General features: G+C 39.8%; 8 protein-coding genes and 1 long non-coding RNA gene across 27 annotated transcripts in view; 4 read left to right on the top strand and 5 right to left on the bottom strand.

Annotated features, from left to right (window-relative positions):
• Nucleotides 1-9617, bottom strand: part of LOC6549983 (sodium/potassium/calcium exchanger 4) — a 9892-nt gene extending 275 nt beyond the window's left edge. Inside the window, exons 1-7 of one of the 3 annotated variants that reach the window (XM_015155941.2) lie at nt 9229-9617; nt 3763-3906; nt 2552-2859; nt 2089-2320; nt 1864-2010; nt 1224-1562; nt 1-722 (exon numbers count right to left, since the gene is read on the bottom strand). The exon at nt 1-722 is cut by the window's left edge and continues 275 nt beyond it. In XM_015155941.2, coding sequence (XP_015011427.1) covers nt 403-722; nt 1224-1562; nt 1864-2010; nt 2089-2320; nt 2552-2859; nt 3763-3906; nt 9229-9307 — 1569 coding nt within the window. In that variant the 5' untranslated portion in view covers nt 9308-9617 and the 3' untranslated portion in view covers nt 1-402. Of the gene's footprint in view, nt 723-1223; nt 1563-1863; nt 2011-2088; nt 2321-2551; nt 2860-3762; nt 3907-5784; nt 5941-9228 lie in introns of those variants that run through there. The other 2 variants (XM_026981492.1, XM_026981491.1) reach the window with 2 other exon arrangements.
• Nucleotides 9618-16082: 6465 nt separating this feature from the next.
• LOC26526132 (sodium/potassium/calcium exchanger 4) lies at nt 16083-20447 on the bottom strand. 2 transcript variants are annotated; one of them, XM_015155953.2, is made up of 6 exons: nt 20323-20447; nt 19743-19961; nt 18485-18672; nt 18234-18417; nt 17316-17687; nt 16083-16445 (listed from the first exon to the last, which is right to left on the bottom strand). In XM_015155953.2, the coding sequence occupies exons 1-6, from the start codon at nt 20366-20368 to the stop codon at nt 16123-16125; spliced, it is 1332 nt and encodes a 443-aa protein (XP_015011439.2). In that variant the 5' UTR covers nt 20369-20447; the 3' UTR covers nt 16083-16122. The 2 variants fall into 2 exon arrangements, with proteins under 2 accessions (XP_015011439.2, XP_026837294.1); XM_026981493.1 differs by lacking the exon at nt 19743-19961.
• A 1818-nt stretch (nt 20448-22265) lies between these two features.
• On the bottom strand, nt 22266-38055 carry LOC6549982 (sodium/potassium/calcium exchanger 3). 8 transcript variants are annotated; one of them, XM_026981486.1, is made up of 10 exons: nt 37623-38055; nt 36555-36599; nt 35874-36492; nt 26359-26532; nt 26098-26285; nt 25830-26016; nt 24267-24347; nt 23594-24112; nt 23127-23228; nt 22266-23069 (listed from the first exon to the last, which is right to left on the bottom strand). In XM_026981486.1, the coding sequence occupies exons 3-10, from the start codon at nt 35905-35907 to the stop codon at nt 22732-22734; spliced, it is 1623 nt and encodes a 540-aa protein (XP_026837287.1). In that variant the 5' UTR covers nt 35908-36492; nt 36555-36599; nt 37623-38055; the 3' UTR covers nt 22266-22731. The 8 variants fall into 8 exon arrangements, with proteins under 8 accessions (XP_026837287.1, XP_026837286.1, XP_026837285.1 ...); XM_026981485.1 differs by lacking the exon at nt 36555-36599 and having other exon boundaries at nt 37602-38055; XM_026981484.1 differs by lacking the exon at nt 36555-36599.
• A 3394-nt stretch (nt 38056-41449) lies between these two features.
• On the bottom strand, nt 41450-43208 carry LOC6549981 (cytochrome c oxidase assembly factor 7 homolog). The gene is made up of 3 exons (XM_001978718.3): nt 42993-43208; nt 42578-42867; nt 41450-42204 (listed from the first exon to the last, which is right to left on the bottom strand). Exons 1-3 carry the CDS (start codon nt 43090-43092, stop codon nt 41794-41796), a joined length of 801 nt encoding a protein of 266 aa, XP_001978754.1. The 5' UTR covers nt 43093-43208; the 3' UTR covers nt 41450-41793.
• Nucleotides 43209-43217: 9 nt separating this feature from the next.
• Nucleotides 43218-44581, top strand: LOC6549980 (ras-related protein Rab-21). The gene is made up of 2 exons (XM_001978717.3): nt 43218-43629; nt 43695-44581. Exons 1-2 carry the CDS (start codon nt 43566-43568, stop codon nt 44297-44299), a joined length of 669 nt encoding a protein of 222 aa, XP_001978753.1. The 5' UTR covers nt 43218-43565; the 3' UTR covers nt 44300-44581.
• A 3059-nt stretch (nt 44582-47640) lies between these two features.
• On the top strand, nt 47641-49801 carry LOC6549979 (alpha-(1,3)-fucosyltransferase C). Its single transcript, XM_001978716.3, has 2 exons — nt 47641-48433; nt 49022-49801. Exons 1-2 carry the CDS (start codon nt 47658-47660, stop codon nt 49455-49457), a joined length of 1212 nt encoding a protein of 403 aa, XP_001978752.1. The 5' UTR covers nt 47641-47657; the 3' UTR covers nt 49458-49801.
• Nucleotides 49802-50163: 362 nt separating this feature from the next.
• LOC113564532 lies at nt 50164-51270 on the bottom strand. Of its 2 annotated transcripts, XR_003408076.1 has the most exons (3): nt 51007-51270; nt 50566-50834; nt 50164-50398 (listed from the first exon to the last, which is right to left on the bottom strand). It is a non-coding gene; the product is annotated as an uncharacterized LOC113564532 (long non-coding RNA). The 2 variants fall into 2 exon arrangements; XR_003408075.1 differs by having other exon boundaries at nt 50164-50834; nt 51007-51268.
• Nucleotides 51271-52993: 1723 nt separating this feature from the next.
• LOC6549978 (protein stoned-A) lies at nt 52994-58211 on the top strand. 8 transcript variants are annotated; one of them, XM_026981752.1, is made up of 4 exons: nt 52994-53282; nt 54857-54930; nt 55213-56511; nt 56890-58211. In XM_026981752.1, the coding sequence occupies exons 3-4, from the start codon at nt 55242-55244 to the stop codon at nt 58164-58166; spliced, it is 2547 nt and encodes an 848-aa protein (XP_026837553.1). In that variant the 5' UTR covers nt 52994-53282; nt 54857-54930; nt 55213-55241; the 3' UTR covers nt 58167-58211. The 8 variants fall into 8 exon arrangements, 5 of the variants coding, with proteins under 5 accessions (XP_026837553.1, XP_026837551.1, XP_001978751.1 ...); XM_026981750.1 differs by having other exon boundaries at nt 52994-53424; XM_026981753.1 differs by lacking the exon at nt 52994-53282 and adding an exon at nt 54697-54768.
• Nucleotides 58168-67161, top strand: LOC6549977 (protein stoned-B). Its single transcript, XM_001978714.3, has 7 exons — nt 58168-58328; nt 58915-60591; nt 61079-62342; nt 62479-62730; nt 62790-62971; nt 64760-64970; nt 65235-67161. The coding sequence occupies exons 1-7, from the start codon at nt 58217-58219 to the stop codon at nt 65377-65379; spliced, it is 3843 nt and encodes a 1280-aa protein (XP_001978750.1). The 5' UTR covers nt 58168-58216; the 3' UTR covers nt 65380-67161.
• The last annotated feature ends 702 nt before the right edge of the window (nt 67162-67863 follow it).

Genomic DNA, 67863 nt, shown 5'->3' with positions numbered 1-67863 from the left:
ATGGGATATATTCAAAATCATATATACAATATATACAACAAGAAATAAATAGAAATAGCTAATGGACGCTTCATCGTCTAAACCTAAAGACAGTCTTACGCAATAATTAAATCGTAAAGTAGGGTAAGAAAAACAGGGTGTCTACTGCCTCTGATTTCTGGTTGAGTATTAAAATGATAATTACAAAGTACAGCCAAGTCATAAAATTCTTGTACTTATCATTTAAAATATTCAAACTTCAGATAGTATAGTATTAGCTAAACAATATTACACACAGATTCAGGCCCTGCTAAGAGGTTTTCTTTTTGAAGATGATAAATTCCTGGTGCCAGCACCAAAAGGATTGTGTTAGGGTGATTTTCTCCGCATCTCTGATTTTTCACATCAAATCTTTGTCCATCACTAGCTGCTGCAATCTCTGGGAAAAAAAACATTCATTTCGATGAGGATTTGCAGAACAATAAACACTCCGTAGACCGTGAAGAGGGCTACGCCCACTCGCTTCGTAAGCCGATATCCACTGAAACTGAGGATTATGAACAGCGCCACAGTGGATATGATCAGGATCAGGATGTTATACTCGATGCCCTGGGTGCCAACCTGCTGGGGCTCTCCAGTTCCGTAGTGTATGCAGTTCTTAATGAACCAAGGCACTCCAAGGGACAGCAAGATGGCCAACGAATTGGCGCCCAACGAATTAGAAACTCCAATGCCATTTTCCCCTATAAATTGCAGAACGTAATACAACTAGTTAAAAATCGTTTTAATAGTGCTTTTATGGCTAAAGGAATATCAGGTAGAAGGAATGTTTGGACGTGTCAAAAAACTTATCGCCTTCTCTTTTAAAACATATTTTTATTTTTTCGAAATTATACCTGTATTTCCCTTGTCAATTTGCATCGACTAGCCAAAAACGTTTGAGACATGCCTACGCTCTATATTACAAAACATACATATACTTGTTGCGCTACATATAGTAAAACACCAATAATTGTCAGAATTTACTTCAATTACATTACTTTAGAAATTTTAATAAATTCGTGGCTAATCTTCCCTGCTTCCAAATCTCAATGCTCATTGCACTCCCTTTAACTGATTAACGGATATCTGACAATAGTATATCTTTTATACCCTTTTTGAGGGTACATTGTTTTTAATCGGAAGTTTGCCAACCTGCCTAAAATGTCATTAAGAAGAAGGAAATCAAATGAAACACCACTTACCATTTCTAAGGGAAATAAGACTGGAGACGGCTTCCGGCATAGTAGAGCCAGCAGCCAGGAAGGTCAGACCCATCACAATGGTGGGCACATGGATGGCCACACCAAAGGCAGTCAGCATCCAGACAATTAGGTAGGCGTTTCCGCCAATGCAAAGGATGCACATGATAAAAGATAATGGGTACAGCCGGCGGTACTTCATCGGGTGCGGGATCAGCAGGGATAGCGTGAACTTAATGGGAAAGACGAAGATCCACCAGAATTGCATCCAACCGGAGGCGTCATGTGGGTAAGCGTATATGCTCTCGGGTATACCGTCCGCGTCGTCGTCCTCGTCGTTCACTGGAATCGGTAATTTACTTTAAAGATTGAAAAACAAGAGAGAACGATATAGTCGATCAATCGACTATTTTATATTCATAACCAAGTTAAACAAAGTGCGAGGGCGGATTCACTAGCTACTTATGACTATCCATTTGTGGCATGCCGATGGGAGAATTGCTATTCTCTTGCTCTTATTGTTCCTGCGATAACAACGGCCATACGGACGGACAAAAGGTAAAGTTTATAGGGTCGGAAACGCTTTCTTCATTATGTTACATGATTTCAACTGAACCATTATACGGAAATAAACGCTGCTTACGGTGCTTGGGGTGTGTGAGGTTGGCGGTGGAAGACATTGACGAGGTGTTTTCGGGAAGATTAACCACAAAAAGGCCATCGCCGGACAGAGGGTCCTTTTTGAGCGGCAGCTGCGCCTTGGCGCTGTTCTCTGGGGGCTCTGTTAGATCTAAAATACATGAATAAAATAATTTATTAACAATAGTACTACCAAGAGTAGGCTACAAATATCCCTAGGCCTACATACCATATCGCGTGGAGAAGCAGCAGTTCATTCGATCCTCGATAAACACCCGGATGGCGGGCATGAACTTGTTATTGTTGAACGTGATAAGGTAGTAAAGCACGAGGAATCCGATCATGATGCAGGACTCCGTGAAACTAATGCTTCCGCCCCAGGCTAAGACCAGCAGGATAATCGTGTTGAATATATAAATGAAGCAGTCGCGAGCTATGGGCCACCAGTCCAGTTGCACAGGCTGAAAATTATAAATGAATTATAAAATTTGTCACGTGCGTTTTGGAATTATGAAATCATTATTTTATGTATTCCCTACCAAGAAAGCGCCTTAGGCCACTCAAATCATACAAAAATGCGAGTAAACGTCGCTCACCCCTGAGGACAGGTCCATTCGAACAGTCTGCAGCGCACAGTTTAACCGGGACAACATTACCTTGTTTAGATAGCTTACATTTGTGGTGCCCCTTACCTTATCGATGGCGAGCGCCGCCAAGCCGGCCACTCCCAGCGTGTTGAACATCAACGAGCCGATAATAGTGCCCAGACCCATATCTGACTCCAGAATCAACGTGCTGATCGTGTTCGTGAAGAACTCGGGCATGGAGGTGGCCGTGGCCATGAAAGTGGCCGCTGCCACGTCCTTTGAAAGGTGCAAGTCCTCGCAGATGCACTCCACCGTCGGCAGGAAGTAGTCGTTGCAGATAATGGCCAGCAGGATGAAGAAGTAAACCGCAGCAAAGACGTGCAGCACCACCCATCCTTGGCGGAGTTGATCCACTGAAGATTGAACGAATAATATCAGAGTAATCATGAGTAATCGATCCCGATCCAGGTACCATGCTAATACCATTTTCGTTGGCGAATTCGGAATCTGTGCAGTTCGGCACATTTTGTGTCAATGTGATTCAAATCGTTTAAAATTACGGTCGGGAATAGAACCCTAATGGATTACTGCAAATCTGACGTTTGAAAAAAAAACACTTAAAACAAAATGTAAAAAAATCAAATTGATGCAGAAGAAAAATTTCTAAAGCGAACTTTAGGGGCTTCCCAAAGGCAACGATACAAATGGTTGATAAACCCAAAATATTTGACTTGTGTTCACGCACAAGTGGCATCCGCACACTTCACAGATTTAATCAAATACACCTGGCAACAGGCAGTGGATTAGATACGGATACTCAATCGATCTCCGTCATTTCTTAAATTTAGACTGTTAAACAGCTTTGTGTTCGGCGTGGAACAACGTAAAGCAGCGAAATCTTATCGTGGCTCCCATTAAAATCTAGACTCGTTCGCTGGAGATATCGCCATCCGAATGTAAGTGCTCTAGATTACTATTGCTGACGATAAAAGAGCGTCCCCAAGTGCTGTCCTATGCCCGTTTGTCCCTAACTCCAGTGGGTACTATATATGATGACGCCTCTACAAACAGACTATGCGGAATACCTGATTTATTGGCTATTGAATCGCCCCTTATCGCCGAAGCTGATATCGCTGAAGCAGGAAAGGCATTGAAACCAGATACCGGACAGGGCGGATTGCGGATTGCGGACAACGGACGCCGTCCACGGACAAGTTCAAGTTTAGTCCAAATCTATTTACAACGCACACATTTTTCATGAATTTTGGTTACTATTCGGTTATGGTTATCTATGCGTGAGAGGGAACTAAACTCACCCGTGAACAGGTCGGCGAACTCGTCCATCGGAGATCCTTCATTCTCGCCAGGACACGTGGCGCGCGGCAGGATGTCCAGCAGAAGCTGCTCATCAAAATAGCGCAGCGAGACCTCCAAGAAACTGCTTGCGTTGCCAGTAGTTGCTGGAAAGACAAACCAAAAACCAGGCAATCAAACTAATATTCATCAGGGATTCGACTTGAGATGCATATCTCTGCGGCCTCCCTTTTTCCAGTTTAATTGAAAATTCGTCCCACGATAAGATTACGATGAAATCAATTGCAAGCCGTGTTATTATCACAATCAAAATCGTATGTTGTGATACAATTCTAGAATAAGACCTTTTAAGCGGTTGTTAATTATTGCTCTGTGCTTGCTCTTTTCTCGTTATAGTCGAATATACATTTTTTTTAAGGATTTTTAGGGATTTTTCTTGGACGAGCTTACTTGTTCGTTTCTTTTTCATAGCAACTTACTTGAAAAAAAATTGGCAAAGACAAATTTTTGTAAAAATGCACTTACAGTGTTAATTGACGCCAATATATCGATATCATTTTATGAAATGTGCCAAATCATGTGTACATAAATATCACTTGATAACCCATATTCCATAGAACTACTAGACCATAAAAATCTAAATCATCGAATTCAAAAAACAAGATTTGTAAAACATCTTTTGTTTCAAAAACAGTCCTAACGATATTTATTTCTACCTTGGCTTGTAGCCCTTGAGATTATTTTCAATCAAAAACTCAGTTTTTCTCGCAAATTTAAGGACTGTTTCACGATATGAATGGAAATTTAATATTTCGAGTTAGATATTTTAAATTTTAAAGCAAATTTTAAATCTTACGCTCACTTAAAAAAATGTGTTAAGTCTTAAGCTACAAGACTAGATCTTATGCAGATTAATGCCTAATTCAAAACTAGATACAAATTTGCAATGCATTTTTTTGTAAATATTATAATTAATCGCTGCAATATTTGATGGCAGTTCTCATTCAACTATTTGTATAACTATTACTATAATATTAATATATATTGTAATATATTACTATAAATTTAATATCTATTATTAAACACCAAAGTTTTATCTCAGCTGGTTAAAGGTGTTTTCGATTGTTTAAAAACAGCGCTTACTAAGTTACTAATCTGCTGTGTACAGCCTGGATAGTTTATTGGCTTTAAAATTAGTCATTGCGTTTCCCGACTATTATGATTCCACTATAAAACATGCGGTTCACACGAAACGCCCAAAAACATTCCATTCATATTCGTGGTCGGTCAGATACTCAATTATATAGCCGTGGGGGCAATTAGAGTGGATGCCATTACCAATGCGCCTCATGCTTGATTGGTAACTTTTTACAACATTGTTATTTGTTACTTGGTGTTCGCTATAGGCTTCTTTGGCTTTCAGGAATTGCATTGTGGCCCGAAATAAGTGCGACAGTCATGGGCATTCGCTGATGATTTGTTTATGTTTGTCTGGCTTTGAATGATTGTTTTATGATTCCCGGACGGGGGGTTTCATTATCTTGAGGAAGGGCGAGTTTTCCGTCTGGGTCTTATCAGCTTTACACCCCCCGGCCAGTAAATGCATTACCAATGCCAACCATTATTTTCTGTTTCGTTTTCACTTGGTTTTATATCTATATGCATTTTTATTTTTGAGCCGTTATGTTGACCAAGTCCCAGTCCCAGTCCCATGAACAGTGGGTGCAACAACTTGACCCTATTTTTCAGATGAACTCGATGCTCCAGCCACGCTCTTTGGGTTTTCATGATGGTGATTCCATTGTATTGGTCTTTTCGTTGTGGTTTTGTATATTGCGTGTCAAGAATTGAGGCACCTGCACTCAGTAACATCGACGATTGCACGGCAGCAACATTGCGCGACAAGAGCAATAATTGTTTAATTGCTTTCCACCTGTAGTCTCCAGGTCGAAAATGAAAACGTTGAAGACAATCGCGGCAAGAAAACAAAGCAAAATAACAAAGCAAACATCGGGCGATCTTACATACTCCCTGCATTCAAACCCAATTGGTCAAATTCACATCCACAATCAAGGGCACTCATGTCGCGTCCCGTCGGAAAGAAGAGTCTTGGCCGACTGAAAAGCTGACTTAGCTGGCTTTGCATCTGGAATGCACTAGTCACTAGTCTCTAGTCTCTAGTCTCTAGTCTCTAGCCACTAGCCACTAGCCACTAGCCACTAGCCACAGTCGCAGAACGTGTCTACAGTATCAGGGCCCAAAACCCGAACCCGAAGAAATCCGAACCCAGCAGACAAACAAGTTTATTGAACTTGTTCGCAGGTGCTGTTAGTTTGAAGCGCACTCGGAAAAATTGGGAAAACTACCAGAAGGGCAAAAAGAAAATGGCAGAGAAATGTCTTCAACTTTGTAGGTGCTACTCTCCACAAGCCTATTTCTATTAAATATATACTAATTTTAAATATATACTAATTTTAAATCAAATTAGTGTTTGATAATAAACAATACATTATAATATGTAAGTTATCTATAAAAATCGATTTTTCCCATGCAAAATTTAGACATATTCAAGTTAATTTTTCTTCGCTAGTTATTACTTGGAATGTTCCATTCCACCGGGTAAAACACCTACGTTTTTACGAAAGCATTAAAAATCCCCTTAAGCTCGTAGAAAAAGTTTCTTTAAGTGCTGCGCCAAGCTTATGAGATGTGCAGGAAAACCCAAGCTCGAGTCAAGTCGAAAGCCCAGTCAAAGTCGAGTTTAATTCCTGAGTGTCGGGCCGACTTGCGGAAATCGGGGAAATTTGTGCACTGGAAGCCGAAAACCCTCGTTTAGCGCTAAATCGGCGAGTGTGGAAATCCCCAGAGCTCTAGGCCCGCCCATCAGTTTGCAAGTAGTGAAACACCACACCGCCAAGGCATTCTGCCTGTTTTGTCATCAAAAATCGGCAGTCTTCTCTTTATTTTGAAACACCAGTGCATGCGAATGTAAATGCAATTATTGGAATCAAAGCCAATGCAAATGGAATCAATGCGAAAAGTACTGGCTAATTGTTGGGTAAATACGACTTATTGGTTCGCCTGTTTGGTTTGTCTGTCCGATGGTAATGGCATCGTGATTAAGCGCCATTACTGGCCAACAAAACTGAGTTATGATAGAAGTGTCAAATGATTTTTGAAAACCTTTTAAATTTCTACTTCTACTCCTATTTACTCGAAAAAATCTTCTGCTTTTTGTGGGACACATGAGTAGCAAGCGAATGGCCATGACATTAAAAGGGAATGGTAACAGAACGAATGAATATGAGGGATCATGAAGGAGGCTTCCCAAATTATGTATTTAATAATCATATATTTATAAATTTTATAATTCCCCAAGACAACCGGTCCGCTGGGTTTTTAAGAGAAATTCATTACAATTTACATCCGTGCAATAATCATTAATATATGTACATAGATTTGTAAGGAGGATGAGTCTCGATTCTTGCATATGCGAGTACGTGTCAAAATGAAATTCATATGTGTAAGCACATTTTTGTGCTCCGGGGTCTTAAAAGTGAAAAGGTTAAGGGGCTTTTGAACCATGTTTTATGGTGTTGTATGGTGTTGTATGGTATTGTAAGGTGTTGTCCCGCCTTGACGGACTAGTTGTTCATTTGTTTGCAGCGGCAAAACAATAACGAGCAGCACTACACAAAGAAGTGAATAAAAATAAATTGATAGTAATGCTGAAATGCAAGATCGGCAAACAAGGAAAAGTGCCTGTTGTAAACGACTATAATTGCTGGCCCCGTGCACAAATGTGGCTTGGCCGAAAGTCCCCTGCTGGAATTTCCCAAATTTGATTTGGGTGGTTTTATTGCAACCAACTTTGAACGACACCAGTTCAGAACCACAAATTCCTTCTCATAGTTCCAGCGAAAATCGTTATTTGGAATTACCAAACACCTAGTGAGCATATTAATCGCATCGTACATAACATTCAATGTGGGCAGCTCTGGCCAGTGAGATTTGGGATGCGATTTGTGTTTCCGAGGAATCTGGGAATCTGGGAATCACCTGGACCGGCCCTGCTATCGGTTTCCGATTTGAATCCGCCTCCCTGCACAGATCTTCATTATAGCCGATTACGGCGATGATGGTGCTCACATTAAGATCAAGATCATGAATCGACACATTTGTCAACGTGAAGTTAGTGTTAATGGGTTGAATATGACAAGTTATTCGAATGCTTTTCAGCGGATTGCGTTCAAAAGATCCAAATAGCCACACAATTAAAATGTGGAAGCAAATTAATTCAAGGCGTATTTACTAAAAGAACAGACGAGTATGTGTTTTCCAAATAAATAGCTAATGTTTGAAAAAAAAAAGAATTCATTTAAGCTTAATAATGTTTGTCCCAGCAAACTAATATACAAATTATTTTGAATTGTGTTCATAAATATAGCTAATATTTGTGTGATCAATATAAAGGTACTTGTGGTACAATGTCAATGGGTAATTTTTTGACCTAGCAATCGACCTATCAGTTCCAAACATAGAAGTGATAATGGACTCGATACAATTAAAATAACCAGGCCACGATTTGCTGTTAATAGCATCAGGTCGTATAAGTAGCTATTGCAAGTTGAGCTCATTAAGCTATCAAGTGAATCGCATGTTTGTTCCCGGGCGTAAATCGCAGGTAAAACACATTATGTTATTCCGGATCCTCCGATAAGGGAGGAAGCCCTAGTGCAAACTACCACTCATGGATCATGGATGGGGCATCTTCGAACAAAAAAAAACACGAGCCCACAAATATAAGTGGTTAGGATGGATCCATTTGCGGGCATTGGATAAGTGCTACTTGATTGATCGATCGATCATCGATCCACCTGTCCAACAAATGAGTGCGTACTGAATCGCTTTGGGGCGGCAGGAAGTCTAGATAAGCTAGTGGCTAATGATTAGGCAAAGGTCTAAGCATTTGAACTAGTGGAGAGCTGGATAAGCCGGCAAATATTTGGTAACTATTTCCTTTTTAAAAGTAAACATTTTAAGGGCCATATTTACACAGCGCCCAAGCTACCAAAACAATCGGAATGTTACCGAACACAGGAATGTACCGAATGTTACCATTAAAAATCGTGATTGCTAGAAAGAGGTTACTTTATGGAAATTTAAACGAAATGTTTTTGACCAAATTAATATTTTTAAGATTTTCCATTTTGCCCTTTTTTTCAAATATTGCGAAATAAGGGGAAATGACTGTGTCGGCAAACAAATTTTAAATGGCAATTACCTGTTTGAACCTTTCATTTAAACTAATTTTCATTTACAATAAATCATTGAAATAAGCAAATCCATATGATATATTAGTTAATAGTCAAACGACATGAGGGCCTTGAGTGATTTTGAACTACAAAATGCTTCTATTGAATTATTCACTCTTATTAAGATAATGCCCTCCCTATTTTGTATCTCACCTTTGGCCTGAGTAACCGTCAAAAGGCTTCCACATAATGTAACGAAAAGGCACAGCAATATGACTGCAGTTTTGACCATTTCGGATTATAGTATGTACTTATAAAATAGAAAACAAATGACAGCTGAACGTAAAAAAAAAACAAGAAAATACACGTGTTTGCTGGCACTTAATTCGGCTTTAAAAATCAATTTTACAGCGCTAAATTGGAAAAATGGAGCACACACGGTGTATGCGCAGCGGAGCGCTCGGACTCGACTCTGTGACGGAAACTCGAACTTTCGGCGTGTTTGGATTTCGAATTTTCGGACTTCCGTTCCCGGTTTTTTGTTCGAGTCGCTACTCGCTGGCAAACTCCAGCAAACCGTTTGGCTAGAATAGTATCGCACAACTAATAAAGTGCGGTCCGCTCGCGCCCGTCTTAATAATAAACAGCGACGTCGACGTCAGCGTTGGCAGAGGCAGCAGCGGTAGCGTCGGCAGAGGCAGCAGCGTGCCTTCGAATAGACGGTTTTATAAAGATATCTCTATGGTAGGTCTAGAGTCAACTCAAGTAAATCGGTGCCCGTTGCCTGTTTTATGGCCAGTTTTCATTCCTTCTCCGCTGCGACTCCTCCACATTTAACGCCAATTTCACCATATTTAACCCCCTTTCTTTAGCACGGTTCATATTCGTTATTTATTTGCCTATCAGTCGTAGAAGTAACCTCTGATACGGGAGATCTCGAGTGCAGAGTAAGTGGGTGATCCCCCCGAAGTTTTTTTTTGCTTCGGCATCGGTATGCCCTTTACTCTTACTCCGTATTTGTAATCTATAATCTATCTATTCATTGGCAAGCCTATTTATTAGGTGGTAGTATTTAAATATGTGTGTTTGTAAATTTGTATTTGAAAACATAGAAAACAATCAGATTAATATAATAGAAAACAATCAGATTTTCTTAACTAAGGAAAGAGGCTTGCATACGGGCGCCACCTGGCGATTGATACATGTACTCTCTTAGGGTATACGCCTAATATTCATACGGATAGGCAGATGGACGACAGATATAATAGATACGGATAGACAGAATATACTTTACAGGAAGGAAACGGTTCCTTTTACCTCGTACTTGCTTTCCAACGAATCTAGTATACCCTTTCACTCGTCTAGTAGCACGTTGAGCTCAAATTGGCATTTGCCTTTAACATCAAATAAGAATGAAAATGACAATAAAAAATAAAATATAGTCTAAATATTAAAGATGTGTTCCAAAATCGAAGTTTGAATTTTGGAAACACTCCTAAGCCCAAAATATGTTTTACAGTGTTATGTAAAGTAAATGCCAATACAGTTAGTTCTAAGTGTAGGGAGGCCCCCAAAATCTATGTGGGTATATAGCCGTTGATATACCAGTACAGTTCAGATAAGACGGCAAAACAACAATTGGTTTGACATTTTATCAGTCGATTGCCAGTAGTCACTTACCGATCACATATACATGTGCACGATCCTCTGTTGGTGTACAAAAACTGATTGAATATCAGTCTCATGTTTCAAATCTTTTAATAAGGGAATAACAATCTTTGAAAAGCTTAACATAAAAGCTCTAAAAGTTGACATTTTTAGTTGACAGTCAAAAATTTAAAATATTGTTTGTGATTAATAAAAATATAAATAAATTCTATAAACACTTTAACAAAAAGTGTGAACCAATTAATTATTTCAAAGCTATTAAGTTTGACATATAAATCAAACTGAACCATTTATAAATTACCCAACTACAACTGTTGTGCAATTAAAAAAACCGCAACTTGTAATTTGCTTATTTTACAAATCGCATAGACTCTTTGTTTCCATGTAAAGCTAATTGTCTCAATTGTCTCCCCATTTGTTTGACACCTAATATACTTTCGAGTATTAAAATAAAATCTTTTCCTCGCTTCTTTAATTTTAATTATTGTAAAATTAGCTAAATATAAATTTGGATTTTAACAATAGATCTAATTCCCGTTCCTCAGCTAACAACAACAATTTTTGGGCTTGTAAGCTTTACAATGGACTTTGCTATAATGTAAACATGTAATTAAAGTGATTAAGATGTGACAATCAGCTTCTCTTCCACTGAAATATATCAATGTTTTGATGACCACCACCGATTCTTCTCGAATCTTATTACTCAAAAACAAAACCAAAGATTGAAGTCCGATTTCCGACTATCACATACCAACTACTATCACATATCAACTATTGCTTGCATGGGAAATTGTGATATGTTTTCGAGAAACCTTTTTTTGTGATATATTCAATGGAATTTAAAATTATATAGGTGGTTATTGGAATGCTGAACTAATGCCAGTTACTCATTTTCGACTACTTTAAGCATTTGAGCCTTATGGGTGCCTTTAACTTTTGGTGGGCATGGCAATACTTTTTAGCTTTTTTAGATAGACGTTTGACTAGAATGACTGTAAAATACTTTTGCTCTACAAGTAACGGGTAAACAAGAAGTTACACACTTTATAGGTCCGGAAACGGTTCCACATGCCTCTAACACTATTTTCAACAGTTTTCCCTATATTTAACGAGTAACGAATATACCATTTACTCTGCAGGAGTCTGCAGGGTATTATTATGTTAGTCAACAGATTGCAACGCAGTAAAGAAAACAATTGCTATTAGGTAAAAAATAGTTTTGAGCAGGTCAGCACCTATACAAATAATTGGAAAAAATAATATAACTTTATGATCAAAGGCACCGAAGGTAAATGTTGTTTTAATTTTTTCCCGATTATGGTCTGACCCGTATACATCCTGATCTGATCCTTATACATAAGTCTACTACCTTTAATAAAAAGAAGACTTTTGGGAAAGTTTAATGCAGACAACTTCAAAACTGAGGTATATTTTGCGATGACACAGACAGGCGGGCATGATCAATAAAATATAAACTTCATATGGTCGCAAGTGACTCCTTTACTGCGTTGCAATCTTCGGACCAAAATCAATATACCGTCCGGAGGGGTAACAAAAATGGCAGCTTTATGGGATTTAATACATTTTAATTTATTCGCTAGGTGGCGCTTGTGTACTTTGCGTATATATTTTATTAACTCCACCTGGAAAAAACATTTCCTTCTTAAATTGCACATCATTGTCAATCGATATGTATTTTGAAATGACATCATTCCGAAATGACCAGTGTTATGACGTTGTTTCTTTTATTTATTTCCTCCCCTCGTTTTCATAGATTATTTCATCCGAATAGATTGTAAATATAAAATTAATAAGTAATATTTATAGACATTCTTCAGCAAGAAGAGGTTTTTCTTTATCATCGACGATAACCAGCACATTAAATCAATATGCTTTTGAAATTGATTTCGGTTCAGATTTTAGCTCTCTTTCCGGGAATATTTATTTCGGGGGATTTCGTTGGTGTTCATGACGTTCAAAATATATTTCAACGTCATGGATCTCATCGAAACAATGGCGTAAAAACTGACAGAGGCTCTAAGAATATATTGGCGTTGTTGTTTATCAGTACATTGATATATCAATCAAATGCCGATAAAACGTCTCGGGGAGCTGCTCGACTCCAAAGAACCTGCAGTACTCGAATATTTTGGACAATTTAATGCTAACGTTTTGACTATTTGATTTGATAAGATTTGTTTATACAAAATATCTGTTTATACTAGTCACATTGGAATAAATTGCCATTTTTGGAACACCGTAAACAATTGTAAGATATTTTTAATATTAAACATTGTGTTCTTGTTTATAATGGCTCCTTCTCAACAAATATATTTAATTTACATTTTATTATCCCACCCTCATTTCAAAGTCGGATGTTTTTGCAACATGCTTATTGCACTATGTCTTATTAAGTTGACCCTTATAAATACCTTAATATGGTAAATACATAAATAAACAAGTATCTTTTTCAGAAAAAGCTTTGGTGGGCATTGAAATTCAATACAAAATTTGTTTGTTCAGGTCAATATTCTGTTGAATAAAGCTTAAAGAAATATACAACAGTTTAAGACAAAAGCTTTAAGTTGCATTTGGAGTACACCAGTGGTTTTTATACATACCTATATATATTGTTCCTAATCCAAATGTCCTACATCAAATTTGGCAGCAGGATCGGATACTCCACCTTCCTATTATCAACCTGTAATATAAATACAAAATGTATTGGGTAAGTTTATTTATCTCAATATTTTAAGCCACAGTAAACTGCTCTCTTTATCCCATTGATTAATATAAATGTTTATTGGAGGTGACACAATATTCAAGTCGAATTCGGATAGAGCTTATATTTTTCAATTGCAAGGGATTCCCATATGCGAAAAGGGAGGCGACGAAGAGCTGTTCTATGCGCTATTATCTTTAGAACAAATAGCTTTTCAAGCAGTCTCAAGTGGGCAAAGAAATTAAAAAACCTTTATCAATAATACAAATTATACTACACCAAACACAGAAATAAATTACCACTGAGAACGTGAAATTGAAGTATCTATATACGTTTGATGTCATAACATGGCTAATTGACGTCACCATGTGCAGATTTACCAGCGATCGCCGGAAACAGATTTGACACCTGTCCTCGGATCAATTAGCTCAAGGCAATATTGTATATGCAGGTCTATGTAGCAAAGGACAATTAAGAACTAGGAGCTGCTCATAGGTAAAGGCTAAAATACTGGTTGAAATGTTTGTAACGGGCAGACGCGTTTCCGACCCTATAAAGTGTATACGAGTATATATGCGATCAGGATTACTAGCCGAGGCGGTCTGTGCGGTGCCCGCCGAGATCTGGGAAACTATTAAAGCTAGAAAGCTGAGAAAGTTAGGCCTCAACATTGTCCTTGACCCACGTGATCACTGGATACTTACAATCTCCAAACTTTACTAGATCACTTAGGCACACTTTTTGGGAGGATCGTTTTGGGACCACTCAAAAGATCCACGAATTCCTACAACTTTGTTCTGTGTAATCTGATGAATGTCACAATGCAAGGATCAGCGCCAAAGAAATACCTCTCAGTCTCAGCCCGCAGAGTGCCGCACCATACAGTAGCCGAATATTTCTATATTTTGTCCAATTTTATTGCAGCTTCAGGGATGGAGGTCAGAATATAGGAATCCAATCATCCAGATTTTCAAGTTAATATTCCTGCTATTGATCTTTCCAACAACAAGGGGCACCAGCTATCTTTCCTTTATCCATCGAGACTGTTATTGTAGGGACTTTCTTACTTTTGAAACTGATCTGCAAATTAATTTTCTGGAAAAGAGAATAATGCGGATGGGGAAGCGATTGAAGCCACAAATCGTTGAATGCCATTGGATGCCATTGCTCATGTCATCTTCAGTCTATCGCCGGCATATTTTATCAAAGGTAGCTATCTGTTTGGTCGCGAACGAACAATCAGCTTTTATTGTTGTTGATCTGTCCAAATTCGAATAGACTGCGATGGCCCAGTCGTCTGGGAAACCCGTGAGGTGGCAACCGTCTGTTACAGGAACAGTCGGTAAATAACATAGCTAGTCATTAATTAAAATAAAACCGAGCTTTGTTGTTATCGATCATAATTTATAATTCTGTTTACACCAGTTTTTTTTAAAAATCGGAACAATATATCATACATACATGTATAGCTGCCATAGGAGCTATGTATATTTTATTACTGCAAGGGTTTAAATTACAATTGTAAAACCCCTAGAAACTTTTGATATATGATAAATTTCTGCACAAATTAGTTATTAGCAACAAAAACAGTCACCTTTACCAATTCAGCAATGCATTTTTTTGTCAAACGAACCATTTGAATGTTTATATAAAACATCTTTATATAAAACTTTAGTTGTACAACTTCAAAAAACGATTTTTTTGCCGAAGAGCTACATATTTCTGAAGGTAAGGGCTTGAGTTTTATGTTGTTGAAAAGATATTAAGAGAGTAATTATTTACTTTTTTCCCTTTGCTTAAATTTGCACTGCATAGCTCTTTAGATTTCCCAATTGTAGATAATAACAAGTTGTTTTTGAAAGTCACATTGCGCAATATATATTTATCAATATATAAATGCTCATACTAAATTGATGCGAAGTATTCTGGTCGAAGTATTGCGGTATACGTAAACTAACAGTGGGAAAGTAAATGTCCTTAAAAAACGTTCAATATCAAATAGAATTTGTAACGACAAATGATTTTACATATAAATAACTAAATGCGCGGTCTAATTTTTACTCTGATTAGTCTGATTCGTCTGGTCGTCCAAATCTATCAGAAAATAATGCTACAGTCGAGTTCCCCGACTATCAGATACCCGTTACTCAGCTAGTGGAAGTACGAACGAGAAATTTCATAATTTTCTGAAATGTCGGTAAAATTTTCGAATAAAATTAAAGATTGAAAAAAAAGGGTGGGCGTGGCAATTTTGGGCGGTATGTGGGCAGTAAAGTGGGCGTGGCAAAAAGGTTTTCGGCAAATCGATAAAAATTTACAATACTAATAAAAAAGTATTACAATAATAATAAAAAACATTTTTCAAAAGTGTGGCCGTGGCTGTTTTATGCGGTTTGTGGGCGTTAGAGTGGACGTGGCAACAATTGGAAATAAACTTGCGCGGCGTCTAAGTCTCTGGAAGCTGCATGCTTAATCTCAACATAGCTGCATGCTTAAAATCATTAATAGATTTTGTAGTCCCTGAGATCGAGGCGTTCATACGGACAGACGGACAAACGGACGTTACTCCACGAGTAACGAGTATAAATATCGCATAAAATATCTGCATAATAGCGGGATGTCAGAAAAGATGGAGTGATGAGAGACACCTCACCAGTTTTGTGCCAAGCCGTCTTTCTCCCGTTTTGATAACCTTCGCATTTCAGATATTTATTTAATCAATTAGGATCCTCAATGTCGCACTTGTTTTCTCTGCTCAATAGTATCTCTAGTGTACAAGCGATAATCAGAAAAAGCACATAGGAGATTACGCAAATCCAACCGACGATCTTGCCCATCACAAACCTGGTCGCCAGAAGACCAAAATAAAGGATGACGGCAGTTGTCACTAGCATGGCCGTGGTAAATGTAAGGGCCGTGGAGTCGATCAAGATCTTGTGCTGGTCAATAATGATATTTAGCAGCCAGGGTAGACCGAGGCATACGAAAATGTCGAATGTGTTCGAGCCAATGGCATTGCAGATTGCCATTGACCCATATCCTGAAAAAAAAGTAGTTAATGAAAAATTTTACTCGAAATAAGCTGTAGGTAGTAATACTTTTGCTAGTTAAAATGAAGATATTTATCAAAGCAAACACACTGTAAAATATTTCTTTACAAGCGGACAAATAAAACAGTAAATAAACACGTGAGAACGCTATAGTCGAATTTCCCGACTTTACTCAGAAAGAATTTAGTAAGTCTTTTCAAGTATAGAATGAATTTATACTTGCGGCGGTAACATTATTTTCTCCTTTCTACCTACCTCTTAAAAGTTACAATTGCACCTTGAGCTCCAAAACTTTCTGATTTATAGTCGATTTAAAGTAATATTTACCAAATAGTTTTAAAATGCATTTAAGTTCTAGTTCTGCACGCTTATTTCAAAGTCTTTAGTTACAAGTTGGTTGCAGCTTAGTGCCGAAATCGAAACTGGGTAAATTTGTATACCTTTGCAAACGGTAAAAGAGACATATGTGACTATATGATCAGTATCAAGGGACCAGTCAATTTAGTAGGTAGCATATAAGTTGGAACGGGGCGGACACTAATATCACATAGCGCTCCAAAATACTCTTCGATCAGGACAGACTTTTTCAATTTTACGGTAACTACACAGTATTTTTTGTACTATCACAGTCTTCCTATAAAAAGAAAAGTAAGGAGTTGGGATTAACATATATAACCTAGTAACGCACACGGATTGCACGTGTTTTTGTTTTAAAAGGTATGTCATTTTATTTAAAAAATGTTTGTAAATTGCCTTGTTAACAAGTTTTTATTTACTAGAAGTACAGCGTTCTCTCTTCCCTTAATAAACTTAAGGAAACGTATATGGCAGGATTTTACGAATGTTATTACCAGACTTACCCTTTTTTGACACAATATAAGAGGACGCTACTTCTGGAACACTAGTACCGGCGGCCAGTACAGTAAGCCCCATGATCGCATCCGGAATGTTGAGGTTGTGTCCCAAAATTGTGAGGAACCAAGCAAGGAGATAAGATATTAAGCTAATCCAAAGGACGGCAAAACACATGGACAGGAAGAAGATGGATCTAGCACTGGGAACAGTGCATGCAAGGATCAATTCTGCCGGATATTTGATGACCCACCAGGTCCACTGACAGAAATGGGATTCCGGCTGCGGTTTCGCCCAGACGTGGTCACGAAATTTCTTCAGTGGCTCTTCTTCGCGGGTCATCGGATCTTCGTCCAACAGCTCCGACTCAGCGTGTTCATCTAAGGAAAATTAAGCTTATTAGTTCTGGGATTTAAAATTCTTACACTCAATTTGCTTTAAGTTGTGCATGACCAATAAGTTCAACAAAACTACGCATTCATGTGGTCGTTGCGAGTGCTTAATTTTAAAATGGATGCTAGTCTTATAATCATAATAACACTGTGTTTCAAAAAATATACCTCAATGAATTTACATTGAGAGGAGTCACAAAATTTGGTTGATTACGATGCATAAGCTTCTGGTCACATAGAAATAACATGAAGCAAGGACTTAGGAAAATATGACCTCAGAGTTGGAGTGGACTACTTTCGCCTATACATTTGAGAGCTTAAAAGTAACACAAATATTTTTTTATAAATTACCGACAAAAAATCCGTTTGCTGTTATTGGTGTTTATGAATGGGAATTATTCGTAATCAACCAAATTCGTCCTATGAATGCAAAACCTTGGGAGCTTCCGCCAAATCTTAAGTCAACCATATGGTGTTATTACAAAATAAAGTGTTAAATAAAATAAAGTGACGTCGAAAAAACCCTCTTCTTACGGCGAACCAAATTTTGGATCCTACGGTCAAAGAACAATTGAAGGACATAAGCAAAGTATAGTAGTAAAAGGACAAAAGCCTCATACCACATAACCATCGAATCCCACAAGACATATGTGAGCGACAAGATGGCTACGAGGTACCAGACTGTGTCTCTGGTCACCGGCCACCAATCCAGTTTGGCCTGCAAAATATGCGAAACAAAAAAATTTGTGAGTCAGAATCCAGCTAAATTTGTGGATAGTACGCACCGGTTGAGTGAAGATACCGCAAACGCCTGAAATTACCAGGATATTGAATACGGAAGATCCCACGATTGTGCCCAGTCCGATGTCGCCATTAGTGACGAAGGTTCCTACAAAATTTACAAACAGTTCCGGTGCCGAGGTGGAGGCCGCTAGAAAAGTGGCGCCCGCTACATCGTAGGTCATTCGCAGGGCTATTTAAAACGGATATAACAAAATTAAACGAGTGCAACACAAAGGAAACTTAAAATTGTAATATACACGATATCGCATCAAATCGAAAGTTGTTTTTTTTTAATGACAAATTTAATCATTAGTGATCGAATCCACGTTTACCTGAGAAATAGACAATTAGTTCACAGCTTGTAGTATTCAGGTAAAACCGAAATTTGAGTCTATAAAAATATTAATGGGTCATAGTCATACATCTCAGTGCATCGATAACCATTACAAGAATATATTAAAATATTCTTTGGACGCTAGCTTTGGCATGCCGAAAGTAATATACCCTTGCAGTGATTACATACATACATATGTATATAGAAAAACTGCTATATACCGAATTTGAACGCTTTATGAATGAAAACAACGAAGCGAGGATTCCTTTTCCATTAATAAGCAATAAGTTACTAACTGACGATGGTTCCAAAATTATATATGTATTTCCGAATGTGTACTGAATTTAACAACCGTAAAAACGGATAATTATAATATATATGGATATGGTCACAGATGTCTCCTTAACTGCGTCGCAAGCTTCTGTTTGAAATCAATATACTCTCAGCAGGGATATAATAATGAGTAGCTAATGCTTTTATGTAATAGCTTCAACATGCTAGTAGATATTGCACGTTAAGCGTGTTTATAACTAATATTCAATTTTAAATATCTTACGTTTCGTTAGTATATTGCTTATAGAAGGCAATTGGCTTGAAGCTTGAACGCAGCACTGGCTGTGTTGAATTTAGCGTTTTTTAAGTCGAGTCAAATGCTTACTTTTAGTAGAGAAAATCAAGAACTCAGATTTTCAACAGTTCGGCAAAAAACATCAACAGCATCGGTTATTTTCGGAGCAGTTCATAGGTTCTTTATTATTAGAACAAAGATATGATTGTTCTTAGCAATGTAAAATTACTATTGAAATACTTTAAGATTAACGTATTTCTTTCTAGTTGAAAGTCTGTGCTACTTTAGTTATAGATTTTAACTGTGTATCTGAAATTGTGTATCTTACTGTTCTGTATCTTACTGTACTGTATCTTACTGTAGCAAAGGCGCTCCATGGCTGGCACAAGGTAATCGTCACAGACAAGCGCCAGGATGACAAAAAGGTACATGCTGACTAAAGAGGACACTACGATTGCTATCCAACTTTTTTGTCGCATAAGGTTTGGGAACTCCATGATGGTCGGCAGACTGCAATTAAGGTCATCGATATCATTGCGCAGATCTTGTCTATATGAAAACGTGTAATGCAGCCATTCTAAAACGACAAAATAGATATTATTCATTACCAGCCCAGGCATGAAGCTGAGACAGTACACCATTTGCACAAGAAATGTTCTCGTTTGTTTTTTAATATAACGGGGGTAAATAGAACGTTTCACAGATAAAAAAAACTGTTCAGATAATGTTTATAAATAATAAGAAAGGAAGCTATGTAGTTTTAGCTCCTCCTTCTAAGGCATTTTCAATAAACATAAATTCGAGTGACTATAGATATCGCACGCGAGCGCCCCTAGCGTGAAGGTTTAGTGGCTCATAGGGTTATAGCTCACTAATTTTTAGCATCATGGACTATGATACGCCTTTAAATTTGTATTTTAAAGTAATGGCGTGCTTACCATTACCGCTGTGTTTTAAGTCAGTTAAGCTCCAGTCGAAGAACATTATCCTTTAGCGCTTTATTCAGCTCTAATATAACTATTTTACAATTTAACATTTAAATTATCCAGAAATATGATTTGTAGATGGCAATTCAAACAAGTAAGATCATATATGTTGATTAAATAATCAAGGCTACGCTTCGATTGCTCCCTTTCGATTGTTCCCATCATAGATCATAGAAAAACTTTATTTCTTTACCGGTTTAATCTCAACAAATAAGGTAGCATCCAATAGTTTGAAACTTATTTTTCAAAATTCTTCTTTACAAATTATTCTTGTAACTATGGCTTTTAACGGTGTCAGCTACGCGAGCAGTGAAAGTGGACTTGGATCACAAGATTTGGATTGCTCAAAACTGTGGCCTGATGAATAGGATTCCAGAATACATTTTTGTTTAATTAATTTGGAAAGCTTTAATGCTGACGAAAGGGTTCACAGGCTGGCGACGGTAAAGGCGTGTGAAATGTTTGCAAAAAGGGTTAATTCGATCGAACGCGTGGGAAGGATTTATGTCGTCTAAAGAGCTTACACGTTTATGTCGTATTGATTTAAATAACTACAATAAACAATAATAAGTCTTGGACTTATGTTATTGAAAAAGAAGCACTCTAAAACAATTATATTTTGAAATCTGCTTAAACTACCGACTCTGAATATACCGGTATCTGAATCTGTGTATGTAGCTGCTTAGATAGGTATAGATTTTAAGATAGAGATCTTAACCTCCATACATTTTGAAAAATCTTCGGCTTCTATAGGTATTTTAGTTCTTTGAAGTTGTTGTTATAGGTATTGAAGCTGTTTGAAAACAAAGCACGCTTTTTAGTTTTTGGCCCATGAATAAAAACATATGTAGAGTGGGAGTCATTTACATTTACATACATTGTACTACATTTTGCGCTGCAATTGCTTAAAATGGATTATGTTAATTTCTCACAGAAGCTAATTTGGCAATGAACTCTCGGTTGTTTGTACTTAGGCCAAACTTTTATTCTATACAAGTTAAATAATATTAAAATGTATTTCAGTTTACTGGATATCAACCCACACTTTTGAAAAATACTTCGATTTTTTTTTCGTTTTATTTGTCTTGCGCTTAATGAGCTCTTTACTTTTATTTTGGTGCTAGGGAATGCTAAACAGATTTCTTGTAGTCGAATAAAAGAAGGCAGGTGGGAACTAAAAAGCCGATAGTCTTTCCAGAGTGCATTATATATATGTATGTATATATTATATGAACAGCAGCAAGGCTTGCACCTGGAAAGGAGCAATAATATTTTACTCTTCCTTATATGTATGTTTTACAAATTCGTGACCGTAAATTCTCGAAAACTACAATTTACATATATGTACATAACGTAGCTAATAAAAACGTATCCACCTGGTCTTGTATTTAGATAAAATACGTTTAGAAAGCAGTAAACACATACGGAATTCCTTTACAAGAACATATAGAACAGGTGTCTCGCCCCAGGTGTTCTAAAGTAATGAGCGTTTGGAATTTAGCTATTTAAAGCTGTGCTAGTGGATTTTTTCAAAACTGGTAGGACTAAAGTTTCTCATACCGAGCTGTTTAGCCGAAAAAAATATTTTGGAATTTCAAAACAGCATTTTGTTGTAGTCAGACGAACCTATACAAATTTGTATTTTGAACATGTCCTTAATATAATTTTTAACAGTTCAGTTTCACCGCCCGAACCATATATTTATTCAAAAGTCTTTAATATATTGATATATATTTAATATATTGATGTCTTGATGTGTGTATCACTCGTAGATCGGACAACTACAGCGCCTTCGCCATATTTCCTGGTGCGCTTCGTCACTAGGTGGACTGCCGTCCACAGGGACACTGTAAGCCAAGGCAATCCATATAATAATATCCATTATTACTAAAGACTTTGTTAAATCTCATATATATTAATCATATAAATACATTGTTTATTTTTTTGATTGGTTTTAGTTTTCATTTCTCCCTTTGCTCCGCTCCGTAAATCATTTAATTTCTTCTCATCCATTTGAATTTATCTTTTGGACTTCAACCGAAGGTTGTGAAAGAGTCTACTTTAATAATAATAATAATAAAAAAAAAATATTACAATAACAGCATAACGTATAACGTAACTCAACTATCAAGGTAGATAGAATAGAACAGAAAATACATATTAATTAATTAAACGACTGCACTTAGGGTTGTTCCAGCCAGCTGCCGAAAACTGAATCGGAAATCTGAATCGGAGCCAGCGCCAGAAGACTGTCATCTCTTCACTCCATCTATTCATCCGAAATGGTACATCGCTTGTCCAAACTTCACACTTTGCAGGTCGTCCTTCGTATATCCCACAACTTTTGGATGCAGACCCATTTCATGACCGACCGCAGGTGGGCAGGTTGACGCGGAAGAACACATTAAGTTCGATGAGGGAGGCGAAAACCATGAAGACCAGATACATCACCAGGCAGGCTGTGCCCACCTTCTTGTCCAGCTTAAACTTGTTCGTGGAGAAGGTAAGGTAAAGCAGGAACAGTGTCGACAGCAAAGTGATCGCCGAGTACTCCAATCCGGCGGAGTTTATGGCCACGTAGTTTTGGCCCGGTTGGATTGGGAAAAATACTGCCTTGATTAACCAGGGAACCCCCAGGCACAACAGGATGTCGAAGGTGTTTGACCCAATAGAGTTGCAGATCCCCATCGATCCGTGACCTTTAACAGAAAATTGAATAAACACACGTTCCCAGATATCGCTGGTCCACCACTTACCGCGCTTCGCCACAATAACACTCGACACCGCTTCAGGAACACTGGTACCAGCTGCCAGGAACGTAATCCCCATCACCGAGTCAGGAATCTTAAGTGTGTCTCCTGTGGAGAAATAGAGATTCAGCAAGAGATGCGCTCAGTTCGTGAAATAGCCTTTTAAATTATATATTATCTTATACCATATATAATATTATATAGTACTATACCTACATATAATATAATGCCTTACTAAGCAAAACTTCTGATTTAAATTACTAACGCTTTTGACTAATTAAAAAACTGTATTTCATTTTGTGGCGAAAAAAAAAATTTCCTAAAATGATTTAATTCGGACCGCCTCATCGACGTATTTCAGTTTCTTGTCTAAACAGGCAATATCTGTTTGGCTCACCGATTGCGAATAATTTTCAAAATGTATTTATCAGGACGAAGGCTTGAACGACCTTGAATTGTTCAGCGTTTCTTACCAATTATGGTTATCATCCACGCAACTACATAGGAAAGCGATCCGATCCAAACTATGCACATGATGAAGGTCAGTGGAAAGATCTTGTTGTTTTTGGCCTTCTTGCAGTCAGGAATGGCGATGCGAAATAGCAGATGGATTGGCCAAATGATGAGCCAGGTAAATTGGGAGAAGCAGCTCTTATCCTTCGGGTAGGTGAGCAGCGAGTATCCCTCCTCCTCACGGTCCTCGTCAGCGGCTGCCGCGGCCACCTGAGATTCCGCCTCGGCCCCGTCTATTGGTGCCATCTGGGCAATGCCACCTGGTCCTGAGGAAACACCAACTGCTCCACCTCCTCCACCACCACCTCCTGCTCCGGCACTGTGTGTGGTGCTCAATGTGGTGGTCATGGTCGAGGTGGTGATCGAAATGGTGGTGGTACTGGCTCCGGCTGTGCTTGTGGCCTTGGCCTGGTCATTGCTAAGTCCTCCGTTTAGCTGTATGTTCGCCATGTTCTGGCAAATCCGGTTTTCCACGAGCTCTGCGGTAGTGGGTTTTGGAAAACATTAATATCAGCCAGCTATAAGTTTGGCTCTGAAAGCGAGCATGGGTCAGAGGTTAGGGGTCAGACATTAGCAATAAGAGGTGGGCGGTATTGGGTAGTGTGAAGTTGGAAATGGGGCTCTCGTGTGTACCTGGTTCCTTCTCATTGCTGTTCTTTGTATGTATGCTGCAGTTGGAGGACCGGCTGCGAGAACGCGCCTGCTTAACGCCACCTGTGTGGTATTGTGAGAGTAAGGTATTGCGTATATGTATGTACTATATGTATGTGTATATAATGTGTGTCTGGTAAGAAATCTAGGAAATAAGCCTTCAAATGTAATTCATAAAACAAGTTTGAAGCCATGCACATGGACATACGGAAGTGTCTAGATCGACACTGAATTCAGGGGTCAGAAACGCTCGATAAAAATATGTTAAATAATGTAACATACTTTCAAAGCAATAGTATACCAGGGGCATACTTCTAGAAGCACTAGCTAGATACAGAATGATTTGTATGCTAAATATTACCGGACGCCATCTATATGTGGATAAGTATTTACTTTTAAGTTGATAAGCTGTGTAACGGGTATCTAATAGTGATAGTATTCGATTGTAGCTTTCTTTCCTGATTTTAATCAATACATATAAATCGAGTCCATGGGCGTTTCCATGTGTCCGTCTGTCTGTCCGTATAAAATCTGAGATCTCGGGTACTAAAAAAACTTAAAAATTTTAGATTAGGCATGACTAGTTCGTCTTGGCTAGTGATCCTAGTCAACAAATATATAAAAATATAATTTATTGGGTCGCATTTTCCTTCTATCTATTACATCTATATTTTCAACGAAATTTATCATACCACTATATTTTTTGAGTATCTATAGTTTGTAGGGTAAAAAGTTTGTGAATACATTACAAGGTGCGTTCCAAAGTAAACAGGACTTTACAAAAAAATACAGAGCATATGTTTTTATCGGCAAAATCAAATAATTTTATTCAAAATAGTCTCCTTCTGCTTTAATACAGCATTTTGCACGCTTCAAACGCTTCAAAACTTCAAGGTAGAATACCGCGTTTTGGCCGGGTGGGACAAATTCTTTGTGGACAATATAAAAATCACAATATAAAAATCATCATAAAAACATTGTCTTCAGCATTGTCTTCACTTTTGACTTCTCCAGGCGCGATTTTTTGGGTTTCGGCTCGTCCGGCGCCTTCCACTCAGCACTCTGGCGTTTCGTTTCGGGATCATATTACCATAAATACCACGTTTCGTCACTTGTCACAATCTTGTAAACGAAGTTCGGGTCTATTTTTGCATCTTTAATGATGTTGAATTCGGAGCAACGTTTCGGTAAAAGTTTTACCAATGTTAAAACAAAATTTAATGTTGGCTCTTTGTTCGAAGCTCATTTTCGCACCGATGACAAAAACATACTAACACTTACATAAAACGCAATATCTTCAGTTCCGTTGTCATGAAATTTTTAATGGAAGTCGATAAAGATGGCAGACTTTAACGTACTAATCGACATATAGATAGCGCCACTAGAGAGCCCTAGATTCTTGAAGTCCCGTTTACTTTGGAACGCAGCTTGTATGTTAAAATGATTGAAAAGTCGTTGTACATTGTCTTAAGAATATTTCTTCTTTATTAGCCTATTACTGTTTCTGTCGTAACAGGTTATCCCCAAAGTTAGGGTATCACTCACCTTTGGCGCACTTTTGGAACGTTTTGTCGAAATACATGACCGCCAGATACACGGCATACAGGGAGACCAGGATGAGGGCCTCATACCACTCGACACGCTCGTCGTGCATCACACAAATGAGAATGGCCACTGTGACTCCATATGCGATGCTGTCCCGCGTCAGTGGCCACCAGTCCAGGGGTATTGTCTGTATTTTGCATTTCAGAAGGGTTAGGATTAGAAAATAGCTAATAATGCGTCTTGAGCAATCACAGCGAAGTAAACTTGCCATGCCAGCTCCGATTCCGCAGCACGCGGCCACTGCCAGGATGTTAAATACCGCCGATCCGACAATCGTGCCCACTCCGATGTCGCCTTCCGTGATAAAGGTTCCTATCACGTTGACAAATAGCTCTGGGGCGGAGGTGGCCGCGGCCATGAATGTGGCACCCGCCACATCATTGGACATGTTGAGTGCTAGTTTAGTTGCAAGTGATGGTACGCATGCATTAATTATTGAAAGTCGATTCGAAGTTCACAGCACACCTACCTGCACATATTTTCTCAACTGCTGGCACAAAGTACTCATCACACACTACGGCTAAGGCTACAAATAAATATAAACTGGCTATAACATGAAGTACAACAGCACCGGACTGTCTTTGCGCCTCCGAGAACAGGTCTCTGGGGAAGTCATCGATGGCGGGCTGAGTGCAATTTATGTCTGCAAGATATGCGAAATTGAAAAATTACTTTTGGTGGTAAGCTTCAACACTTTAGCAAACATTAATTTATATTAACTATTTTTAAACTAAAGAAACTTAAAACTATATAACCCAAACCATCTAAGCCTTAATTTTGGTAACCTACTGTTGGTTGCGACTACTATCACTGCGGGCGGCACCTGGTCTAGGTAGTGACGAAGCGCACCCGGAGAAGATGTGAAATCAATAGTAGTCGCATATAAAAATGTGAAAAAGTAAATGTTACAAAATTTGAGATATTGGGCCCGTAGTCAATTTCCTATTTTTTTGCAATAGTTGTATTCTAGTTGAAAATTCGCTTCGAATGAGTCCTCGTTTTGGATAAAAAATTTTTGAGTACGTTTACAACAACGTACCTGTTACTCGTAGAGTAATAGGGTATACTAGATTCGTTAAAAAGTATGTAACAGTCAGAAGGAAATGTTTTTGACCATATAAAGTATATATATTATTGATCAGTAGCCGAGTCGATTTTGCCATGTACGTCTGTCTTTCGGTCTGTCGGTCTGTCCGTCTGTCCGTATGAACGCCTCGATCTCAGGAACTACAAAAGCTGGAATGTTGAGATTAAGTACGCAGCTTCCAGAGACATAGACGCAGCGCAAGTTGTTGCCACGCCCTCTCTACGCCCACAAACCGCCCAAAACTGTCACGCCCACAATTTTGAAAAATGTGATATTTTTGTTATTTATCTTGTAAGTTTCTATAGATGTGCAAAAAAACTTTTTGCCACGCCCACTCCACCGCCCACAAACCGCCCAAAACTGCACGCCCACGCTTTTGAAAAATGTTGTAATTTTTCACTTTTTTATATATCTTGTATGTTTCTATAGATTTGCCAAAAAACTAAATTAAAAGTAACGCCCACAAACCGCACAAAACTCTCACGCCCACACTTTTAAAAAATTTGTCAGGTATTTCTTCATTTTATTATTATTATTCTTTCTCCAACTTCAACCGATATTCCCAAAAATTTTGAAATTTCTCAATTGCACTTCCAGTAGCTGAGTAACGGGTATCTGATAGTCGGGGAACTCGACTATAACATTCTATCTTGTTTATGTCCTTTAATCATTATACTCGTTACTCGTAGAGTAAAACGGTACACTAGATTCGTTGAAAACTATGCAACAGGCAGAAGGAAACGTTCTCGACCATATAAGGTATATATATTCTTGATCAGGATCAATAGCCGAGTCGATTTGGCCATGGCCGTCTGTCCGTCTGCCGTATGAACGCCTCTATCTCAGGAACTACAAAAGCTAGAATGTTGAGATTAAGCATGCAGCTTGCATGCATGAAACAGAGACGCAGCGCAAGTTTGTTTCCAAATGTTGCCACTCCCACTCTAACACTCACAAACTGAACAAAGCTGTCACGGACACATATTTGAAAAATGTGATTATTATTATTTTTCGCCACTTTTTACCGATATTTCAGAAAATTTTGAAATTTCTCGTTTACCCCGGGTATTTCTCGTATAGCCGGGTATCTGATAGTCGGGGCACTCGACTATAACATTCTATCTATACATTATTCTATACCACACCTTCACCGCTCTTTTGCCTGAAACATTCAATTGTTTCAGGGTATGCAATACCTTTAATTGCAATTGATTTTACATTTGAATTAATTAAAGCACTGTCAACAATTTTACTTATTCGGAAATAAAAATTGCTCTGACGGCCAGGTAATTTAATTATTATTTATGTCATAAAACTTATTTATGTTTAAGATGTCAAATATTGCAAATAATAAACGAAGCCTTAAGGTAAGACAAATGAAATGAAAGCAGAGAATATAAAATCTTAATATGATAAAAAAAGAAACTCCTTTCTTAAAATCCTGTGTCGTTTTGTCGCTGAGAAATTAAATTTAGAGCTAACAATGTTTGTAAGCTGCTACACAACTAGATTCATTCTTATAATGAATAAGTGGTTTAGCATTAAACGGAATTTTTAATAAATAAAATCCAGCTTAGCGTCATTTACTTTCTCAACTTTGAAAAAGAATACAAATCACTTGGTTTGCGCACATTTCATGCTGCAACTGCAACAAAGTTTCACCCAACAAAAAGATGCGTTTCAATCGATCGGGGAACTAGGGTTTCCGAATTGCCGAATTTTTTCGACTGCCTCGTCTTTCTATTTTTGTGTATCACAAGTCGGAGTCTCAAGCGTCGATAATGAACTAAACCAGCAGAGCTGCAAGAAAGACCATAAGACTGGCGATCAGAATCCAGAACGTGGCAACCAGTACCTCACACCCCAGGAAACGAAACTCAAAACAGAAGCCGAAATGGAAACTGCACGAGATACAGGCACAATTACACTAGATACTCATACAGACGCAACGCGAGCAGTAAGCTACAGATACAAATACATCTGCTGGTGCCGGAACATAAGGCGAATTGGAACCGAAACAAAAATAGAAGCCGAAGCTTTTGATCATCGATCAAAAATGCGACGGACCTCCGATCCACTAACGATCGGCAGCGGAAGCGATAAATTCGCCTTTGATGTCATCAAATTGGATTGTAAAGCAAAAAAAACCGAAGCAGCACGATAAAACTTCATCCGAAGCTTTAAATTGAAACCGAAAACTATGCCCCAGCTAAAAAAACTGAAAACATATCAACACGTCGAAAAATCGTACTTCAAATTCCTATTTGCATACATCACGTGCTAATTTGTATTACTCTGGATATAGTTGGATGTCCAGGTGCAACATTTCTGACCGTAAAAGCATGTTCATTACTACTTCTCCGTAGATATAATTCGCGCAAACCAAATTCAAATTACTAATTCAATTTTATATTATATTTCCTATTAATTTCTTTGTATCTATAGTAACTTGTTACTCAATGAATAACGAAATTTTTAAATCATGTTTGTCGTATCTTCTAGAATATTTAATTCAATATTTCATAAAAAGGAATTCCTATTCAAACAAAATCTTGTTTTTTTTTTTAAGATTGATGTCTGGGAAATATTTTGCACAGAAAAGTGGAGAATACTTTACATACTCTTCGATACTTTACAATTTTGTAAATGTAATATTAAGCTACCAGTTTCAATCCTAACATTTTTTACTCGAAAACTTCTGTCTGCAATTGATATAAAAATCGGGTGTCTAAATACTAATTCCATATAGGTCGCCTTTTGGTAATTCATAACTTTGCTGTATTTTTTATCCATGTACGAGAGTACCGGAATCGGCACCCAGTGCCGAGAACAAGGAGCAATATACAGACTTCAATCCGCAAATTAAAACAATAAATGACGACTAGACCCAACGCCTAAACTGACTTGCCACTCATAATGGCAATAGATTGAGCGGCATAAGTTGATAGAGACATATAGAAGATACTGACATAGTTATTGCTGTGACCGTAGGTCGAAATACAAATACACATAGGTACAATAGCACTCTGCAACATGGTAAATGTGGACTTGGGCAAATAAGCTTCAGCTGTCGCCACTGTCGTCTATATCATATAACCAATGAAAATGAGTTCTCATACCTTTTCTTTTCCTAAAATCTTAAACAGTAGGATATTGTTAATCAATAAGATATTACAATTCCACAAATGGAGCTTAGCTAGCATCAATGAGTACTACCAAAACACACATACACTTCACCCCAGAACAAAAGAAATGTAGCATAGTGTAATTAAATACCCAGAGCCAGTAATCAGCCAAGTATATGAAAGGCTATTGTACATCTGAACCAATCAAACAAAATTAGCTTTGTTTCGTTCGGTGGAAATCAACAGATTGTGAGCGTTTGATCTGACGATTAACACAGGGGTTAGTGATTGGTATTAGTTTTGCAGCATTAATGCAAACAATGATCACAATATCTGAATTCCAGTATATTTACAAAGTTTTAATAATTCGTTTGAAATATATGTTTGGATATCAACAATGAACGAATTGTACTGCTATTATGTACAACAAATAACTCAAAGGATCTTAGTTTCTTCGCAATATTCCTCTGCCTAATTTTGAATCTGTTTATACACGATGGACCCCAGTCCGAGGTAGGATCACAAACATAACTTTATACATATATATATATATAAATTTAAATTTTATATATAAATTTATACATATGTACAGAGTAAAGACTCATATGCAGACGAAGATTGAGGGACACAGAAAGTCGGAGCCCGGGGTCAATTGAGACAAACGCATTTTGTAACCGCCAACCCGCATAATGCAATGATGCTTAATAAACGTTTACAGAGTTCCCTAGCTATAGCGAATGACCAATGACCAATGATCAGGAGGGAAGAGGAGTGTTAATGATAATCAATTTAGTGTGGATAACAATCAAACTTTAATTGAAACTTTAATTGAATGAGCGAAGCACAAAAAGTGAAAGCGTATAGAATTCCTGTAATTTTGCGCCAGTGAACCTCAGGATTTATTACAATATGTGAATCTTAGAAATATGTAAACTGGAAGCAATATTGGCAGTAACAAGTTTGTAATTAATCATTATGGCTAAAAAATTGTATATTGCTGATTTTTTAATTGTGCAATCTGATTTTATTCGTCGATGGACTACGATCCTTCCCCACGCATAACCATCTCTTCGACTCTCAATCTGGAAAATCAATATTTGTATTTATTTTTCGCTGCAATCGAGCGTTATTTTGGTATATGTGACTAAAGTTTGCAGAAAGTCAATCTGGATTGATCTCTGTGTAAAAGCGTCCTATGAAGGACCAAATGCGAATATGCAAACATGAACCAGATTTTGTCAATTTCCAATCGCCCAAAGTACGATGTCCTAGTAATACCAGTCATTTCGGAAACGAAGATTTTATGAGGAGATCTGCAGGAGAATACTTGGAAGGTAGAAAAATTATGAAAGATATTGTAAAGCTATTTTTAATTAGTATTACTAGACGAGTCAATCTCGCCACCAGTCTAAATAAACGAAAGGTCTCAGATAGAGCGCGGCGCGAGTTTCAAGCTAATGTCATGGTCGCATTTTTAACATACTAATATTTATACTCAACATTTATAAATTTCTATTCATTTATCTTTTCAACAGCTATCGAAACACTTTTTGATTTTGAAGGTAGAATTCAGGGCCCAAACTTTTGAACTTTAGTAATTTAAAATTTTAAATGTGCCCAGCTCGTTAGTTTACTAATACAAATAATTAACCAGACTAATAATATATAATTTTTCTAGCTTTCTCTGAGCATGATTTTTCCGCAATTTTGGTTTCCATCATTCGATAAAAGCACTCAAACTAACAGCAGAATAATAGTAAATGTTAAACAAATGTCAGTGTGGCTGGAAGACTGCATATTACGTATCCGCATCATTGTCACAATTGTTTTATAGAAAGACTTGAAGCACATCGCCTCTCATCCCACACAAAAAGCTCTCCACCATCCATGTGTGTACCCATATGTAAGTTTTTATCTGACCATAAGTAAGGAAAATCAGTGTGACAATGCGTTTTAATATGACTTTTGTGTTTCGTTTAAAGAAACATTTTGTGAACGATCCATGCTTTGTGGCTTTTGTCTGTGCATATTTTTTCCCATTTTTAGTTAGTTAGTCTTACTTGGTGCTGTCTCCGTATCTTCTGGAAGTGAGTCTACCTGCACCTAAGCCAATAATTCTGGCAGAAATGGGAATTAGGTTGGATCCGACGCTGTTGGGCTACAAATAGTTCATTTATATATTGATTTCTGTCAGAAGTATGCAATCATTTATACATGTAAAAATTGATCAGTACCAACAGTCAAGTAGATATGTCCATGTCCGTTTGTCCGTCGTTTCTATGTAAACTAGTATTTTATGGCTGTCTGAGTACATTGTTTCCAGAAGTGTTTTTCCTATTGACGGTAGTATATAAGTTACTAAAGCTTCCAAAGAAATAATCGAAAAACGTACCTTTGGTTTATTTGATCATGAAATGTTATCATTCGGTATACATGAAAATTTAGACAACACATAATTTCGTTTTTAATTTAATCGAAATCGGATGACTACAGTATATAGCTAGCATTGGAATAGTGAGAAAATAAATTGAAAATAAGAGACAAAAAGTATTATTAGCTCTTATTGTTTTTCATCATCAAATATTTTCTATTTTATCAAACATTCGTTTCTTAAAGATTCATTTTCGGGTTTAATCCGATAAAAATCGAAGTACTATATCATATAGCTGTCAAAGCAGCATTCAGAAATACAGTTTATAGTGTTGGAAACTTGTAATATACTTCTCAGCTTGTAATATAACCTTCTGCTTTACGAGTGACGAGTATAAGACATCATAGTATTGTCGTTTTTGATAATAAAGTTTTATTTTTGGTATACATCAGTTATATTTTATAAATTTATAATTCGCCTTGCCGCAGCTAGCTTCCTTTCTTGTTTTATTTTCATTTTCATGATTACACTTTCTTACATGAAAAAATGAAATACAAGTTTGCTTGATTCCGATGATCCCGAATCCGGTGACGAAAATGGCCCTGAAGCACAGGACTCTGAGAAACCGGACTTCATAGTTGGAAAAATTTGGTTTTTATAATTAAAAAAAAGGGATTTGGTAACATTTAAATTAATTTTTTTAATGGGTATTAGAAAGAGATAGATAACTCACGGATATATAAATGCACACAAATGGAGTAAATGTACGAAAAGTCGCCTTAAACTTTTGTACATTCTGTTTAATATCACAAATAAGTTGAAAATATCCAAGTTCAAAATAGTTATACAACTAAGTTTTTTATATTTGTATTTACCTAAAACAGGTAAATGTATTAATTGTTTTACCTTTAACTGACTTTGAGTAGTAAAATTTTATTCAAAGATATTTCATTTATCCAACTAACACTAACGCCGTTGATCATGTATTTTTAAACATGTTATACACGTTACTCGTGTAGTAAAAGGGTATACTAGATTCGTTGAAAAGTCTGTAACAGTCAGAAGGAAACGTTTCCGACCATATATTCTTGATCAGGATCAATAGCCGAGTCGATTTGGCCATGTCCGTCTGTCAGTCTGTCCGTCTGCCGTATGAACGCCTCGATCTCAGGAACTACAAATGCTAGAATGTTGAGATTAGGCATGCAGCTTGCAGAAACAGAGACGCAGCGCAAGATTCTTTCCAAATGTGGCTACGCCCACTCTACGCCCACAAACCGCCCAAAACTGTCACGCCCACAATTTGGAAAAATGTGATATTTTTTCATTTTTTAATATATCTTGTAAATTTCTATAGATTTGCCAAACAACTTTTGCCACGCCCACTCCAACGACCACAAGCTGCCCAAAACTGTTACACCCACACTTTTAAAAAATTTTTTATTTTATTTTTCATTTTATTATTTTTTCATCACTTTTAACGGATATTTCAGAAAATTTAGAAATTTCTCGTTTGCACTTCCACTAGCTGAGTAACGGGTATCTGATAGTCGGGGAACCCGACTATAGCACTCTATCTTGTTTTAATTATGACTTCAAAAGAAACATTCGATTCAAAAAATATTAAGTAGAAGAGAAAACGATCATAATATTCAATCATATACCCGTTACTCAGATTGTGGCAGTGCCAGGGAGAAATTTTGAAATTATTTTGTTCAATTGATAGAAATTAAAAAGAAAAAACATTTTCTAAAAGTGTGGGCGTGTCCGTGTTGGTTTTTGGGCGTTCGTGTGGTGAGTTATACATAATCACCATGCTATCAGATACTCGTTACTCAGGCAGTAAGAGTGCGAACGAAAATGTACATTTTTTTTTGCATATCCATAGAAAATGGCAAGAAAATAAAATTAAAATAAAATCAAAACATTTTTTTTAGGTGTTGGCGTGTCAGGTTTGGGCGGATTGTGTTAATTAGAAGGAGCATGACCAAAAAGTTTGTAGTATACCGATAAAAATTGGCAAGACAAGTAAAATAACAAAAAAATCTTCTTCATTGCGTAAAATACGTATGACTAAAATCAATATACCCTCTTTCACTTCTTTTTCTCGGTAAGTAGACTATACAAAACTCAAGATATCACGTCTACTGCAAGGGCCCAAAAAAAGCGTTCGTGAATTTGGTCCCAATAAATATATATTAAGGGTATACTAGATTCGATCTAACGTATGTATAAGCAAGGATAAGATCTTAAAAGCTAACAGCAAGGAAACTCACAAAAGTTTCGGTAACAACACTTTCCCGGGCTGAATTTCTATTATCTAATTTGACTGTTTTTCAGAAAGGGCTTTTCATTTGGATTTCCTTGCAATATGCTTAGAACTTTTTTAATCTTATTATTTTACCAAGCGTTACGACTTGATAGGCATATCTTGATCAATGATGATATTGAGCGTTGATAAATAAGCACGTACTTTATGTAAAATACCCCTATATTCGTTGGTGTACAAACAAAAAAAAGGAAAAAGTGAATAGTATAAATTTTTTGTGCGTTATACTTGTGAAAATACCTTAATGAGGAATATTGCTCATACGCCATGTAGCCAACGATTTGTTGTTCACATTAACGATGCGCCAATAAAACATAGACATGAAATATATATGCGAGCTTAAACTAACTTAGGAATAACTCTAAATGAAAATATTAATAAAAACGAAAGGAAAAAAGTGAAAAACAAGCAAGCAAGACACAGTTTTGGTTGTCACTGTGCATAGTAAATGTCATTAAGGTTCACTTAATGAGCCAATTTAGACAATTGCTCCATATGCCTTAGTTTACGCGCACAGACACACAGACGCACACATATGCACTCGCGGGGCATAAAGAGATCCGCGCACATATACACCCACACCCGGAATTTTTAGGCGTACATAGATACATATGTACATACATATGGGCATGCACTTGTGTATGCGTGCCATCGTGCAGAAAAAACGTTTTCATCGGTCCAGCCCCGTGTATGCATACATATAGGAACATACATGTGTAGAGGCCTATGACGTCAGTGCACGCACAAGCACACTTAATTGCATTGCATTAAAGTTATTTGATGTTTAATTGATTTATTAAATTTGTTTCTCTCTTTTTTGTCGCCGCCACCGCCGCCGTCGCACAATGCATTGAAAGCAACGGAAAATAATTTTAATCTAGTTAAAAGGGACACTTTTGTAGTAAATTAAAACTTATCTGCAGCTTTCGATCTCACTGTTTTCGCCTGGTTTCGATTCGTAAATAAATTGGTTATTGGGGTACTGTGTCGGGCGGAAATAGTGGCGCTAGCTTAACTTGATTTGGCTTAGTTTTGGCTTAGTCACTAGTTAGTTTTGTTAGTGGTTATGTACCCGTAGTGCTGCTAAGACCCCAATAGTCTTCCATTGCTGCACGGTGTTGTAGTGGTGATGGACACTCGTAAACTGCGATGCGCCGTTGTATGAAGCCGAAGCCCAATCTGAATCTTAATCTCAATCCGCACTTCAATGGTGTTGATTTTCTCTTTTCTTTTCTTTTCTTTTCTTTTCTTTTCTTTTCTTTCCTTTCCTCTCCTTCCTTTCCTTTCCTTTCCTTTCCTTTCCTTTGCCTTTTCCTTTCGCGCTTCTTACGGCTCCCGCACCTTTCTCTTCTGTTCGTCGCTATTCGCTTATTTTCCGTTTCCCCTTCTTTCTATCTCCGTCCTCTCCTCTTTCCCTACGGCCTGGGTTCTCTTTTCAGATCGGCTCGGCTTAAGTGAGGCGGTGAGAGAAATCTCAATTTGCGCTAAAGATCCAGATGATCCACAATGGCACGTAGAATCCGCGGCTGGATGGAATTGTGGGTGGTGGATGGCGGAGCAGAGGCAATTGGGGCACTCACAAACACGCTAAGACTCTGCCACGAACCGACGAACACTTCCTCACTCACACGCACACGATTTCACCTCGGCAAGACGGTCCTGCATCTCATTTCTTTCTAAAATTAGGCAACCTGTGGACATATGGGCATATCTTCTTCAAAAAAAATGTGAGAACCAGAAACCCTATACATACATTCGTTTCCTTTGATTTTTCCTGAACTGTGATTTTATTCTGAGCCTGAATCAAGGGAATAAAACAAGTAATGTGACACGAGCTTGAGTTAAGCAATTATTTTTCTTTTTATTTTTCATTCTCCTACTATTTTTATCATTCTAATTGATTAGGTGTATATTATTTAAGATGCATATTTGTTGCAACCAGTTTGTCTCAAAAGGACCATTATCATGAAAAGGTTTGGCTTAAACCTTTTATTCCAGTATAGTAATTCGTACACTTTAAAAGGCGTAAAGTTATTACGCATACTTGTTAATTCATAAATAATGGTTGGTTAAATTAAATTTAATTATAATAATTTCTTTAATTTAAAATTGAAGATACCTTCAAAGATTTCAATATAACCGATATTTTATTCATTTTGTACAGGGCTAAAAAGAATGGAGTGTTTTTATCAAATATATAGATAACGAAATGGATACTTTTTTAAGAGAATACAATTTATAATTTATGCTATTTTTATTTTTTCAACTTAAGCCTTTTACCTAACAAGTAAATATGACTAGCAAGTCATAACAAATATGTCTTTACACCTCTTATGTTCAAACTTTTAAGGTAGTGTCATATAATATATCCGACAATTAACACACGACTTAAAATAAAATTGAGCACAGTAACTTAAGCTCGTATGATAATTTCCGCTTGATTCAAAATGTTTCATTCCCTTGCTGGATATCAGCGATGATTCCGAAACGAAATTTACAATAAAGGAAAGAAGAAGAAATGGGTGGAATGAAATGGAAAAGGAAACAATCGACCTTCTTAGAACCCGAACTAGTGTTGGATAGACAATAGATATCCGACCAGTATGCTAGTATTTTAATTTTTGTGGTGTAGCAGAAATCTCTATGTTCGAATTGTTATGTTCGTCAATAAGAACGGCAAAGTTGTTGATCACAGATCAGAATAGACTTATTTCTGTGACACCCTGGCTAAAGATTCGTGAATTCAATTGGGTCTTGTATTTGGGGTTCCGAGTGACATAGGTTCGATTGAAGTATCTACATGTATCTGTTGTTTCTGGACCTTGCTCTTCTTGACACTCTCACACAAAGGTTATGGCACAAAAACAAAAACACTAAGTCTGATCCCGTTACGCAGCGCTTTCCGCTTTTTTCCGCGGTGTTACGCTTTGCTTCGCTTCGTTCCGCGTTCACTCGCGTCTTTGCACTCGCTGACACTAATCTCGATATTTCGCTATCGTTTCCGTTCTCGTTCCTTGAACGCTGCCAAAAATGTTGCGGTTAGTTTTCGCTTTCAGGTTCTCCGCCTCTGTTTGTTGTACTTGTGTTTGTTGTATTTTTTCAAATTTTTTGATATGATGCGGCTGGTGTTGTTGTGTGTACATATATTGTCTTGATGCCACCGACGTTGACGTTAAACTGATTCTGAATCGGTGCTTGAAGCGCTTTAGTCCAAACCGAGCTCACTATTCTTTTTTTATGTTTTTCGCCGAGCTTGATTTGGCTCTGGATCCGAGTGTGTGTGTGTGCCTATATACGTACGTACTATGTGTGCCACTATAGTACAGTTTAACTGACTATAGACTAATACCAGCAATTATTCAAAAGCGGATTGCTGGCTGGTGTGCGTGCCTGTATTTTATTTTTCGAGATCGTATTTGCTAGTTGTGAGGTAGTGGGTGCATTGTTCGGCAGTGTTTCAGTTATTCAGTTTTCCATTCTGTTTATTTGCATTTGGTCAATTTTATTTCGGGGCAGGGTGGGCATTGGCAATCGTCAAAGGTCAAGTCATGGTAGAGCGGTCAACTAATTAGAGTTAAGCGCAGACTCGTGCCATCGCTTTGGGGCTTGGCACCTAACCCACACATTCCCCATCCGGATTACCCTGGTCCTACACCTCAAAAAAGGCGTGGCAGAAGATAAGGTTTATTCTCAAAAAGATCCAAACGCACCAGGTTTTGAAAGGCTCCAATGCCTTCCCTATATCACAAATTACCTTGCAGTACCTGCGGAACTGCTTGATCGCCACCCTGTTCACAAATCATAAAAAACGCAGCAACTATTTTCATCATATAATCGCTACACTTCTTTAATAATCAATTTATTCTTTAAGATTTACGGAAAGAGAGGGTCTCTGCCGGCGTAACAGCCGACAGCGTGACGATTTTGATTAGTGGTGATTTAAAGAACAGCAAGTTAGTAAATTAGTCGCGCACATTTTTTAACAAAAAATATTAAGATAAATTTCATATTCAAGGAGGACAAGGGATATAGGTATGTACATATATGCAAACTCATAGAACAAATTGTCCGCATTTTAGAAAATTCTCGTCCTAGAAAAAAAGAAGCCCTACAACTAAGGACGATTTCAATTTAGGACAACGCACCCTAAAAACAAGGCTACGGAACATAAATGCACGCCAACGCGCCATGAACATTTCGTTCCCAATTTAAGTTCGATTTTCTAAAAAAACACCCAAATATAAAGCCTAAGTTCTATTTTTAAGTAAACATTATAATTAAATAATTTTAAGTATTATATATATATTTATAAAATAAAACCTAACAAAAATATAAAAACAACAAATACAACTAATAAAAATATAAAAAAATACATCGTTTTTTTTTTTGGGAATATTTAAGAAAATATTTTCAAGTATTCAAAGCATTATAATTAAAAATGTAGCAAAAAAATTGTCTTTGAAAGTGCAACTTTACCTTTAAATGCAAGACCATTTTCCTTACATTTCAGAAAATTGTGTCCTAGTTCAAAGTCGATCTACCCTAAAACAAAGAAAACAGTCGCTAGAATTCAGAGAAACTCGCGCTATATTTAGGAAAAATCACAATAGAAGTACGAACTTCTTAACTCAAGAGAATTCACCATAAAAGTAAGCAATAATATGTTCATTTTTTGGGATTAATTTGTCTAAAATTGAATTCAATTTGGTAAGGCTCCCTTTTTAGGTAAGCGTTAAGGGTAAGCATTCTTATAAGTGTGTTTTAAAAAAGTTACGTTTTGTGTTTGTTGTTTATTTTATGTACTTGTTATTGGAATTTGGTGATAATCTTATATATGTAAGTTCAAGTTCATATAATAAACCTACTGCTTAAACTATAATCATAGCTTGATTGGCTCTCTACACTAAGCATGGACAAATCAAAATGGTTTTTGGTTCAAAATGGTTCAAAAAGTTTAATATTTCAAAACGCCTTTAGCAAACTAAACAGAACTTCCTCCTTAGCTTATCCAGCTAATCCAAACTTGTCGGATACTTCCGTCTCGAAGTCTATGAGAAGGGTTCAACAAACAATTTATTACTTTCTATTGTCTTAAAGCATATTTCCGACTTATGTACGTGACATGTGGGCGACTGGTTTTCTTCGCCGTCGCGGCGAAATTCTCCAGAGATATGTGAATGCAAGTATGTATGTAAATATGTACATACAGATGGAAAAATGAGATATAAGATAAAATAATGTGGGAAGGAGCTTTCATCATCTAACTAAACAGCCACTAATTGGACAAGAGAGTTTTTAATAAAGAGGCTATCTCTTAAAATGTCAGGCTGTTTCCGTAGAAACGGCGTAGTGACGATGAACACCGAGAGAGTAGTGCACAAACAGACTGCTATATAGAGCCGTGTTTCCATTTCTAGGCATACTTACTTACATTCCTTACAAGATTACAAAATTATCGTTTTTAATTTAATTTTCAAAAAAAAAAAGTTTAGTAATGGTTTAAGTTAAATTATTTTTAATGGTACTATCTTTATTTTTGAAAAGTGTGGCAATAAGTTGTTTGGCAAATCAATGGAAATTTAAAAGACTAATAATAAAATGAAATAATATCAAATTTGTGGTCGTTATAGTTACTGAGATATCGACGTTCATACGGACGGACAGACAGTCGGACGGACAGACGGATATCGGCTATTGATCCTGATCAAGAATATATATAATTCATATGGTCGGAAACGCTTCTTTCTATCTGTTACATACTTCTCATCAAATCTAGTATACCCTTTTACTCTACGAGTAAAGGGTATAAAAATGTATGGATACGTTTTATATCCGTCACTCGTAGAATAAAGAATTTTGTTGGACTCGTTGAATGTAAAAGGTAGAGGAAAGCTTTTCCTTTTTAGTGTATGTACTCGACTCTTGAAGAGTCTTGCCAATATGTATCTTGCCAATCCAATTAAACGATAATTGGGTAACGTTTATTGCTCTGCTCACTGCTGTAAAAGTCTTTGGCTACAAGGAGAAAAGTGCGGTTTATCTCATCTTGCTAGAAGCTGTTTTTGTTTAAAATTAAAAGTAAAAAAAAAAACATTTTTAGTGTTCAATTGCTGGTATTAATACTAATATACCTCAATACCATGAGTAGAAAAATGATATTAAAATGGTCAAATAGTTTATGACCCCTGACATAAATACAATTTTTTTTAAAAGAAAATTTGTTTTAAATTATAAGAGTTTTACCAAACATCCATAATTTTTTTTTTAATAAATTGAAACATACCTACATTTACAAAATGTTACCTAAATATTTGAGTCAAGTTTAAGCAAGCTAAAGCGTATATACAAAATTACAACTTTATGATCAAATACAACGAAGGTACATTATTCCTGGCAGCTATATGATTCCGTTCCCACTTATAATCTACTTGCAAAAGGGAAAGTTTCATACATTCGATCGTTAATGGGTATTAAAAGTACGAGCACATATTACAAGACGCTTAATTAAGTTCTAAGAAAATTAGGAATAGATGGAGAGGGCAAGGTCGGATAGCTAGTGATTCTTATAAGAAAACTGCACTGATTCTGAGATGCTCTTATTTCTACATCCGAATGTATACGAACAACCTTAATTAAAACACTTGTAACTTTAGTTGTTTCGTCTCCTTTTTGGTTAGACTGGTTTGTATTTTTATATAAGGTATCAACAGAATTTTTAATGGTTTTTCATTTGTTACTTGAAAACTTTAACAATTATAACTAGGAATTTCTATTGTTACTTATTTTCTTTCTCTCGCTCCTTCGCATGCAACTGCCAGCTATGTACACAGAAATCACACAAAATACTTAGTTTAACGACCAAAGTTAGACTGACTGAAAGGGTAAAAAGGTGAAGAGAAACCAGACAGACACACGTGAAGAAATATAATGAACTAAGCAAGGACCAAAGAACAGCAGCAGTAGATAATATCAGGAATCAAACTGAAGCTGAATCAATTAGGCATGCCCACGCCCTGCTGGAACCCTAACGTCTCCTGCTGCTTCTTCACCTCGTCCTGCATTTCCAGGGCCAGCTTCTTGTACTTCTCCGCTTCCTTTTCGTTCTTCTCTATCCCATCGCCCCGGGCGTACATCTGGCTGAGATTGGCGCACGCATACATGTTGCGAAGCTCGCAAGCCTTGTGGGCAAACTGGAAAGCCTTCTTCATGTCCTTTAGTACAATATAGTCGGAGTCTTTCAATGGCGTTTTTCCGGCGGGCTGCGATGATGTACCACTTCCGGCGGATGCATTGACAGCACTCTGCTCCGGCTTTTTTTGAACGCCCGAGATGTGCATGCCGGAGAGATAAAAGCAGGCAGTCGCATTGTTCATGTCGCAGCTCTTGGTCAGGAACTTCAGGCCCTGCGGGATTTGTAAAATATTAATGTAATTTGCTATATATTCAGTCATTCGACATAATGTCGCAAAATAAAATAAATTTAAGCACATTCCTGCTGCGATCATTTTGAACAGTTTTTAATTGGGTCAAACTATTATTGGACCGAATTTGCCTACGGAAATATGTTCATAGGCTTCCATTGGAACAGAATCGGAAAATTACAATTGCTCATTTGTCTGGACAGTTGCTATTCTATTCTTCTATTTCTGTTCTAGTTTTGCATGAGAAACGGGTAGAAAATGAGAGCAGGTGCTGTAGCATGTAGTTGCAATTTAAGGGAACTCGTCTGTTCCAAATGGAATTACTGCATGCTAGCTTTTTTAAGTGCATCTTTACCTTGGGTACATTCCTGTCGATCTCCTTAGGCATGGACCTTGATACGAGCAGCAGGCCAGAGTGCAGACATGCGTCCGAGTCGTTTAAGTTGCAGCCCTTCTCGTAGTACTCATAGGCCACTCGTGGATCTCCTTTGCTGCCGCTCCTGCCTTTTCCTAGGAAACTGTAGTTGCCGAATTTGTAGCAGGACTTTGCGTAACCATAGTCGTCGCAAGTCGACTTGTACACCTTGGAGGCCTTCTCAAAGTCCTTCTTGATACCCTCCAAGAAGTCGCCCAGCAGGTGACACGCTGCAATGCAAGAGGGCAGTAAGTTATCTCATAAATATAATGTAATAAATGTCTTGCAGTCGGAGGTTATAGACCGCAGCTGTTTTTGCCGCCGTTGCCATCGCCATCGTCGCCGCGGCACACACCTTCCGGCTTTTTCTCGGAGTAGCACCCGAATCGATACTCCACGCCCAGCTTGTCCACGTACTCCTTTACGTCCGACTCCTTCTTCAGGTCGTAGGCCATGGTCAACGATTTTTAATAGATAACAAGCAAAAAAATTATGTTACGCTTCGTCCGAACCCCTCCGTGCTCCAGTGTTGGTAATGTGGGAAACATCGATTAATCGAACATACATTCGATGGTAATATCGATGTTAAGCCATGCATCGATGTTTTGCTCATAATTCAAATGCTTTTCAACTTATAATATTCCTCTAATATTTATACATAGTATTTGCTGTCATATCCGACTTCGACTACATTGACTACTAGGCCTTGCTTCAGACCGCAATATGCCCAGATCTGTAGCTGCTGAAAGCAACGCTTCTCTCAACGCAAATCCGAGTGCCCTACCAATAGTGCTGGACGACAGCCACACTGGCGGACGAGTAAAAATCCAATCTTTTCATTTACCTCTTGTTTTTTTTTTTGTTTTTCCGTGTCCCCTCTGAAAACTGATGTGCACCAGGCAGGACACCTAGCTATCGGGAAACCACAATGAGCTCGAGCAGAACGAGGAGCGGCCCCACGCTAAATTTCAAGGCGGTGCTGCTGGGCGAAGGTACGTTTTGCAGCCAGGCAAACCCAAGCCTTTAGGCCATGAAGGATCACAGCCCTTTATTGCAGGTTGTGTGGGCAAGACCTCGCTGGTGCTGCGCTATATGGAGGACCGGTTCAATGCCCAGCACCTGACCACCCTGCAGGCGTCCTTTGTGACCCGCAAGGTGTCCCTGGAGGACGGGAGGAGGGCCCAGCTGAATATTTGGGACACGGCTGGTCAGGAGCGGTTTCACGCCCTAGGACCCATCTATTACCGAGGCTCCGATGGCGCCCTGCTCGTCTATGACATAACGGACCGAGACTCGTTCCAGAAGGTGAAATCCTGGGTTCGGGAGCTCCGCCAAATGCGCGGCACGGAGATTGCCCTGATAATCGTCGGGAACAAGACTGATTTGGAGGAACAGCGAGCAGTGACGCACGATGAGGCCCTGCAATATGCGCGCACGGTTGGCGCTCAATATGTAGAAACCTCGGCCAAGGAGAACGAGGGCGTGGCCGAGCTCTTCGAGCTTCTGACCCATCTGATGCTGGAGCAGTTGAGCCAGCGGCAACCTGATGCGAGTCCGCTACGTCTCCAGAATCCGGACACGGATACCCTTAACAACTCCGAGGACTCGGGGGCCCCGGATCCTGGAGATCTTGCGGGCCAGCGATCCTGCTGCGGCATTTAGCCGTCCTCATTGTGATAGTAATCATAACTATAAACTAGTAGACCTGTAGCCGATGTTGATCTTGTGTATATATTACAAATTTACTTTTAGCGCGTGTGTTCTGTTATTAAATAATCTTAGTACCAAATTAACCCCACGTATTTTTGTTGGTCCCTATTACTGATCTCAAAATTCCTCAGACATTTTCGTTCAGCGCTCGCGGCACCTAGCTTATATATACATATATCATTCGATTTTCTTGCCCTTTCTGTGCGCCCAGCAATAAATTATCTTGTACTTGCACCTATCTTGTTAATGGGGCTATCGGGGGGCGTGCTGAATCATCCTTCTCAAAGCGGTAGGTGAGTCATTTTAAGCCGCACTAAGAATTCAATTTTACGACACATTAAATATATGGTTTAAAAGAAGCAAATATATGTAATTACACCCGTTACTCGTAGAGTAAAAGAGATCAAGCATGCAGCTTCCACAGACATAGACGCAGCGCAAGTTTATTTCCAATTGTTGCCGCGCCCACAAACCGCCCAGATCTATGTAAAGGGTATCTGATAGTCGGGGAACTCGACTATAGCATTTTATCTTTTTTTTTTTAAGGTGAGATAGTATAGCAGGGAAATATGATTACCGTATTGCTACTTATGTGACAGTCTTCTTTTCTTGTATATGTACATAACACGAGAACCTTATGCATATGAGTCGGTTGAATTAAAAGAAAATACAAGATAGAATGCTATAGTCGAGTTCCTCGACTATCAGATACCCGTTACTCAGCTAGTGGAAGAGCTAACGAGAAATTTGAAAATTTTCTGAAATATCGCAAAGAATTGGGAAAAAAGTAATAAAATTAAAAAAACTTAAAAATTTTTTAAAAGTGTGTGCGTGAGGGTTTTGTGCGATTTGTGGGCGTTACAGTGATAAATCTATAGCAAATCTATAGAAATTTACAAGGTATATAAAAAAGTGAAAAAATAGCAAAGCATTTTTCAAAATTGTGGGCGTGACCGTTTGTGGGCGTAGAAGTGGGATTAGCAAAAAGTTTTTTGGCAAATCTGTTGAAATGTACAAAGTATATGAAAAAATATCACATTTTTCAAAAGTGTGGCCGTGGTGACAGTTTTGTGCGGCTTGTGGGCGGTAGAGCATGCTTAATCTCAACGTTCTAGCTTTTGTAGTTCCCGAGATCGAGGCGTTCATACGGATAGACGAACATCATCAAGAATATACAGTAGAATTCGGCTATAACGACTCCGCTTATAATGCCAGTCCGGTTATTGCAACGGAAACTCGATGGCTTGGTTGGTCCTCATACAATGTTATATGAAAGGACCCCCGGTTAGTACGTCTCCGCTTTTAGTGACAAACCGCTTATACCGATGAGATTTTTCATAATTCAACCAGATATTGCGACGTGCCAAAAAAATACAGAAAAATATTTACAATAATTTACAGTAATTATTTAAAATAATTACAAAAAAAAAGAGATACAAAATATCACAAAAATGTTTACAGCGTGCGTGTGCAGACCTCATGCCTATATTCCATATTATTATATTACATTATATTTCTAGTTTTTTTCTGTTCTTTTCCAATAAAACTTAATGCGTAAATTCGCCAAATGTGAGTTAATGCACTAAATGCACATGTTAAGCTCATTCAGATTAAGCTCGACACTTGTGCATTACGCCTACAAAATGTCTTTAAAACGAAAGTGCTTCTCCGTCGAAGAAATAATGCAAATTATTATTCTTTGTTTGATTAAGAAATTCATTTGTTTTATGTTAAAACATATTACGAACATGGCAACCATAAAATAAACAAAAAAAAACTGTTTCCTCTTTCTGTTAGTGCGTCTTCCGGGTATAACGACGTAAAATCGTCCCGTTATAACCGGATTCTACTGTATATACTTTATATGGTCGGAAACGTTCCCTTCTGCCTGTTACATACTTTTCAACGAATCTAGTATACCCTTTTATTCAACGAGTAACGGGTATAATTAATATTCATAATTATATTTTTCAGTGTTCTGTTCTGAAAACAATAGAAAAATATTAAGAAAAAAACAAAGGCAACGCACATCATTGGAAAGAAAATTTCGCTAAGACTGAGATGTCATATACGGATTGTTATCCGTAGATCTTTACCACCTGCAAAAGAACATGACTTTGGAATGTTTTATTTACGTTCATACGGACGGACATACGGACAAAATATATTTACGTACAGGGTCGGATAGCTCGATCTACCTGTTTCATACTTTTTGCGGGGCGGTGTTTTGGGGCGGCTACTTAGATTAAGTTTAAGTAAGCTGGTAACAGAGCATATTGAGAACAGGCGTACTTTTGTGCTTCCACTTCATGTATATTAAGACCTAGGGGACTTAACAATGTGTCGACAGCCCATTCGACGCCTAATGGCTATTGGACTTGGTCTGTAAGTGTGCCAGCATATATGTACATGTGCATGCACTAATCGTGATGCCAATGTAATTTGTGTTCATGAGAATCAGTCATTAGATTCGATTCCGCGATATCAGCGTCAAACACAACGACCAGTGCAGTAGGATAATAGGCAGGGATTACTCTGCTCCACTGCAATTAGCTGGCGAACTTCGAGGCTAGGGAACAGCTGAAACGTTTCCACAGGCGAGTCCACCAGTGTCGAGTGTCCAGCAGATTTCGCATTTGCCACCCTCCGATTCAGAGCTCTGTTTGGCTCTCAGTTGCCGCCGGAGAATGAAGCTCCTGGTGGATCTCCTCAGGTGCTGCTTAGTCCACGGATTCGTGGTAATCTTCTGCCTGGTAACTCGGTTCCTGAAGCGCTGCCTGGACCTAAGTCACTCGCTGGCCATGTAAGGAGTGCGAGTGCCAGAAGTTTGAGTTCGAGGAGGTCGGGCTACAGGGCCCGATATCTCTAATCTAGCCCAATGTTTATACAGCCAGGTAGGAAGGAGTGGGAACCATGTGTGTTTGGTAGTTGAGTTTTCGGAACATATCGGACCGGCAATCAATAATGGACTGTCTTATCGGGCTCGCACCTTCAGCCAGCCAACTACGGCTAGTGCTACAGTGAAACCGTCCAACAAGTTCCTGAGTTACTTATTTATATAAGGTTATTTATTTAGGGTACTTAAGCTGCAAGGAATGTTAATTTGTTCATTTTGAGTGTCTCTAAGCATTGATATAAACTCGTAATTTGGTTTCAAAAGTACATATGTACTAAATGTCGTATCTTTCACTTTCACATATCTCATCCACTTCAAATGAGGTCCTGGGTTGAGATTCAATAAAAAAGTCATAGGGAGGATTCACTGTAGCTGCGAAAAACCTGGCGGTTGTTATCTGGCCGAGTTGGGTAAATGTCGATGGCTGTTCGATCGGCACGGTTGGCCTGTGGGCCGCGCGGTGCCCTCCTGCTGCTCCTCGTAATCTTGCTCAGCGCCTTGGTGGTTCTTCACAAGGTCATCCAGTCACCGCTCCTGAATCAAAACAAAATCCTCCAGGATCACTTAAGGGGCCAGCACGAGCGGCATATCCGTTCCACACGTACCATTCTCCTCTGGACCGATTTTTTTGGTGATCCGCGATGGAAGCTTTCCTGGGACACTTTGGGACCGCAGGAGCTGCGGGATGAACTCCACTGCCCGGTCTATCAGTGCGAGATCAGCAACCAGCACGCATTCCTGCCCGCAGTGGAACTCTATGACGCCATTGTCTTCCATGCGGCGGAGATGTTCCCGCTCCTGCGACCAGTGCCCTCGCATAGAAGCCCCCACCAGGCCTACGTATTCGCGCTGATGGAACCTCCCGGGGAGACTAAGCATCGACTGGACGATGAACAGGGGTTCTATAACCTCACCATGACTTATCGTCTTGACTCGGATGTGATTTGGCCCTACGGGCAGCTGCTGGACATTGCAACGGACGCTGTGGTGGCGCCCAGTGTGAAACCGCCTTGGAGGAAACCTCCTGCGACTTTCAACGACACTCTGGTGTGGAACCTCTGGTCGGGAAAGACGAAAACTGCCGCCTGGTTCGTCTCTCATTGCGCAACGTTGTCGAAAAGAGAGGTCCTGGCTAATAGGCTTCAGGAATTTTTTAACGTCGACATTTACGGAAAATGCGGAACACTCAGGTGAGCTTCTTTCAGGTGAACAAAATTATAAAGCAAAACGCATGCAGCTTCCTTGACTGAAATTCCTCTAAAAACATAGGTAGAGCAGAAGTTGCTTGTACAGTCAAGGCTTTCGAAAAATAAATATACTGACATTCGATGGAAAGGTGGACGATTTTGTGGTGATTGGCCATTATATATTTTGAATCCTTGTTTGTCTTCCCGCATGATCGATGTTCAAGAAAATCTCAAGAAAAATGCTGGTGAAAATCAGGCCAAGCTGCTTTTAGAAGTTAACAAAACTGATGGAATGATTACCTGTGGATTTATGTATGCTTAAGAATGTCTACGAAATTTCAGATGAATCGGTTTGGTAGTCTTGTCGCTTCGATGGAAAGCAGTCTGTTTTCACAAATTCTTCACTAAATGCGTAATTCAATGTAGCCCATTTTTACCCCATTGGCTTGGAAGTCTAAGAACGCAAGCTCAATGAAATGCCTTAAGTTGGTAACAACCGACAGGCATGCGAATTTCATATGTTTTGAATGCAGAATTCGTAACGACACCGATACAACTGATACTACTTACTAACTATTGATCCAATTTCAGATGCACCCGGGGGGATCCGCGCTGCGACGAGATGTTGGACACGGACTACTTTTTCTACCTGGCATTCGAGAACTCGCTGTGCGATGACTATGTGACGGAGAAGCTTTTCGACGCCCTGCAACGGACCGTAGTACCAGTGGTTTTCGGCGGAGCGGACTACTCGCGCATCCTGCCCCCGCACTCGTATGTCGATGCTAATCGCTTTGAAACCGTGGAGGAGCTGGCCAGGTACCTGAACTTCGTGGCTGGGGATCCGGATATGTATGTAAGCTACTTCTGGTGGCGCAGCCACTACCGCTTGGTCCCCAGCTCCCCGTTTTGCGACCTCTGCGCCCGGCTCCATGCTCCCGCATTTGGCCACAAAACGCAGTTCTACCACAACATCCAATCCTGGTGGTTCAACAGTTGCCGCTTGGAAAGCCGAATTCGATTGTAAGCTGTGCACGACTTAGAACAAGATAGTTGCAACCAGCAGCGCAGTGAAATCCAGAAAAGAGCGAGACGAACTGTGGATTTCTCGCCCGCCATCTATTTAGGTTCACTCCTGTGAAAAAGGAAATACAGGATACATGACTCAGGACTTAAATTCATGCCGGATTTGTCTAAAATGGGAGAGGTTTTCAGCATGGGCAAATAGGTAAATGGTAAATAGGTATTTTGTTGGGAACTATTTTAAAAAAACCGACTTTGATTGTTTGTATTTGAATAAGGAGTATAAATAATTCCTATTAACAAATAAAGTCGAAATACCTCTTTCATTAATGTGAAATTCGAAAGGTACGTTGGACAAAGCCATTATTTTTCCCCCTTGTCAACTTTTAGGCTCATGCATTTCGCACCAAAATACTTATCAAGACAAAATTTTCCATACGTTTATGGGAAAACTTGGAGATAAATTCAAAATATTCCACTAAAGTCGTTTTTGGGCCACACGTTTTTTTATTGCATGTGGTTTTTCGCGACGAATTTCAATGCATGTCCTATTAAGAAACCACAAATACTTGTTTATAACAGCCTTTGCACAGTGCTACTAAGTTACCGACGGAATACAGCTAAACCAGACTCGCCTGATATCCTTCAAAACATTGAGCATATATATACATATATATGCTTCATTCCATATCATAATAAGATCCCTTTTGTTGCTTTGCCAATCGAATGTGTATTTAAATAAATAAGTTCTACGCAGTCTCGTTAAGTATACGATTGGCCGATCTACAACCTTTTGCTAAACATATGTAACCCAAAAATTGGTTTGGATCAGATCGCAACTACCAAGTGGACATCCGATCCGAAGAGTTCATCTCGGATCACTGTGGGTTACAGCCAGACAAATCTGGGGTCAATTGCGGAACTAGGCAGTTGAAGCACCGGGAACTGCAAGTGGGATATTTGGTTTGTTACTATAATTATTATAAATACAGTGTTTTATTTATTATTCGTTATCCGTGGAGAATAAAAATCCCCAGAAATTACATTTCGAGTGGACAGAAATGCCTCTTGGGGGAAACCACAAACACACCATCGGATCCGGACATACATACCTGCCAGTAGTAGGGAAGCAGAAAACATTTTAAGGAAAGGCATGGCACATCTATCTAGGATCATTCAGCACATCTATAATCTTTGCGCTATCCATCTAGTGTATCCACCTTGTGCGTGTGATTAGCTGCAACAAGGCCTGTGTCCAAGATCGTTATAGATTACATCTTGGGGATCCTCCGAGGGTATCCTTCAGATGGGCATCCTAGGGCATCCCGAGAGCGTTTATTGTCAGGGTGCCGCGTCCTTGATAAAAGTCGCGGCTAATTCTCTAGAAAATATTTAATAATAATGGGTCTATTTCGCTTTTGGTAATATGTAAATTATTTAAATGCTGCCAGCGATTATTGCAAGTTGTCGTACAGATACGTACGCACTGCCAGTATTAGTATTGACTAGCAAATTTAAGTAAACAAGATGTTCAAAATTAGTTTTATAATTACCAATAATAAAAGGCAGAAGAATGTCTGGCATGCGTGTTTAAATGTTCACAGGTAGGGCGGCTGAAGTTGCTGTCTTACCCATGAGAATGGGTAATATAATGTTGCGCATTGCCATTACATCTAAAACGTTACATTTCCGAGTCATTGTTTTTGTTTACGGGTTTGTTTAACTTTTATGTGTTAGAGACTGCAGGTGATTTAGTGTGCCAAGGAAAAATATCGATGAATATTCGTCAGCCCTAGCTATCGCAAAATTGTCACATAACAGTGTGGCCATTTTAAGTCTATCGTTACGTGTATCGGAAGAGCTGAAAAGTCATCGATGCTTACGTACATGTTTGTTTCGGTTCTTTTTAAAGAAAACATCAATAATCGATATATGAAAGTGGAAATTTTAAAATATTTTGTTGTACTACATTCCGTTTTAGCAGAAAATAAGGCTTGTTCGAGATCCACATTTTTCACTCTTCACTTACAAGAAATTAGGCTTCAAAATACTATTTCACTCAGATTCAAAATTTAACTTAAACTTCTGCTTCTTTTGGTCAACACAGATATTGATTTGAAATCACAAATAATTAAATTCAAAAGTGACGGCTTATGCTGACAAGAAGTCCTTCCTACATCCAAAGAGAATACTTTCAAGTAATACACAAATTAGAAAAAATTACAAATTGAAAAAGCCTTCGCGGATTAGCAGGGAAAATCGTTTACCTGTTAGACGCAGTATGATTTCTTAGTATTCCCGTTATGCTCTTTATGATCACCGCAACCACCAACCAATTTTTTAAGAAGACTCAACCTTAACGTTCTAACTTTAATAGGTATTTCAGCTTTCAAACGGACGGACAGACAGAAGGACAAGTCCGTATTGACTCGGCTAGTAATCCTGATCTAGATCATATGTATGTATATGTATGTATGTAGTAGTAAATACTTTTCTTTTACTTCTTACTTACTTTTCTACGAATCATTATAGGTTGTAAGTTTATAGCATAAAAAAGTCTTATGATGCAAGGAATGGCAAAATTATGACGCTTCGGATTAACAGTGCTTCAATTCCATGCTCGGATCAAAAAATATTTTGTCCACATGAACTCATTGTTTTATTTTCAGACTTACCATTTATACAACCTTAAAAAATTGTCAATCACATTAAAATAAAAAATGTGTAATCAATCAATATTATACAAAATATCATTCAATAAGGAAAATAAATTAAACAAAATATAGTTAAGTAAATACATTTAAATAATAAATATCGGAGAGCTTTAGCTAATGCATGACCACTTTTCATATTTGGCTTTTGGGCAATGCTCGATTAGCATTAGAAATATATAAATATATATATATATATGTATGTATATATGTATATGTATATAAAAATATATATATATATATTGGGTCGGAAACATTTTCTTTTAGCTGTTACATATTTTATATTGTAGATAGTGTACCCCTTTACTTAATGGGAAACTTTTTAATTCTTTAAATAAAGAATAAGAAAAGATTTTGTGGAGGGTACAAAATGGGATAAGAAGATAATAAACAAAAGCAATTGTACTTAAAGCTTTCGCGGAATCGGTTCCACCCCCTTTCCCAGTAAACACGATTCCAAGATAAATATATTTAATGTTTAAAAATTCGAACTTTGCTCAACGAAATATAGCTCGAATTAAAATGTGGACAATAATGCCTGGGGGCTTTGTCGCAGAATTATGAGCTCAGATCCATTGACGCACTCAACTTATTTGAGAACTAGCCCCTGTTATATTCAATTTTCAGATAAATCGGTTATGACAAAGCGTTAGCTTTGTCATTACAAAGTTGGTACCGAAAAGATGGTACCGAAAGGGCTAGCTTTATTTTAACAGTATTTGATTACATATGAAAAAAATGACTATCTCATGTAGTCTACAATATTTTCAGGGCTGAAACATGTTTAGAATACGCATGCGCCCAAATCAAGACTAGATAAAATGTCAAGTGTCATATGGAAGTGACGTAGATGACAGCGCTCCTCTTTTCAGTCTCTCTTTTGCAGAGGCTCGAAGCTTTCGGAGCAGTAAATAGCGTAACAAAAGGCCAATGTCAGCTGTAGAAGAAAACTTCCTTGAGTACAGTGCTTTTCAAAGCTTTTTGTAGCTTTGGCAGGATATACCGTCGTAACGCTGCTTATCCTCTGCTGACGGCGCTGCTGACGAAAAGCACTTCCTACGGAATTTCACGACATTTAATTCATTCTGTGCTAGATTTCCCGATAGTTCAAATCAGAGGTAAAGCCCCCGAAGCGAATCGAAACTAAAGTATTTTAAAGTATATGGTAAAATTGTATCTCTAAAAACAAGAGGGAGAAATGTGTGTTTTTTTTTCGTACAAATGAAGTTCTTTCGATAATTGTGTGCACAAGTGTGAGACGTAAGTTGCATAATTTCATGAAAGAAAACTCCGGAAAATTCACTGCATAAAATTTGTTCAAAGTGGGAATAGGCATACGAAAAGTTATAGTTTTTTGGGCCCCCATACCCATACATACATATGTATATAATTCTAGAGTTCAACTTTTCTATGTGACGCGTGTGTGTGTGCAAAAATGTGTGTGTGACTTGTGTGTGACGCTGTCTCTTTTGCACGAATACGTCGACTCGCTCGCACTTCTCAGAAAGTCAGTCTCTAAAGCATCGATTTTTCCCAACAACTCACATTGGAAAGGAGAAGAAATTGAAAGGAAAACGAAGAAGGAATTGAGAAAATAAAAGATGGAAAGAAACTAAGAAAAATGGTACTACTGCCCTTTTTTTCGGATAGAGAGTGAGAAAAGCGGCATTCGACGCTTACTTTTACTCGCATTTTTTTAACAAAACGTATTGCAAAACGTACTTTGCCGTTTTAACTTTGATTCAATATCAAGATCAACTAATACTCGAGGGATGTGACAAGTGACATGTGTGAGCAAATTAAAGCTATTTAAGCTTTTGAAAAGGAAGTACGTCAACAAAAGATATTTGAATATTGACGTTTGGGCCAGTTAACAATAAACAAAGGAAACCAATATTTCTTAGTTTTTGCAGCAAGATTTTCTCTACAAAAATTCCTATAACTCTTCATGGATTTAAATTTGATTTATATTTATTACCACTATTATATGAAATTGATTTTTCTCATAAGAGAAAGTCACAGTTTTTTACGAGTTTCTAAAATCTTCGTGTCCACTGAGATTTTGGTGCCTACAGTCATTGTTTTAAAAGTCGCAGAACTTTTTAAAGTTTTATTTTGTCTGTAAGACCTATTCAAATGTCTTTACAATCTTTACAATTAACTGCATTAAAACCTTTTATGAAGTCATGGTTTTGCATTAATTTGCTGAAAACATAATGATGTAACCTAAAAAGCATGAAAATATTTAGTATTGATGTAGAAACTGGTAGGAAAACAAAGATTCAAAACTCAAGTTCTTAAACAAGATAAACAAAACAAAAAGAAACAGCTACAATTATAAATTTGTTGCTTAAAGAATAGTAAATCCACACTGTCCCAAGTGCACATAGTTGGTATAAACAATGGGTCTGAATAAATGTTGCCTATTTTTATGGGTAGCAAAATATTTCTCTCTGGCAGCTAGCGTGAGTTTCTGTGTGTGTGTGTGTGTGTGTGTGTGTGCGTGTGCGTAGGGCTTTGAGCTTTGACTGACTCAACTACTGCCGTTGCTTCTCTCTTTTGGTGGTGAGGTGGGAAAGCTCTGACAACTCGGCAAGTTCACGTGTAGGTACACAATCGAGCACTTTATATACATATACGTGTACGTACATAAGTATGTATTAAATTTTCCGCAAACGATTTTTGTTCTTAGATATTCTTTAGGTTTTTCTATGGGCTTAAGCGATAACGGCTGGAACATCCGAAAAAACAACCGATAAGGCGGCGGTGAGTGGGCGGGCAAATTGTTGCATTGCTTAAGAACCCAAAACCGCAAAACCATCAAATTATAGACACCCTAGTTTCGATACCGGTTCGATTTCGAGAGACGTGCATATCTTACATAATCCCTCCTCTGCTCCTTCCACCCGCAGTTCCAAGACCAACCAGTTCCCATCCAATTAGAACTAAACTGAATTCTGCGTAGTCGCTGTAACCACACCGCCACCTTCATCTCCAGCACGATTTCGTATTCGACCGGAGTCAGTAAGTTTTACGACCTATTTGCAGACCGATCTCGATGTCTCCGCAATTAGATAATGCTTAAGCTACCAAAGGGCCTAAAAAAGAAAAAAAAGAAGTCGAAAAAGGATCAGGAGCTCTTCACCGAGGAGGAGCTCGAGCAGTACAAGCGCGACCTAAAGGCCAAACAGGAGGCGGCGGCCACAAAATCGGACGCCGGCGAATCCGACGGAGCGGCATCAGACGTTGAGGCCCACCACGAGTCAGTAGCCTCTAGCTCAGGATTAGGATCGGGACCATCCTCTAGCAACGCCCACCAACAGTCATCGGATCAAAATCAGGGAGCTGCCGGCGGCGACGAGGAGTGGGCCAAATTTAAGGCACTAACCTCTGGCGTCGATAGCATTCTACATAAGACCCAGGACGAGCTAGATCGAATCAAGAAGGAGTCCTTTTACCAGCGCCTGCCCTCTGCTGCCGAGAAAAAGAAACAGGAAGAGGAGGAGGCCGCTCGCCTTGAAGCCGAGCAGCAGGAGCGGGAAAGGCAGCGCCTGGGGCAGATCGAGGCCCAGCGTGACAAGTTAGCGGAGGCGGTTGTTCAGCTCTCTGAATCAGAGGAGGAGGCAGGCGACTACGAGGCCGATGACATCTTTGCCACCGACTACATTGAGGCTATCACTAGCGGCGAGCTCCAACTAGCCGTTGTACCGGATTCCCCCGTCCTTGCCGACGACGGTCCCGATCCCTTTGACACCGCATACGCGGAGAAGGTTATTGTTGGTGCCGATCGCGCAAAGGGCAACAAGAAGCTAGTGAGTCTCGGTGCAGCCGTTGAGGTTTTATCCGGTCGCGTAGACCGGGAGCACGCCGTCGCCTTAGCGAATCCCAAGCGGAAGTTAAGGAAGGGTATCCAGAATCTCCTTCTCAGCGAGAGCGTGGAGCTAGCTGATTCGGAAGCGGACCTTCTAGCTGCCACTTCGAACGCCGAGCCGCAGCATAATCTGCTCGACGATCTCGACGAGGAACTGCCCGAGTCCTCGGTCCCCATTGATCTTAGTGTCTCGTTGCATTTGCACTTGATTAAGCACAAGCAGCCCGTCGAGGAGGAGGACGAGCTTGAGCAGCAGGATCAGGAAAGTCAGCTGCTTAACCCGGATCTATCTGAGTTCGATGCACTCAAAGACGAGGAGGACGACGAGTTCGCCGAACTAGCCGCGGAATCGCTGACTAAAAAGGAAGAGGTTACTATCGTTAGCCAGGTGGTTTTGCCTGTCTCGCAGCTGCCCACTGAAGCCTTTGGAGAGGGCAGTTGGGCCGAATTCGAACAGCAATCGGACCAAGAATCAGGTAAGAATACTTCCTGCTCTTCTGCTTCTTCCATAAGGGAGTTTTTCAATAAGCACAACAATGATTTGCAGATTTATCTTTTGCTATCACTATCTCAGCCGCTCGCTGTCTTGCTCTAAAGTTCCACAGCACATTCATATTTAACTACCCAGGAAAATATATTTTTGTTTGGATTCATGTATATGTATATTAATGCAAAATTCAGTTGACATTAAAATGGAGCACATGGAGCTTTGCACCGTTCATATGGCTTTTAAAAGCAAACTAAGCTCCGAATGGAGAAGCAAATAAAAACCATTATATAGAAATAAGCCATTACGCAGTTAAAGCACTTTTCAAATTTGCTAACAATTTGCTTTAATCCGATTTTATCCCTAGGAAAACCTAGGCGTCTGCCACCACCAGTCCGTCCGCCGACAGGACCCCACATTGTACCCGGAGCGATTTACGTGTCGGACGACGAGGAGGAAAATCCGGAAGACGATCCCTTTAACACCAACTACGCGGAGCAAGTGATAAAGAAGACCACTGTACTTGAGGAGGACGACAACTTTGATCCGCGGGCGGAGGAACCGGCTACTGGGCCTTCCTTTTTAGCAGCTCCACAACGCGACCTTCTAGCTGGGAGTGCCACCGACCTCAGCCAGGTGGTTCCAGCGCCCTTGGCGCCGACTTTAAGTGTCGACCAAGAGGCAGAGGACTTCGATCCATTCGATACCTCGGCCGTGTCTGCTCTGGTGCAACCCAAGTCAACGGAACTACGCTTTCTGGAGCGCGAACTCCTCAGCAATCCGAGCGGAGACGGAGTCACCCTCAAGCACTCGCTGAGTGACCCGGACTTTGATCCACGAGCGGATCAAGAAGAGCCAGCCGCACCGCAAGTAAAATTGGGGCAAATACAGACGGATTTCGATACAGCCCGCCGAAAGTCCTCTCTGAGTCTAAACATCCAGGCCAAGAGTGTGGGCTTCCTCGTACCGGCACCAGATCTCCTCGGAGCGGGTAATGAGTTGGGAGCTAGTAAGAAGCCACTGACGCCGTACTACGCACCATCTGACAATCTTTTGCAGGAGCGTGAACGCGAATCTGAAGACGTTGATCCCTTCGACACGTCCTATGTGCCCGAAGCAAAACTCAGCGATATAGAGCTGAAGCATATTGAAAAGGATTTGATCTCCGAACCCGCGAATCTGTCCCACAGCCTTTCCGACCCAGATTTTGATCCTCGTGCTCCGCCTACTCCTGTTCCCGCTGAAGTCTTGCTGGCCGTCGAGGAGAATATCAACATCAAGGTCTTGACACCCGCTCAAGAGCGAAAGAAGCTAACCCATTCAGGTGGAAGCGGCAAATCGGAGGAGGACATCGACCCATTCGACACCTCCATAGCGGCAAATCTCCAGCCGGGGCAGACTGAGCTAAAACTTCTAGAAAACGAACTTTTGCCGGAGACAAGGACTTCGGTGACTGACGTCTTAGACGAGCAAAGCGACGCCCAGGAGTTGGGCTTGGGCGACAAGGTCCTCACGCCTTCGACGCACTCAAAACCCTCCCTGACCGCCCAGGACATTGACCCGTTTGACACTTCAATTGCGGAGAATCTAGCGCCCGGCGAGGCAGAGATAAAGCTGCTGGAAAGCGAGCTGATCGAACGCTAATATAGGACATTTAGACTATCTTGTATCGCAGAGAAGTTAAGGACGAAAGCATGGCGAATCCCTTTTTAATGGACGAAGACCTGGATGGTTGCAATGCGGCTGCCAACCCGTTTCTCATGCAATCCGAACTTGAATCTAGTTCGGATAATCCTTTTGGAGCAGGTATGTAGCCATTTTCTTTCAATTTCACAGCTATTTCCCATTTTTCTATGATATTGTTAGAAATGCAGTTAGGTTCGGCCACCCGAAGCTTATCTACAAGTAAAAACACTCTCACTGAATAGTGACGATCGCATCCTAAATACACCGTCTAAAATTAATTCCGCTTTAAATTATCCCGCTCGTTAAAACAGAAGATATCCGAGTGGGGAGATAAATATCTTATACTTTATATGAGTGGCTTATAATAGTGATTTTTTAGTTGCATATAGTTTTCGTCACAGGAGATTATATTGGGGCTTTCGTATATTGTCACTAAATTTAAACATATTGATGAATTGCTCTTAAGAATTAGTACCACTAATGGTGTTTTTTTGCTAAATGGTTTTTTTGCCAACAATTCTGGAGTGCAAATCACAGAATACGACTACGAGTATAGGTGATCTCCGGTTTTCTATCGACCTGCTGATTGTTCTTATGGGAATTAAACATATAATATATAAATAAATAGAAGCAGTATTTGTATACCCGTTGCTTGTAGCTCGTAGAGTAAAATAAAAACTATTGAACCTTTCACTTCCATATTTAGCTACCGGCGCCTCAAATCCCTTTGCCTTTGGCGCCGATGATCTCGAGTTGGGGGCGGAGCCGGAAGCAGAGCCCGCCCATGACAACGAACTCGATCCGGCGATGAGTTTCTTTGGCACTACGATCGAGGCGGAGGACGACGCGTTGAGTTTGAAGTCAGGCGCCGAGGAGGAGGACGAGGGCAAGAAACCGCCGCAGGCACAGCCACAGGTGCACGCGCACGCGCACCCGCCCCCGCCACGCCCCCAGGCTCCTCCACAGAGCACCCAAGACCTAATTAGTACGGTATCCAGCCAGCTGGACGAAACTAGCTCGGAGCTACTAGGTCGTATACCCGCCACCCGATCTCCCAGCCCGGTTTCGATGCGGGATCTGCACTCGCCGAGCCCCACTCCGGACTCGGGGCTAGCTGATCTTCTGGATGTGTCGGTGGACAGTGGATCGAGTGCGCATACCCAGGGCATGGAGGCGGACCTAATTGGGGGAGTGGCAGGCGGTGTGCCGCTAGATAATCCTTTCGCAGTTCCGACGGCAGTGCCGAATATACAGGCGGCATCTCCACTGCCTGCCACACCGATGAAGCAACCCCCTCGCCCACCACCGCCTCGTCCCGCTCCCCCACGTCCCGCTCCCCCAGGTCAGACGGCACCACAAAGACCTCCACCACCGGTGGCTGCAGCTGCTCCACCGCCAGCCGCTCCAGAGGCCGACGACCTTTTGGATATGTTTGGTACTACGGCCAGCAAGCCGGCCAAGCCGCCACCACCCAAGTCCAAGGAGGACATACTGAGTCTCTTTGAGCAACCACATGCACCACCAGCCCCACCAGCATCCAAGCCGGACTTATTGCACGACGATCTGCCCGAGACAATGGGCAAAGATGCGCCGCCGGAACAAGAGGAGCCAGACGAGGAGCAGAGGAACGGAATTAGCTCACAAGATGAGCCCGTATTTACATCGCTACTAATACGACCGGACGAAAGCACCCATGATATAACCTCCCAACCCCAGGCGGCTACTGGACTGGAAAGGCAGGTGAATACTATGGCTGCACCATCGGGAACCGCGAGCACGCAGAGGGCTACCACGCCGGATATTGAGATCACCACGGTGGAGGACCTGCCGCGATCTGACGACGAGGATGAGCCGGAGGCTATGCAGGAACGGGAGGCAGAGACGAAACCACAAATCGAACCCGAAACGGAGCCCGAAATCGTCTCTGATCACAGCCCCCCAACGGAGCGCCTCGCGACCGCCCAGGCGGCTCTCGTCGATGATGGGCCAATAGCCAGTGAGCCTGAGCCGGAGCCGGAACCGGAACCGGAACCGGAACCGGAGCAAATGGACACCGGTCTCGACTTTCCGCTGGCATCCAGCGGCCTGGCCAGCGGCCAGTTGTCCGCCAACCCGTTCGCCAGCCCCGAGGAGGAGGACGAGGCGAACTTCGCACCCATGCCAGCGGTAGTTGCCAATATATTTGCAGTCAACGATCCGGAACCGGAGACGGAGATGGAGATGGAGACACCGCAAGCGCCTAGCTATACGGCCAATATCTTTGCTTCCGAGCCAGACGAGTTCGACGCCTTCTCGGCCAAGTTTGACTCGGTGAAGAAGGACAACATCAGCATTCTGGATGGCTTTGGTGGTTCCGGAGCGATAACGCCCACGGGCGGAGATGGTAAGTTTTATCAATTGACATCGATATACATATATAGTATATAGATTAGATTTAACAAAAAAGCCTCGGCAAGCGTAAGCTGCATACCCTTGCAGGAATCATAAATGTGGACCGAATAGGAACACTTTATGATGAAAACTATCGAAGGAATGATTTCCTTTCTAATATACATACCTAGTATAGCCGTCATGCGGGGGTAAAAGTGTATACTATATTTGTTGAAAAGTATTTAGCAAGTAGAAGGAATCTTTTCCGGCCCTGTAAAGTATATTTATTCTTGGTAAGGGTCACTAGCCGAGTCGATCTAGCCATGTCCGCGTTTGCCACACCCACAAGCCCACACTTTTGAAAAATGTGACTGTAATGACGTCTCAGTGGCACTAGCTAAGTAACGGGTATCTGATAGTCGAGGTACCTGACTGTAGCGTACTTGTTTTAAATTATAGTTGAAGTTTATTAAATCAATAAATCGACGCGTGTTTTTCAGCTTGGGGAGACAGCGCTTTCGGATCGGCTACCATCTCAGCTAATGCCTTTGGCGACACCAATTCGGCGGATGACGGATTCGGCAACGAGGACGATGACTTCTATGCAATGCAGGCGCCCGCACGCGCGGATTCCGTGGAATCAGTGGACAAGGAGTTCAGCGTGGTGATCCGCCCGAAGGCAGAGGGAACTAGTGGGGTAGCACCCCAACTGGCGCCTCCACCACCGCCGGCGCGTGGGGTTAACCAGGCACAGACCACATCGCCGTCTGGCTCGACCGTCAATCCGTTCGAGGATGTTAGTGGTTTCCCGGCTCCGGGGCCGCCACCAGCCGATGGAACCGCCATCAAGCGCACGGACTCGCAGGACACTCCACAGACACCTCTCTATGACGAGGATGTATCGCAACCGCTGGAGGAGTTTCCGAGACTCCATTACGTTGGACCGGGATGGGAGATGCAGTTGCGGCAGCCCAATAAGAAGAAGATCACTGGTCAGCGCTTCTGGAAAAAAATCTTTGTCCGACTGGTGGTGCAAAACGACGTGCCGGTGGTGCAGCTGCTTAACCAGGCAGGCGATAAGCAACCCTTCCAGGAACTGCCCTTACAACCGTCGTATTCCGTGTCGGAGATCGGGGCTCAGCAGTATGACCAGTTCGGCAAGATTTTCACGATGAAGCTGCAGTACATTTTCTACAAGGAGAGACCCGGCGTTAGACCCGGCCAAGTGACCAAGGCGGAGCGGATCACAAATAAGCTCACGAAGTTCGCACAATATGCCATCGCTGGCGACTACGAAGGCGTCAAGGAGTTTGGCAGCGATCTCAAAAAACTGGGCCTCCCCGTGGAGCATGCGCCGCAGTCATCCCAGCTCTTCAAGATTGGCTCAATGAACTATGAGGACATGAAGCAGTTCTCGGTCTGCATCGAGGAGGCATTGTTCAAGCTTCCGGCGCTGCGGGAGCGAGCGCTGACTTACAAAATGGAGGAGGTCCAGGTAACCGCCGTTGATGAGATAACTGTTGAACAGGACTTCGAGGGCAAGATCCTCAAGCAGATTGCCCGGGTGCGACTCTTCTTCCTCGCCTTCCTTACCGGCATGCCCACCATCGAGCTGGGCGTTAATGATATGTGGCGACAGGGGAAGGAGGTTGTCGGCCGGCACGACATCATCCCGGTGGCCACCGAGGAGTGGATCCGGCTGGAGGCCGTTGAGTTTCACAGTGTTGTTAATCAGCAGGAGTACGAGAGAACGCGCACCATCAAGTAAGTATAAATGGGAGCTAAACGTAAATGAAGGGTACAAGGAAGCCAGTCCCCCGGTCCCTATAAACAACGATATCTCCGAAGCTGTAACTAAAGCTTCCATTAAAAACAAAACTCTGTCGCGATCCTCGTGCAGATTTCAACCGCCAGACGCAAACTATATCGAGCTGCTCCGCTTCCGTGTGCGTCCACCCAAGAATCGCGAACTTCCGCTGCAGCTGAAGGCAACCTGGTGCGTTAGCGGCAACAAGGTGGAACTGCGGGCCGACATCTTGGTGCCGGGATTCACCTCCCGCAAGTTGGGTCAAATCCCCTGCGAGGATGTCTCCGTGCGCTTCCCCATACCCGAATGCTGGATCTACCTGTTTCGTGTGGAGAAGCACTTCAGGTGAGTATTTCCGGCACTAATCATCTGGCTTTTAAGTATTTAATGGTGGTCCGGAACAGATATGGTTCGGTTAAGTCAGCTCATCGGCGAACAGGCAAGATCAAGGGTATCGAGCGCATCCTGGGCGCCGTTGACACGCTTCAGGAGTCGCTGATCGAGGTGACCTCCGGACAGGCCAAGTACGAGCATCATCATCGGGCCATTGTGTGGCGTTGTCCCCGTTTGCCCAAAGAGGGTCAAGGTGAGTTTTTCCCTAAGAAATGCATTTATGCATTATCCATACACGCTTTCCAAGCTCAAATTTATTTCCCTAACATGTTCGTTTTGGCAAAATATTCGCTGTTGGTGGTTGGTCACATTTCGTGTTCGAAGTATTATTGAACAAAGATAAAAGAAAGAAATGTCAAAACAAATGAAATAAGTACACCTCTTAACAAGGTAAAAACGGTGCGTCACTAGTTTTTTCAACATGAAACATTTTTGATATCCAGCTATATTATTCAACTGAGAAATTACAATTTTCTGAACGTACGCATTTGGGACGCTTTATCAAAATATTTATATAAAGGTACGTTGTAGATAGGGTTTTTGTTAGCTGAAATCACTTATCGTCACAAAATTAACAACGCAATGTATTTTATTCTAATAAATATTTAATTTTGTTTAAATATTTCAATTACACACTTTACAATTCTGCAAGAAATTTATGTTTTTGGACAAAAAACTCAATTTGAAAAGTCGCAAAAGTGAATGCTGTGCTTACTTAGTTTTCAGCAGCTACACCCTTAGGAAAGTTTCAATAGACATCGATATCACATCGATATTTTATTACATTTTTTATGAGCATTTTTTATGAGAAAAATTCAATCTCAAAATACTTCATATATTGCGCATTCTCCAGGGTTTCAAGATGAATGCACTTTTTATACCCGTTACTCGTCGAACACTAGGGAGAAGGTCTATTCTACCGAATAATTTAGGATAACTAGCCGAGCCGATCTTGCCATGTGCTTTTCTCTTAAGAAGCCCTTAATGCAAGTACGTGGTATACACAGGTGTATGTATGTGTAAAAGAAGACAGAAAGCTATCCAGTGCCGCGGAAGAGAAAGAGATGGAGATAAGCAAGCAAAAAAAGCTCTTTTCTGTAGCAGCAGAAATCGAAAGGTTTAGCATTTAGTATGGAAAATACTTTTTGCAATACACTGTAATTATCTCTTAGTAGGTTTCTATAGGTTTTTGCGGATCTAGTATGCACTGTTACAAGTAACGGGTCTAGTGAAATAGGAAAAATGCGCTGGCAATTCTGCAGCGGTTCTGGCCAAGCGAATTAGTATCAGCTAGTAGCGAAAAAACTAAAAAAAGCTGTTTATTGTTATGTAACGCGCTTCTATGTGGTCGAAAATCTTAGCTTAGTTTCAATGACTGGTCCACTGCATCCAGCTTAGCGGCTGGCGCCAAGGAACCTAAAGGACGACCATAGATGGAAATGGGTGATGTGATCGAAGGGTAGCTTGAATTGTAGCATCTGAACTTGTATCTGCTGACCAAAGCAGTGCACTCTGTTCCTGCAACGCAAGTGAGCGTTGATAGATGGTTTTCGGCTCTCGAAATCATGCTCACTGATCAGAGATGCAACAGGTGAAGGGGTAGCTTCTGATCCTTACTGCAGGATATGAACTAATATCCGTGAAAATCTAACACGGAACCTGGGCTAACTTTTTAGGATTGATTTTAAGCACAAAAATCAAGTAATCATTATTTTTTATGAAAAACTATTATGAGCTGGATGCAATGTATTTACAATACTACAATATTTTGTGTGGCTTAACCCAGTAGCGATGTATTTTTAAGTATGTTCCGTCCCCCCTTCAAAATTTCCCCTTGGTTTAGATTTAGTAAAGAGTTTGGGTTGAATCCCAATGAATCTATGAAGCCCTCGAAATTATTCGGTCCGTGGACGCTGTGACTCGACCTCTGCGCGGACGTAATGGCATGTTCGCAGTGTTTTAACCTTCTTTCCATCGGCAGGTGCGTATACCACACATCAGCTGGTTTGCCGCATGGCCCTCACATCGTATGATCAGATTCCAAGCGAACTGGCGCCATACGCATTTGTGGAGTTCACTATGCCCGCCACGCAGGTCTCGCATACCACCGTGCGCTCCGTGAGTGTCCAGGATTCGGATGCCGATGAACCGCCGGAGAAGTACGTCCGCTATTTGGCACGGCACGAGTACAAGTAAGTAACGATGGATTTTGGAATAATGGTTAAATATCACAATTGGTTGACTACAAGTTTTCACTTTTAATTGTTCTCGTATTGCATTACATTACATTTTTACATTTATTTTGTAGTACTGAGACATAATTTTTAAGGAACCTTTCGTTTGAAAACTCATCGTTGATCAGCAATCAAACCGTCCTGACCACCGTCCACATTGCATCAAAATTATAAAAAACCTAGACAAACCTACGGCTACTGACGTATTATTTTCCCCACCAGGGTTGGCATCGAGACCACGCACGGCGAGTCCACGAACGCGTATTTGGCGGCAACGCGTCCTATTCGCGAGGAGCCGCCCAGCACGGCCACCAAGCCTACAGCTTCCCCGGTTCCGCCCAGCGATTCGGACACGGACTCCAACTAAGTTGGCTAGCCGCGCTGCTGCGTTCCGGTGGCACAATATGGCTCAATCGGAAACTCACAATCCGATGTGAATGGAAAGGCAGTGCCACCAAGCGGCTTTTTGTAGATATTCCTCTTGCATGGTTTTCCTTATCGTTCTTGTTACATACATACATGTTATACAATACGCTGCTTAAGTACAGCAAGAGAGAGCTGAAGAAAAGGCCATCGCTGTGTAAAAAGCCAAATGAACGAACCCGAGATGGAGCGAATGGATCTGTGGACCCGTCAGCGGAGGAGCAGAAGGCTAAGCATCTTAGGTAACCTATAATCTATAAATCATATAACCACAGCCACAGTCACACGACTTAACCCAGCCAAGCCCAAAAAAAATTTAACTTCGTTACTTGTAGACATATGATCAGGTTAATGTTAATTGATATCAGACCAGAAACGTACTTAAAGTCAACCCATACATATGCATAATGGTTATAATCTCAAGACTCCTAAACTCATACAAGCGAGCAAGGAATAACTAAAACGGATGTTTCCCGAAGGCAGAAAAACTAAAAGCAATTTCCCCTCATAGCGTTCTAAAAGCATAGGCTCAAATGCACATAACCAATACAAAATCGAGCTGCTACCCTAAATAAGATTACACATCGCTAGCTCCAGTTTCCATCTTCGCGTGGTGTTAGCGTTAGCATTAACGTTTAAGTTTCTGGCGCAACCTGCCGGCTTCGCATAGAGTAATCAACACTGGGGTGAGCTGCCAGCCTTAGAAGACGTTAACCTACCCTGGAACGAGCTGCCAGCTTTATAAAGTTAACCAACACTGGTCACCATACATAAGTGAGGTGTGAAACTTGATACTATCCACAGCCATCAGATACCCTTAGGTTTATGTATACCATTTATTTAATAAATTTAGAAATGAATGGAAAACTACAAGCAAAAGCAAAAACGTAAACGAAAATGCATATTCAAATGTTATTGTTGTGAATTAAATTAAAATATATTCAAACTAAACTACAAAGTAATGGGAAACAATATAGGCAAATCATTTTTGTTGACGCAAAATGTGTATAAGAAACCGAAATGCTATATTTATTTAAAACCTAACGAATATATTCATAAATACTTGCCGTACATATTAAAATGTTGATTGAGTTTTCTAGAAAAATTTCATACAAATAGATTTGTTAATTGCGTGTTAAATGAATATATTCTTTATCCCAGACTAACAACCTCCCAAAAGGTTCGCATTTTTTCGATTACTTGTCCTCTCCATAACTCAACAATTCGTGTGAAACAGCTCTACTACGGACACTTAAAACGGCTCTCAATGGAATCATTAATATAAATAGAGAATGTGTATATTGTACCCCTAAGAAATGAATCTTCATTCATGTATTATGTATGTTACATCATTTACGTTTAATTCTACATATATTATATCGTATAGCATATATATTGTATGTACAATAAAAAAGAAGAAAATCTATGCAAACAAACCGATCGGTTGACAAACACTCTCACATGTTATATTTATATAATAATTATACAAAAATCGACGGTCCCGACGCGATATATGCCCCAGTGCATATTCTAATGTGGGCATATACTGCGCTGGAATTAGTTGCTATTATACAAATATGTGGCGCAAGCCAAAAGGTATTAACCTATAAAATAAAAACAATATAATGAATTATTATGAACCGAACAAAAAAACGCATTATGATGGAACAATATCTAGTCAAATGAGAAAATAAATATTGAGACAACAAATATTAAGCAATGCAAACGCTCGCCTTGGCTTTATCTGGGAATTTGTTTTGGGTTTTGATTTGGTTTACGGCATGAATGTTCGTTTATCTTATGACCTTCTTTGCAATGTACATTCTTCTGAATGATAATGTTCAGATTATAATTCCCAAAAGATTGTTTTTGAGGATTATTATACCCGTTACTTATTGAGGAATTACAAGATTCGGTAAAAAGTATGTAACAAGAAGCATGCTACAGATTATGAAAGCTTTAAGCCAAGCTTTGGGGCGTAAGGAGTAACGTAAACGTGTTTCAGCCTAAAAGCAGGCAACCTTTTTCGCTATTGTTAAGCCGAGCTTTTAGTAAAAATAAAATTCGTGAACTGCATTTTTGTTGTATTTTTTGCCCGAACAGAATTTATTGGCCAACAGATAGCTCATAGTTGTGCCAGGGCAGATCTGGAAAGCTCTTGTGCCAATTAGGAAATCCTTGCTGCTGCCGAGCCTGAACCTAAGTCGCTCCATCCGTTTCCGTACTAAGGTTCTTTTCTAATCGAGATTCGGTGGAGCGCACAAGCATTTAAGTTTCTTCTCGCAGCCAAAGGAGTGCGGAGAATTTTCTTGGGAGTTTGGCAGTGATTGGCGGCTTAAATTATTTGACCCCGGCATAACCTCCGTTCCCTTTGAGACTTAACCTATATTCGGTAGGGAACCTGAACAAAGACGACGTCCGTCGTCCG

This window comes from Drosophila erecta, unplaced genomic scaffold, assembly GCF_003286155.1.
Source record: "Drosophila erecta strain 14021-0224.00,06,07 unplaced genomic scaffold, DereRS2 tig00000126-arrow-pilon, whole genome shotgun sequence".
NCBI lineage: Eukaryota > Metazoa > Arthropoda > Insecta > Diptera > Drosophilidae > Drosophila > Drosophila erecta.
Note: the sequence above shows the minus strand (reverse complement) of the source record. Positions and strands in the feature narration are given on the sequence as shown.

Excerpts from the sequence above, each read along its gene's own strand:
- LOC6549977 (XM_001978714.3), top strand. The coding sequence starts at position 58,217 with ATGGCGAATCCCTTTTTAATGGACGAAGACCTGGATGGTTGCAATGCG. Across the intron at positions 58,329-58,914 it reads GGATAATCCTTTTGGAGCAG|CTACCGGCGCCTCAAATCCC; the intron begins GTATGTAGCCAT and ends TTCCATATTTAG. Across the intron at positions 62,731-62,789 it reads CGTGTGGAGAAGCACTTCAG|ATATGGTTCGGTTAAGTCAG; the intron begins GTGAGTATTTCC and ends GGTCCGGAACAG.
- LOC26526132 (XM_015155953.2), bottom strand. The coding sequence starts at position 20,368 with ATGTTCTTCGACTGGAGCTTAACTGACTTAAAACACAGCGGTAATG. Across the intron at positions 18,418-18,484 it reads GCGGTATCTTCACTCAACCG|GCCAAACTGGATTGGTGGCC; the intron begins GTGCGTACTATC and ends CATATTTTGCAG. Across the intron at positions 17,688-18,233 it reads GATCCAAAATTTGGTTCGCC|ATGAACACGCTGAGTCGGAG; the intron begins GTAAGAAGAGGG and ends AATTTTCCTTAG.
- LOC6549978 (XM_001978715.3), top strand. The coding sequence starts at position 55,242 with ATGCTTAAGCTACCAAAGGGCCTAAAAAAGAAAAAAAAGAAGTCGAAA. Across the intron at positions 56,512-56,889 it reads GCAATCGGACCAAGAATCAG|GAAAACCTAGGCGTCTGCCA; the intron begins GTAAGAATACTT and ends TTTTATCCCTAG.
- LOC6549981 (XM_001978718.3), bottom strand. The coding sequence starts at position 43,092 with ATGGCCTACGACCTGAAGAAGGAGTCGGACGTAAAGGAGTACGTGGAC. Across the intron at positions 42,868-42,992 it reads CTCCGAGAAAAAGCCGGAAG|CGTGTCACCTGCTGGGCGAC; the intron begins GTGTGTGCCGCG and ends CTTGCATTGCAG. Across the intron at positions 42,205-42,577 it reads TCGACAGGAATGTACCCAAG|GGCCTGAAGTTCCTGACCAA; the intron begins GTAAAGATGCAC and ends CAAATCCCGCAG.
- LOC6549980 (XM_001978717.3), top strand. The coding sequence starts at position 43,566 with ATGAGCTCGAGCAGAACGAGGAGCGGCCCCACGCTAAATTTCAAGGCG. Across the intron at positions 43,630-43,694 it reads GGCGGTGCTGCTGGGCGAAG|GTTGTGTGGGCAAGACCTCG; the intron begins GTACGTTTTGCA and ends CCTTTATTGCAG.
- LOC6549982 (XM_026981485.1), bottom strand. The coding sequence starts at position 35,907 with ATGGAAGACTATTGGGGTCTTAGCAGCACTACGG. Across the intron at positions 24,348-25,829 it reads GTTCCAAAAGTGCGCCAAAG|GTGGCGTTAAGCAGGCGCGT; the intron begins GTGAGTGATACC and ends AATACCACACAG. Across the intron at positions 23,229-23,593 it reads GTGGATGATAACCATAATTG|GAGACACACTTAAGATTCCT; the intron begins GTAAGAAACGCT and ends ATTTCTCCACAG.
- LOC6549979 (XM_001978716.3), top strand. The coding sequence starts at position 47,658 with ATGTCGATGGCTGTTCGATCGGCACGGTTGGCCTGTGGGCCGCGCGGT. Across the intron at positions 48,434-49,021 it reads GGAAAATGCGGAACACTCAG|ATGCACCCGGGGGGATCCGC; the intron begins GTGAGCTTCTTT and ends ATCCAATTTCAG.